Genomic DNA, 60948 nt, shown 5'->3' on the forward strand with positions numbered 1-60948 from the left:
CTGTAATTAAGTGATAGACGTGATAAACTATACTTAATTTGTATTTTAATTTTGTGGCAATCAACTTTTCTAAAATCATCTGTGTTAAACATATCCATCGAAAAAACGATAATGTACTCACCATTGATGCCGAACTGTCACCGTCCTCATTTCGTCCCTTGGAAACACCAACAACATCCCCCTCATCATTCACATAGGCACTGGCATCAGAATAACTGTAAGAGGCCATTTTCTCAGTTAACTCAAACTGCTACACGTTCAAGACAAAGATCGCAATACTGATTTTACCTGTAGAATGATCGATGTTGTTCATGTTCACTCTTTATAAATGTATCAGAGCTCATCACAATCGGCTTATTTTGCATTGTTTTCCTCTATTTTTAACAGCTTCAAGGTTATATTTTTACCATAAGTTTTCTGACCTCAGCAGTGCACTTTTCGCTCACTCTTGCATATTAGCCCTCTTCTATCAGACAACTCCTTCCTCTTCGAGGACATATTTTTACTATCGGTTTTCTGACCTCATCAGAGTATTTTTCGCTCACTCTTGCATAATTATCCCTCTTCTATCAAACATCTCCTTCCTCTCCTATTGTACAACTACGTCCTCTTCAATGTCATATTTTTACTGTAAGTTTTCTGACCTTATCAGAGTACACTTCGTACCCTCACATGTCTTAATTACCCTAGTACCTCTCACAGTTATGGCTTTATCCCGTCAAAACAAATGTTCATCGACACAGCCTCCATACTACATGTCATATTCTGTTTCACTCCCTGTCTGATATGCAAATCGATCATCAGAGTACACTTCGTACCCTCGCATTTCACAGTAGACGTCGTCCATTCATGATATACTGTTTCACTCGCTGTCTGCTCTGACCGTCGGTCATCAGAGTACACTTCGTACCCTCGCATTTCACAGTAGACTTCGTCCAGTCATGATATACTGTTTCACTCACTGTCTGCTCTGACCGCCGGTCACTGTCTGATATGTCCGGCGCTCATCAGTGTACACTTCGTACCCGCACATTTCTTCCTCACATTGCTCTCGTTCCTCCAGCAGCTCTACGGGCTTTATCCCGTCAAAACAAATTTTTATCAACTCAGCATCAATACTATAGATTTATCGATACATTCATAATTTTCTTTTTCTCACTGTCTGATTTGCCCGCTCCTCCCTATTTTCAAGGCTACATTATTACTATAAGCTCTCTGACCTCTCCAAAGTACGTGACCTGATTTTCAACAAAATACATAGCGATACTATTTTTATATTTATTACTCTCATTTTTTCCCATTTTCTCGGAAAAATCAAGGTCGAATTTTTGACATATAGACGGGCTACACTACTACTCAGGCTCGATACCACTTTTTGTTTCTCTTTGTTAGCCCGTTGCGTGGATCCACTACAAATCTTGGAATCGGAAATTTTTTGGGGCCCGAAACAAAAGGAAACATATCAATCAACATTGAATCGTATGGGTGTCCGACGATCGGGCCACTAAAAGATGGCACTTTTTGAAAGTTGGTAGCCCGACTAATTTTAGTGACCCCAGGACACCGCTAATAACTTCCACAGAGATTTTCTCTCATCGGTTACTCATCGGAAGCAAAGTTTATCACTTCCGGCCACCAGCCGATGAATCCGACTTGTGTTGGTCGACAAGTAGTGTCAGACAATATCATGTCGGGCGGAGATCTGGGGGGCGTTTCATCAACGAGTTCGTCGGAGGTTTTCACCGACAAATTTGCTATCAGCCAATCAGACACAAGGATTTACACTGACAACTGTTAAAAGCTAATGAAATCCTTGCGTCTGATTGGCTGATAGCAAATTTGTCGGTGAAAACTCCGACGAACTCGTTGATGAAATGCCCCCCAGATTAGGCAAGATCGTCCGATGAGGATCACACCCGGCATGTCTGACACTCACCTGATAGTCGACCAACCAAGTCGGATTCGTCAGACTGCGATCTGATACACTTCGGAGGGTGGCCGGAAGCAACAATATTTGCTTCCGATGAGTGACCGATGAGATAAAATCTCTGTAGAATGGGGGTATAATGTCGAGCTCATTACTTTAGAATACTGTTCTCACGAACATACATCAATAAAAGTAAACGTTCATACGTGAAATAGGCCCACAGAACAATTGAGAATAGGCCTAAATGTACAGGTAATATTGGCTCAATTGGCTGTAGGCCTTCAGGGGTATACTGTTGATACTGCTGACTTTTTCTACTTCATACTCAAGATTGAATTCTCGAGTACAAACACACACACCAATAGCTGAATTCCGGAATGTGTCGTATTTTTTAGAAGTGGAATGAATCTCTATATTTTCAAAAATTCCTCTCACTTTGTGCTTTAATATGTATACGTATATAACAGTGTCTGGCCGACAGACGAATTCTGCATATAATACTGGACAGTTTATTGGTGATTACTAGTAAACTGTTACTCTCAATTATTGTAGCGTTCATCCAGCCATAATGTCTTATCTTTGTTTTAATGGCGCTGACATACATTACAATCCAGTCATTATCATGATTATCGTTTACGGTACTGCTAAATAACTTTGCACATTCCCATGCAAAATGTTGCAAACGATGTTTCGTTAAACATAAATTCATTGATTTCCTGAGTGCCCGTGGGCACCAGTGCTCAAGAAGAGATAGCAGATTGATGTATTGAATGGGCCTATCTGAGTTTAAGAAAGGCCCAGGTCCCTTAATGGGAGAACGTTTCGAGAAAACAAAACCACAAAAAACAAAAAACATCCGAATGTTTTGAATTTTCAGTCCAGAGGGAATGTCATCGCAGGGCCTATTGAATGTAAAACAATAATTTTCTTTTTAATGATTATGAATAACGGTATATGAAATACTTCGTCTGGCTCTCGAAAGATGAAAGCCAATTTTAAACTTGCGCAGATGTTAGGCCTACATGACTACTTTCAAGTATTCCACCATCATCATGCCCCCGCCACACTTAGTGTGAAGGGGGTATATAAATAGGAATCACCGTGATGTTGGTCGGGTGGTCGGGCGGTCGGTTGATCGGTCGGTCGGTCGGTCTGTTGCAAAATCTTTCGTCGCGAACTCCTACAGTTTTGAAGCAATTTAAATGAAAGTTAGGGTAAATGATGATACATGTATGGAGGTATAGATGTGCAAGACATGGTTTTTTTTGTGTTTGTCGGACAATGCGTTGCCATGGTAACCACAATTTTACCAAAACCTTGTGGAGGAAACTACTTCCATAGTTTAAGCAATCAATTTCAAAATTGGTGTCTATGATGATCTGCACGTGTAGTTATGTAAGACACTCTTTGTGTTTGCACTCGACAAAGCGTTGCCATAGTATGCGCATGTTTTCTTCGAAATCCGTGGAGTGAACAACTTCCACAGTTTTGAAGCAATTGAAATCAAATTTGGTAAGGCATTATGGCCTTGCGGCATAGATATTGAACACATAATTTTTGTGTTTGTCAGACAAAGCGTTGCCATGGTAACCATAATTTTTCCAAATCCTTGTGAATTGAATAACTTCCACATCATTCAAGCAATTAAGGTCAAATTTGATATGTTTGATGATCGGGAGGTGTAGTTATGCAAGACAACAATGTGTTAATATAAGAAAAATGTGTTGCAATGGTAACCACTCATTTTTGTATCAAATCGAACCATTTAATCTATGAAGGTGAAATTTAGTGTGCAAGATGCTCTTTAAGTGTAGTTTTGCAAAATGTCCTTTGTATTTGTATCGGACAATGCGTTGCCATGATAACCGCATGTTTGTTTGTTTTTAATCCTGTGTAGTGAACTTCTTCCACAGTTTTCAAGCAATTGAAACCAAATTTGGTAGGCATTATGGCCCTGAGGTATAGATGGGGAACACATAATTTTTGTGTTTGTCACACAAACCGTTGCCATGGTAACCACAATTTTACCAAAACCTTGCAGATCAAATAACTGTTCCATTATTCAAGCAATTAAAGTCAAATTTAGTATGTATCATGATCTAGAAGTGTAGTTTTGCAAGACACCAATGTCTTAGTAAAAGGAAAATGTGTTGCCATGGTAACCACTCATTTTTGTATCAAAATAAACCATTCAAGCTATGAAGGTCAAATCTGATGTGTGTGATAGTCTTTAAGTGCAGTTCTGCAAAATGTCCCTTGTGTTTGTATCAGACAATGCGTTGCCATGGTAACCACACTTTTTACCCAAACCTTGTGGAACCAACTGTTACCATAGCACTCAAGCAACTGTGGTCACATTTTGTTTGTATGATAATGTATAAATATTGTGCAAGACACAACATGTGCTCATGTCAGACACATTTTTCGACAATGGCATAAAGCGTGTTGCAAAGGTCATGACATCACATACTATAAAGCGACACTAGGGCGGGGGTATTAATCACCTTCGGTGATAATTCTAGTTGTATTTGTTTTCGTCATGCAGTCTCTATTGAAGGGACAAACGGCGCCGAAGTCTACGGGTACTTCCTACAGGCGCGTGGCGTGAACGCGAACACCTCGTATGGTAGTTTTGTAGACCCTTTGCCCACCAAGTCCCAGTTACTTCCCTGCCAGGGAACGGCGGACGCCGTCACCCACACGGATCCCTCGGCCAAGGGCAGCCTGATAGAGTTCACATGGCAAGCTCCACCAGCAGAATCGGGCAGTATCAGATTCCTGTAAGTTGACTTCAGTAACATTATACTCGACTAGTCGTAGCCTATACTCGTCATCCGTAGATGACTGAATGAATGAGTGGATTGTACATTGTGCGCTGCTGCGATGAGTGATATCTCGGAAAAACGTGTTCGCGTTTGTGTGTGCGTGTGTGTTTTCGAGTGCGCGATGTGTTTTTTATTCAGTGGATGCTTTGTAGGCCCTACTCTCTTTAAAAAAAAAGATCGATTGAAAATATTCACTCTTGAGGAAGTGAATACAAAAAAGAGTGAATTTTGAGTAAATTTTGAGTGAATTTTGAGCGAAAATGTTCATTTTCACTTTGTGGCGTATCAATAGGGGGAGGGGGCAAGGGGGGCACATGCCCCGGGTGCCACTCCTTGGGGGCGCCAAAAACGAAAAACGAAGAAGAAGAAGAAGAAGAAGAAGAAGAAGAAAAACTCGCCCAGACCGGGGGAGGGGGGGGGGGGCAGAAAACCAAATCAAACAAGATAAAACAAAACATGATGATGCGGCCAAAATTACAATGTTTATTGTGTTCACATAAGAATTCCATGTTTTTTAAGCTGAAATACAAAAATTTTCGGCTCGCTCGCCAAAATTTATTAAAAAAAAGAAGATAAGAACAAAACGTGATGATGACGCGGACAAAATGACAATGTCTATTGTGTTCACACATGTCATTTACATTTAGCAGGCAAGATGTTACACGGAGCAGCGGCTGCAATTTCTTTAGTTCTGAAGCGATTGCCAATTGGGTCAAAAGAGGGCACCAACGGTTTCGAACATGGGGGGGGGGGGGGGGGGGGGAGGGCGCAAAAAACCAAATCAAACAAGATAAGAACAAAACGTAATGATGACGCCGCCGAAATATAAAAATTTCGGCTCACTCGCTCGTACTAATTTAGAGTATTTTTTCAAGTCCTCAGTTTGTTGTTATAAATCGTTATCAGATAGGGCCGTCACTATATCTTCATCTAGAATTGTAAGATTTAATAGCCAAGATATGACAAGAATTCCATTTTTTGTAAGCTGAAATACTAAAAAATTTATTACATTTAAATCACCCTCAAAAGACCCCTTTTAAGTGCTTGAAAAAGCATTTCATGTGGACTTTTTTAAAGTCCATACCGGGATGGGGTTGGGGTTGAACACTTTTTCAGAAATTAGGGGCGCAATTTTCGCGCTTGCCCCGGGCGCCGTTTCCGCCACTGTTTTCACTGTTTTACAGTGACCTCAGGGATCACTCCAAACTCTTCGAGTGATCCCTGGGGTCGGTCACTCCAAAATGAGTGAAAATGAACATTTTCACTCAAAATTCACTCCAATTTCACTCTAAATTCACTCTTTTTCGTATTCACTCCTTCAAGAGTAAATATTTTCACTCGATTTTTAAGAGAGTATATTTGAAAAATGGTACATTGTTTACCTGAACATTCCAGTAGAACGATTTAAGTGTACTCCTTAATTGACTAAGGTAATGGTATGTATATCATTTTGGTATGATTATGTGTATATATGTTCATGATTACCTGAACATTCAAGTAGAATGATACAAGTGTACCCCTTGATAGGAGATAATGCTTCTTACATTCTTTTTTTTTCAATTCAATAGTTTATTTATTTTTATCAAAGAAAAAAAAACATAATTCAAAGCAGTACAAATTGTCAGTTGACTTTCATTCATCTGATTAGGACAGTTCGTCGAATACAATATAAAGTATATGCACGAATGATATTATAACCAAAAGTACATCATGACATAGGAAATTATGGCACAGACACTATTTGGCCGTGCATACAAGGAAAATGTGACCAAAGGAATTTTGTCTATTCAAACATTCAAATGGAATGTAAAGCAACGAATGAAATCGAAATAAAAGAAAAAAGATCGAAAAAAAGTTTCGTGTGTGTGAAAGTGAACAGAAACTTCACGGATTCAAATTTTGCTGACCATAAGAAAAAGGAATAAGAACACAGCTGTGAAGATCAGCTAATTAAGGACTTTTGTAATGTACTCTTACTGAGTATAGATTATCATAACGTTTGATTGATTTTTGAATTGCAATAATCTTAAACCCTACTACGATCTAACAGGATATACAGAAAGGTGACGCGGTGCATGTTGAAATTTGAATATGAGTTTATGGGCCTAATCCCTCTTATTAAGTGAACACCCAGAGTGAACACTTCATCGACTGTTGAATGATGGTGAACTTACATTTTCCCTTTATTATACTCCTTGAGTCTCATGGAACTACGTAAAAAGAATCCTGACATTTGCCTTCATTTCTAGCAGGCCTGTTGCGGCAAATTTTGGTAAATTGCACATTTTGGTAAATTACCAAAATGTGCCGTCACTATGTCACGGCACATTTTGGTAACCTTATGATAACTGCACATTTTGGTAATTTACCAAAATGTGCCGGTATATAGTGCACCTATACCTGACGGGATCAACTGTTACCAAAATGTGCAGTTAAAAGTGGATTTGCCTGCACATTTTGGAAAATCTGCACATTTTGGTAACTGAACTAAAAACCCATGGGTGGGCTGGAGATTTATAATACGGTCAAGGAGTTAAGATGATATGGTCCTGCAGTAAAGACAGGCAAGACACTTATTTAGCATCCGAGCTGAAGGCTCGAGTAAGCTACTGTATTGCGATTGATTTTCGTGCGGGTATGCTGTGTGACCCTCTGCGTGCCAGATGCGTGGGGCTGACAACTCAGTGAAGGAATTCCTCTGAAGGAATGGCAGAAGTACCACAGAATGTCATTAATTTGGCCGCATACGGGGACTGCGAAATACATGCGTGGGAGTTGCCTGCGAGGTGCTGCCGCTAAGGGCCTCCTACTGGCGTTCGGCGTGTACCTCTGCGGGCAATTCCCACGACTCACCCGGAAAAAGTTTTGGTTATGCTTTAAACTTAGCTGCGGGTAAATCGGACTTGCGTGCGCATTTCCGGGCAAATACAGGCGAGATACGCGCTAGGTACTGTCAGGTGCGGACCAACTGCGGAGAGCTCCGGGTGGCAAATTTGCTTCCCCGCAAGTCGAACTTCCCCAGATACGGTATGACAAGGCCTTGAGCATGTTCAAAATATGTTCCGAGTGAGTTGCGGGGGTACACGCAGAAGACCAGTAGGAGACCCTTACCGACAGCACCTTGCAGACAACTCCAACGCAGGTACTTCCCAGTACCTGTAAGTCGCTCGTAACAGAAAACGGATCGGTTTCAAAGTTCTCACACAGACGGTCGAACGGAATACACGCAAGTAGAAGGTAAGTAGCACGCGTCTAGCAAATAAGACACAAGTGCGAAACTCGTAAACATTCTTGTCCGCCCACAGAAAATTTTCCTGCGTGCTGAAAAATCCCTACTCGCAACAAGACCGCGTAGCTTGCCCGGAAAGGTGTGACACGGCCTGTCTTTCCTGGCAAGCCTTGCGTGCGACTTGCGAAGAACAATTTTTACTACCCGGAGGTCCCCGCAGATGACCTGCATGTAACAGCACCTAGCACGTATCTCACCCGTAGTGGCCGAAGGTGCGCACGCAAATCCTTTTTACCCGTAACCATGTTAAGGCCTTGTCACACCTTTCCGGGCAAACTACGCGGGCTTGTTGCGTGTGAGGATTTTCCAGCATACCGGACAATTTCTGAGGGCGGACAAGGATTTGGGCGAGTTGTGCATGTGTCTTACTTGCTGGATGCGTGCTACTTATGTTCTTCTTGCGGGTATTCTGTGTGACCTGCATGCGAGGCGGGTGGGGGCTGACAACAAAGAAATTTATCTGAAGGAATGGCAGAAGTCCAACAGAAATGACAGAATGTCATTATCTTGGCCGCGCTGACCGCATACGGGGACTGCGAAGTATCTGCGTGGGAGTTGCCTGCGAGGCGCTGCTGAAAACTTGGCTGCGGGTAAATCGGACTTGCGTGCGCAGCTCCGGGCAACTACGGGCGAGATAATTTTCCTGCGTGCTGGAAAAACCTTACTCGCAACAAGCCCGCGTAGCTTGCCCGGAAAGGTGTGACACGGCTTTTAGGCTGCCGAACTCATTCGGAGAGGACAAAAACCAACTGCACTTACAATTTGTTTTTGTGATGAGTGTGGAGGAACAGAAAGTTACCAAAATGTGCCGGCAATGTCCTGCACATTTTGGTAAATTTAGCAATATGTGCAGTTACCAAAATGTGCAATTTACCAAAATGTGCCGTATAACAAGGCCTAATATGGCTATAATACGAGAACAATTAAAGCACTTGAAAATATTCCTTTCGGTACGTACCAAATGGGGTACTTTCAGTGCTTTATCTTTGAAAAAAATAATTTGAGGACTGCCATTCCATGTGTTACAAAACTACAGCAATATGAGGTATAAAGTAATATATACACATTATTATAATATATATCAACATATCAATATATATATATATATATATATATATATATATATACTCAGCAAAGAAAGAGAAGAAAGTAAACACTTTTTCCAATTAATATTCTGGATATGCTTAGAAGATGTAGATAAAAATCAATGTGTCATATACCATATCAAAGATTATTTAATTGGCTATCAACCTGGTAGGTTTATACAAAGGAAAATTTTACGCATGAGTGAACACATTTGTTTTTTTTTTCCTCCAAGGCAGAAAAGTAAAAATTGCAGAATTGGACATATTGAAATTCATTTGCAATAATGCCCTCCAAGATAGCAATGATAACAAAAGACCAATTTAAAGCAATGAGAGACATGAAGGAAACAGCAGAAATAAGTTTCCGTTCCTTTGTTTCCCTTTATATTCAAAACAAAAACATAGTGGGGAAACTGAAGGTGGAACGTAAGCATTTTCCATCAATTCAAACTTTAAATGACATAGGGAGTAAGCCGTAAAGGTGATAAAATCGACAGAATTTCTTCATTTCACCTTTTAATTAAGGAATTTAGGAATGCACGAGACAAATTCAAGATCCAAATATTATTTCAATTTTTTTTTTATTTGAAATAACGTTACAAATTTAACTTTCTTTGTTACCATAATTTTCTCTTATGTCTTTTGACTGCGGATTTGACAGAAGATTCTTCAGTTTCCTCGATTATTTTTTGCCTTTCTTTTTCTTTTGAGGGTGACAGAGACATTATTGAGATCATAAGTTGATTTTTGCAAATTAATTAGCATTTCTTTTGTGTTAAATTTGTCTTTTGTTCTCATTATTATATGGAAGAGCAAATACGCTCGAATAACAACTTGTCCATTTTGCAATTTTTACTTTTGTGCCTTAGAAGAGAAAACCCGAATGTGCTCACTCATGCGTAAAGTTAACGTTTTCATTGACCTTCAAGGTTGATAGCTAATTGAATTACCCTTAACATGGTATATAAAACACCATTTTTAGCCAGATAGTCATGAGAAAGATAAACTTGAAAAAGTGTTTACTTTCTTTTTTTTGCTGATTGTATTATATATACAGTATATATAGACTATAATATAAGCAGTTCAGTACAGACATACTTGACAGAAGCAAAAAAAGTAAAGCTTAGAGAGCAATATACATGTACTGCACTTAAAAACGTTTCAGATTCGGACGAACCTTAGACGTCTTTATGGTTCATATCAAGATAAATTGATCAATAAAGAATATCTCTTGAATGCGACTCCCACACCTGCAGAGATAGAGTTTACTGGAAAACTCATCTCAACTCTAATGAAAGCCGTGGAAGCTTATTTGGGATTGCATGTTCTGAACAAATTGCCATTTTTTTTTCTCTCTCTCTCTTACTTTTTGATGTGCAATCACATCAGCGGCATTTCAAATTCTCTGGTTGTTGTACAAATTCACGTCGTATTTTACATTTCAAGTGACAAATTAAGTTTGCGTTATTTGTTCAAACAGAATAAGCAGCAACAAATAGCACTGCCCAATTAATGCTGTAAATGTTTGCCTTTTCATGAATTTGAATCCCTTAACGTTCAGCACAGCGACGCTGATGCGAATTTGAATGCGTTTCTCGTGCAATTTTTATTTTGAACGGCATTTCAGATACTTTTTGGTGCTGTTTATGATACGTTGTGTTTTACTTTGTAAGTTCCATTTGGTAATAAGCATTCAACGATCTGTTCCGGAGCTCTATTGCATTAAACTCGCGCGCTATAATCTCTTACAATAGCGGTAGTCGACGAGAAGTCCCCGAAATCGTGGCTCTTGGTAACCATGGTAACTGTAGCTACGATAACAACTTTATTAGGAAATTATTAAGACTGTAAGGTTTATGTGTGCAGAATATCATTGCTGAGTCGAAGATTTTGCCTCTTCTATTCCCACAGAGGAACTGTGGCACTGAATCACGACGAATTCTACACCGACATTGAGTCGGCAGTGATCGCAGAGGGCAGCAGCGCCGGTATGTGTTACAATCTTTGGTAGATAGTCGCCTTTTTAACACGGTTTTCTGTGAATACACATTTAATAATACTTGGTGACACGACATTTGCTCCTGCGGCAATTGCTCCGGTCTCATTTTCTCCAAGGACTGAGGGTTGGGATAAGGTTTTAGGTTTAGTTTGATATAAGGACTATAGGGTTAGGGTTATATGTTTGTGGGTAGAATTTATATTTGGCTTAGCGTTCAGATATCTCATCGGAGCAGGAGCAACTGTCATGGAACCATAAAACTTTGAAGGTAAAGATTTGGGTCAGCTATTAAAAGAAATAAAAAACAAAAAGCGCCCAAAGTATCCGTCGTTGACGTTCACGAATACACTCACGAGTGAATGGTTCACGGATACGCGTATATTGACATAGTATACATGAATGTCTTCTATTACACTTCAAGTGTGAAATCTTTAAATTGCTGCGTCTTATTACTGTCATGGAAGCATAATTTCCAAGAAAAACTTCATGAATACATCATCAGTTCATTAACAGTGTGTATTTTATTATACTATTCCATTCAATCAATTTTCTTTTCATTTTTCTTCTTCCAAAGAACGTAGCATAAGAAAATTACAAATGATCTTGAGTAGGCCTACACAATAATAGATGACTGATGAAACGATGAAAAAGGGGCAATTAACACATGAAAAGTAGGAATGTAAACACAGTTTAAAGGGAAAATTACGAGAAGTCCACTAAAAGCAGAGCTTGTAAACTGTGGACAACGTATAACATGGATGCAAAACCATAAAAGGAAAACACCAAAGATACTAAAAACAGAACATATAGTACAGGCCATGATCAATGTCCTGTTGAAATCTCAGTTTCGATACAGTCCCTAAAGCTAAATATTAGGTTAGGATATAATTATGGTCTCTTATTGTCGAGCCCACCGGAGGTGAGGGGAGACTGAGGGATCGCCTGCGGCGTCTGTCCGTCCGTCCGTCGTCTGTCCGTAACGCTACAAAAACTTATGGCGCGTTTGACTATGGGTCATAATTTTGATCCATAGGTCTGTTTGTGACCAAACTTGGATGGTAGATTGGATGGTCCCTTGGGGAGTGGATGGTCACCACAAGGTCAAAGGTCACTGGCAGGGGTCAACGAACTTTAAGAGCCCAATGTTTTTTATGGCACGTTTCTTTTTTGCCATAAATCTTTACCCTTTTATATCTTTTTTTATCTGTTATATCCTATTGGCGTACAATTTCTTTTACGCGAATGGGCGAGACACATTATGGCACTTGCCTTGTTTTACACTATAGGGATGAACATATAGGATCATAAGTATGCTATGAAGACTGAATGTGAAGAACTTGAGTACAAGTAAGATGTAAAGACAAAGCTGAAAGTATTAACTGCAAGTATCTGTCCCCTGATTGGTTTCCTGTTTTCCCGATCACTAAATGGCATCGATCCCGACCACTATCATCATAACTGTTACATCTTCACCACAATTCATTTCATCATTCGTCATTTTACACTGTATATATTTTTTTCTTGTCTTTATTAGGAACAGTCCAGATGAGCCTTGCGGTGATGACTATGGGTGTGGCAGCAGCGCTTTTCTTCCTGATAAGCCCAATGGAGTAGCTATATACCGAGTCAGCGTGAGCAGGACTACATCCGGTACCACTACCCGACGTGCAGTTGCCATAAGCATGGCATGTAAATCAATAATCTTGTAGGGCTAGGGAGAATGATAATGTTGGAGAAAGGAATAAGATTATGAAGTAAACACACATCATACATGAATATGCAGGAGATGCTCACTATAAAGTTTGCATAATTTGTATATCAATCCTTACGAATCATTGCTACTGATATTGTTTCAGAATCGTACGAGTATTTTTCTAACTATGGTATTGAAAATGCAGTGTATTGTATTCTGTGATTGATAAGTCTGTGAGTGTCGACTCATAGTCGCATTATAATTGTACTGTAGCAGAAAAGTCCAACTGGCAATAACTGACTAGCACTTAATGGCCCACATCTTTGCAAGCTTGTCTTTTATGTGGGCCGTTCTTTCTTATAACAATGATTTTGTTTACGCAGTTTACATTTGTTTCTGTTGTTGTTGCTGTTGTTTTTGCTGTTGTTTATCAAATATACATTGTATGTTCATATTTATGTCTCGTATTACATTGACCCTTTGTAATCATGTTATATTGTGAAAATTGTAATACTGGAAATAGAATCTAAACTTCTGAATCATTACACTTGTTATTCTTTGTCTGTTTGTCTCTGAAACTTGCATTGAATTGTATTTAATTGAATGCAGATATAAATCAAACCAAACCAAAGCAAACGTCGAATTGAAATGTGTGACAGCCAGACAAGACTATTAGAGCATAATATGTCAGCACATCTAGAACAAAACTTAAAGGAGACCTCCGGATGATTTTTCAGACTTTTATGAACAACTATAAATTGGTTACACTGAAGCGCCATGAGCATCTTTTGATGGACTGATGCGCTATAAAAGTATATACTATTATTATTATTATTATTATCATCATTATTATTATTATTATACAGAGTTTCTGAATTCATAGTTATTGAAATGAGGAAAAGAACTTTTTTAAAGAAATGTATAACATATCACAATGAACAAGAATGATGACATGGCAGCCTCACCATAAGAAGGCATGAGTCGGGGCTCAAGGAAGCAGAACAAAAGAAGGCATGCATACATTTTATCAACTGGTGAACTTGCATGCTGGCAGTATTGTAATGGAATTACTTTGTTACATTTCTGAAATATGTGAGGCTCCTATGTCATCGTCATTGTTCAGTATAAGTTCTTCAAGGTTTTTCAAAGTATTGTTTCTCTGCTCAAGGACTACTATAGATTCTACAAATATACACATAGTGCTGTTGATCTATGTACTACATAATGTGAAATCATGTAATCGCTTGAATGCCCCTTTAATCTTGTGCTGACGAAAGTATCATCTATTTTTTTTTTGGTAAGATTTCTGTTGAAATGAATAGACTGCATGTTTTCACACACAAATCTACTCTCTAAACAAAAAAAAAATCGAGTGAAAATATTCACTCTTGAAGGAGTGAATACGAAAAAGAGTGAATTTAGAGTGAAATTGGAGTGAATTTTGAGTGAAAATGTTCATTTTCACTAATTTTGGAGTGACCTCAGGGATCACTCGAAGATTTTGGAGTGATCCCTGAGGTCACTCTAAAACGAGTGAAAATGAACATTTTCACTCAAAATTCACTCCAATTTCACTCTAAATTCACTCTTTTTTCGATTCACTCCTTCAAGAGTGAATATTTTCACTCAATTTTTTTTAGAGAGTAATGCACTGTTCATAACAAGAACTGCTGCTAATGGGGAAAAAATGCTTAAAAAAAGGTCATACAAGGCATACTAAAGACACACGTGTTGTGAGACTTACATATTCCTATTAGGCAGGACGATTCGAGTTTAAAGTAAACACAATCGTTATTGTATCCTCCGAACAGAGTTTGGAGGATATCGATTTGGCCTCGTTGCACCGCCGCCGCGTCCGCTGCAGAGATTTTCTTGTGAGCTCTATACTGGCTGCAGTTCTTCTTAGATGATCTTCAAATTTGGCACGGAGGGGTATTATGGTGAAACAAAGACACCTGTTGTTTTTGGTGACGGCGCCCTCGCTTGTTATGTCTATACACATGAAAAGGTAAATAACAGGGTCTGCTTGTGTTGGCGACGCTGGCCTTGTTAATTGACCATGTTTTTTTTTTTCTTTTCAAATTTGGTATGTAAATGTATCATTGTCAAATCTATACACCTATACCTATTGATAATGCTGCCCTCACTGTTCCACCTTTTATAGGGTCAAAGGTCACCCTGATCATATCATAATTTGCAAAAGTGCTTATCTATGCAATAACTTGATAGTTTCTCGATGGATTTTATTCAGACTTGCTATGGTGTATGGGTGATAATTCCACATGAAGGACACACTGAACTCGTGTTTGAGTTCAGTGGAAGGACACAACAGTTTGTGGTGACGGCGCCCTCAGTGTTCCGGCTTGGATGCCATGTCACATTTCTGGTGTGCGCTCTATCTGTCACATTTCCAATCCATTTTTTTTTTTCAAAATTGGCAAAAAGGTGCATTATACTAGTGAACTGAAGACGCCCGTTGTTTTTGGTGGTGGCGCCCTCGCTTGTTCCGTCTTTATACACGAAGCGGTAAATACAATGCTTCCCCCACTTGTAGTATCCAGTACTTGGTCAATGATAATGTTATGACTGACTTATATATTATTCACATATCTGGCTTTCCATAACAGCCATGTGGCTCTCTGGCCACTCAGTACAACAGATTTGTGTATGACACACACAGAGTCTTATGATTGTATGACACAAGCAGAATGTACTGTGTATACACACATACAGTGTACTACTTTATATACACACGTACAAAAGGAGTAATGAATAAAGTCAAACAGAACACATGCAGAGAAAGCATGGACCACAGTCAGGTCTGCCAGTCTATTTATTTATCCATGTATCATCATAAATACTACATTTGGCGACGAGCATGGTCTCTTTTCTTGCATTAGAAACGTCAAGGACCCCTTACAGGCAGTTTGTTGGGATGTCAATCTACAGACTGTGTTATAGACTAGTGGACCTTGCTGAACTGAGTCAACATGAGTGCAGCATGCACAATGCGGTGTGTATCCAGTGCTACTAAGCTTTAATACAGTGTAGCTGCAGGGAGTACCCCATCGGTACCAGTGAACTGTATCCTGTTTTGTAGCTGTGTGCAGTGTATGCCCAGCTCGTGCTCAACATCATGACATCTGATCATCTCCAAGCCTTTATCCAGCTGAGTGTGTAGACGAATAAGACCACCATTATGAATTTGCCACCATTTGAACGCTTTGCTGTGCATGAGGACATTGCAACTAGAGTGTCAGGTGGGAACGATACGTGAAACGGCTCGAGACCTTCTTCACAGCGTTTGCAATCAGTGATGACGCCCAGAAGCGAGCGTTACTTCTGCATTATTCCGGTCCCGATGTTTCGGACATTTTTGAGTCCCTTCCAGACACTGGCACAACATATGCTGCTGCAAAAGGGGCACTGGCCAAACACTTCGTCCCTTCATTAAACATCGAATACGAACGCTATCTATTTCGACAGTCTAAACAGCTCCATGATGAGACGGTAGATCAGTATCATCTGCGTCTGCAGAAAGCAGCAACCTCTTGTAACTTTTCTGACAAGGATGCCGAAATCAAGTCTCAAATTATATTGGGATGCTGCTCACAGACACTCCGGCGTTATGCATTACGTGAGGCTGTCACGCTAGAGAAACTTCTCCACACCGCCCGTACAATCTACATATGAACAGGCAGACAAACATGCTTTGGCGATGGAGAATTCATCATCATCTGCGGAATTAGCAGCTAGTATCAAGCCTTTGACAAAGCCAAATAAGATGCAGGGCCAGCGATTTGGCTATACCAGTCATCACATGGACAAGCAGAAAACAAAATGCAGAAACTGTGGGGGACAGTATCCCCACCCCGATCATCGACCGTGCCCAGCGAGAGGGGTTACATGTCATGCATGCGGAAAATTGAATCATTTCCAGAAACATTGTTTAAGCAAGTCCAAGCAAACCCCACGTCATACTGCAGTGAAAGCAGTGAACATTCAATCACCCGATCCAGCACGTGCCCAGCATAGTCAGCAGGGACAGACGGCTCAAACCCAGCATGGTACCAGTCGCAGCGCTACCAATTCTTCAGGTGTTGCTGATTACGACTATGCATTTCACGTCAAGTCGACTCCAGCCAGAAAACCTATGGTCCAGGTTGCTGTCAATGCTTGTCCAGTTTCTGTGCTGATCGATACTGGGGCGTCCGTCATGATGATGGGTCATGACACGTTTCGATCTCTCAGTCCACAGCCGCAGTTGGTAACGCCTCCAGTCCCAGTGTACGCATATGGTAGCACAGTTCCTCTTGATGTTATTGGAGCTTTCACCGCAGCTGTCTCATATGGGTCGGCATCTGTAACGACACAAGTCTTTGTTGCAACGCACAGTGGTGATACACTCTTGGATTTTGCCACTGCCTCAGCACTCGGACTGATTCACATAGCGTACAACCTTCAGCCTGAGCAGACATTCGCTGATCGTTTCGTCGGCATCGGTAAGCTGTCATCATTTGAATACAAGCTTCATGTAGATGACGCAGTCCCACCTGTTGCAGTACCACATAGACGCATTCCCTTTCATATGCGCCAACAAGTCGAGAACGAGCTTGATCACCTAGTAGAATTGGACGTCATAGAGCGTGTGAATCATCAGCCCACTCCTTGGGTTTCGCCAATAACTGTTGTGCAAAAACCTCATCAGCCTGGTGCGATCCGCCTATGCGTTGATATGCGGAATGTGAATCGAGCCATCAAACGCGAACGCCATCTCACACCTACAATAGATGACGTCATAGTTGCCCTGAACGGTGCCGCTGTCTTCAGCAAGCTAGACCTCAACTCCGGTTATCATCAAATTCCGCTAGCGCAGGAATCCAGACAATACACAGTGTTCTCAACTCATGCAGGCCTATTCCAGTATAAGCGTCTTAATTTTGGCCTCATATCGGCAGCTGAGATCTTCCAGAATGCCATTCAGTCGACACTTCAAGACATCCCTGGAGTCGTCAACATCAGCGACGATATCCTGGTTTTCGGTAGTACACCACAGGAACATGATGAATGTCTTCAAGCGTGTCTCTCCCGTCTACGCGAAGCCAATTTGACCCTGAATCGTGACAAATGCAAGTTTCGTGTCTCGCACGTCACGTACTTCGGTCATGTCTTCTCCGCCTCCGGTGTTGCCCCAGATCCAGAGAAGATTCGCGACATCAATGCTGTTACTCCGCCCACTAGTGTCTCCGAACTTCGCAGCTTCCTTGGTATGGTCAACTACTGCAGTCGCTTTGTCCGTGACCTGGCATCCCTATCAGCACCACTACGCGAACTTACAAAAGCTGATGTTCCGTGGGAGTGGTCTTCCTCTCATGCGCACGCCTTTGATGAAATAAAGCGACGCCTTGCAACATGCTGTGCCATGGCCTATTTTGATCGCAACAGCGCCACCGAGGTTATCGTTGATGCCGGTCCTGTTGGACTTGGTGCAATCTTGGTACAACAAAACAGACATGGTATCAGGTCAGTTGTCGCCTTGGCAAGCAGAGCGCTATCCGCGGTAGAACAGCGCTACTCGCAAACTGAGAGGGAAGCACTCGCAATCACATGGGCGATTACCCACTTCCACCTGTATTTGTACGGATCTCCCTTCACCGTCGTCACCGACCACAAACCGCTCATCTCGCTGTTCAACAACGCCAACTCCAAGCCCCCACTTCGGCTCGAAAGGTGGATTTTGAAATTGCAGGCTTACGACTACACAGTGAAATATCAGCCTCGGAAGTACAACCCAGCTGATTACATGTCTCGTCATCCGCAGCATCGTGTCGATGTGTCCACTGAGCAGAGCTTAGCTGAGGCGCATGTACAGTTCGTCGCGTCTCATGCCGTCCCCAAACATGTGTCGCGTGATGACATTGCGCATGCTACGCAGTCTGATGATGTCCTCCAGTCTGTCATCCGCGCTGTTGCAACCAACAACTGGAATGAACTCGCTAGCAACACTGACGCATCAGCGAGAGCAGAAGTCCAAAGCCTCTACAATGTTCGCGATGAGTTAACCATGTCGCAAGATCGCGATATTCTTCTCCGCGACCATCGCATAGTTATACCGCAGACGCTACGAAAGCGCATCGTCGACATTGCACATGAAGGCCACCAGGGCGTCACAAAGACGAAAGCGCTTCTGAGGGAGAAAGTGTGGTTTCCATCCATAGACCGCATAGTTGAAGCCACCATTCGCGATTGTCTCGCATGTCAAGCCAATGTTGTCGAGCACGCCAAAGAACCGTTAACCATGAGCCCACTTCCTCGCAAACCTTGGTCCCAAGTTAGCGTCGATTTCGCGGATCTACCCAATGGCGAACACCTCTTGGTAGTCGTGGATGACTACTCACGGTTTCCTGATGTCGAGATAGTCACATCTACGTCAGCTTCCCAAGTCATCCCAAAGTTAGATCGCATATTTTCCACGTTCGGAGTACCTGAGATTGTTCGATCTGATAACGGACCACCATTCAATAGCAGCGAGTTTGCTCAATTCGCAAAGTACTTGGGGTTTGAGCATCGCAGAATTACCCCGCGCTGGCCACAAGCCAATGGAGAAGTGGAACGCTTCATGAGCTCACTGAAAAAGGTGTATCGCGCTGCCAACACCGAAGCAAAGTCATGGAAACAGGAGCTATACAAATTTCTCCGCAATTATCGTGCCACACCTCATTCCACGACAGGTTCTCCACCAGCGACTGTGCTGTTTGGCCACCCGGTTCGCACGCGTCTTCCTCAGCCTGAGCTCGACCACCAGGACGACTCAGCAATTCGCAAACGTGACGAGAAAAAGAAAGAGGCGATGAAGAAGTATGCAGATCATCATGGTTCTGTACGTACGAAAGCAATCGCAGTCGGTGACAAAGTCCTAGTTCGTCGTGATGGACATGTTCCGAAACACATGTCACCATATATGCCGGTACCCTTCACAGTCGTGAGCAAACGCGGTTCGCAAATCACAGTCGAGCATGAGTCACATCGTATCACCAGAAATATCTCGCGTTTGAAACGATTCACTGGCATGCCATCTCGCCACACACACGCGGACGATGACATGGACATCGATGGTCCAATGTAAGCTGAACCACCTACACAGCAAAATAATGTGCCACAAAGTCGCTACCCACAAAGGAACCGACAGCGACCTCACTACTTGAGGGACTATGAAACTTAGAACACTTGAACATTTGAAAAGGTGTTATCATTGCATGTATATTACTTGCATGATTTTGTCAGTTGACAATTTGCATTGTAAGAGTTTACTTTTATGGTCATTTTCACATGTGCCAGAGTGGCAAAGCTGATAGTTGTTCAAGTTTCCGAGATAGTGAATTTGTTCTGCCTATAGGGTACGTGTGAGGAAATTGCAACATGTGAACAGTTGTTGGAAATATGGTATGATGCAACACACATGTATGTTTGTAAAGTGGTTCAAAATGAACGTTATGAGTTTGTTGGATGTGCTGTGCACTAAACAAAATATTAGGTAAGCTGTGACGATAGCATAAAGAAATCTTTTTTATGACTGTTGAAAAGGATATTGTGTAATTATTTGACACCAAATGGCAACATACTTCAGGTGACAGTTTTGTTTGTATCTGATTGTTATGAATTGCACACAAGTGATACAAATACCCGGACATTTGAGGATAGACAAACGCTGCAAATACAAAGTTATATGTATTCAAGTCACAGAACTTCATTAGTATGTCATCCATTACCAAGTGTTGTCTGGGTGAGCATATTATCGAAAATTCCTTTTGAATTTATGATCTTTATAACACAGGCATATTAGATCATAGTTCAGACAATAGCTGATGTATGATAGAAAAAGTGATATTGAAAGTGAAAAGCCAATAAGGGTGTAAACGTTATACATCTGGTTAATTCCTTGATATGATGTACATAGAACATTGTCGTGAATTTGTGAAGAGACGAGTAACAGTTGATTGGTTATACTGGTTTCTTGTTGAAGTATATTTTGGTTCAGGAGATATCACATGTGAAAAGTCTCACATATACATTGTCGTGAATTTGTGAAGAGAAGACAGTTGATTGGTTATACTGGTTTCTTGTTGAAGTATATTTTGGTTCAGGATATATCAAATGTGAAAAGTCTCACATATGTTTAAAAAAAAAAAGTTCTAAGTTAGTTGGATTTTGATTGTAGTGGTTGTTCTACAAAAGGCCAGTAATACAGTTGTACCGAGTGATCATAGTTCTCATCATAGTCACTTTAGATTTGCACCTTTAAACTCAAACATTCCGTAAGCATTGCATGCTATCATACTCATAGCTAATGGTACTACAGGACACATTATGAATCGCGATACTGAACGCATCACATAATTAGAATAATCAGCACATACTGGTTATGGTCCTATCCGAGGTAGGAAGGAATGTAGTATCCAGTACTTGGTCAATGATAATGTCATGACTGACTTTATATATCATTCACATATCTGGCTTTCCATAACAGCCATGTGGCTCTCTGGCCACTCAGTACAACAGATTTGTGTATGACACACACAGAGTCTTATGATTGTATGACACAAGCAGAATGTACTGTGTATACACACATACAGTGTACTACTTTATATACACACACAAAAGGAGTAATGAATAAAGTCAAACAGAACACATGCAGAGAAAGCATGGACCACAGTCAGGTCTGCCAGTCTATTTATTTATCCATGTATCATCATAAATACTACACCACTGTTCAATCTTTTACAGGGCCAAAGGTCACCCTGATAAGGACAAAATTTACAGTTTAGCCTAGAAAAAAAAAATCATCCAAATGGGGTATGGGGGGGGGGGGGTCGGGGGATACATGTGCTCAATCAGGTCCCCCGGCGGAGTGCTCTATTTCAAAATCTAAATTATTATGTTGACCTTTGTAACAATAAGTTATAATAGGCCCTATTGTAGGCCCCACCTAGAATGAACATTAGTTGAAATTAAAAGACTGAAAAGGACGCAGTCTTGATGAAACCATTCTTAGAAAGGATATTGAACATTTTACTGAACCTTATTGAACCTTTGAATATTGAACTTTGTTAAACCTTAATTAGGGACTTTGGACAGTCCGCACTACTGTGGAATTTCTGCTCCAATCGGCGCGCATCATGCATAGCACACAAAGGATATTGCACTCTATTACATACCGTGAGAAACAGAAATGTTGCACTTGCCTTTAAAGCCTACTTCTTAGGCTGATCGTGAAACATTTTTATTCTAATGGACATTGATCCTTGGGCTTATCTATATTTTCGACCGATATTGAGCTAAGGAGATCCATATTTATATAGATAACTTGATAACAAAGAGCACAGTGCGTTTCAGCTTAGCATATTTGTACATGTATATGAAACACAGTATTTTCTGTAGCTCGTCAGAGAGAGAGAGAGGGAGAGAGAGAGAGAAAGAAAGCGAAAACAAGATGAACACGTTGACCATCATCGTTGCCGTAGCCGTCGTCGGGATCTCCGATGTACAAGGATACGGATCTGGGGCCCCAGTTACGGCATGTGTGGGCGACAAACTTGTGCATACGAACCGAACATCAGGTGAAAGAATACAACCCCTCCCTGCAGCTGAAAATCCGTTCCGATTTGTAGCAAGCGTCACGGAGTACATACCCGGGGAGGCGTTGACCAGTAAGTACCACAAAAGAGCGCGACCATTTTTTAAATTATGATCCCCCCCCCCAGCTTTTATACTTTTGTATTATGTTACACACTTTCAGAAATGAAATATGAATTGCGACAAAGCGTATTGTCTTATACGATACAAAATACTTCAAAGAGAAATGCGAAATTCCTAATTCATATAGGATATACCTTCTCCCTCCTTGCGGAACACAAAACAAATATGACGTAGCCCTACAGAGTCTTTTCAAAACGTGGTATTTAAACTCGTGTCGTTGGTTGTTTATTATTCTTTCTCTGTGTCATGATTTAATGCATCCCAAAAGTACTATGAGATAGTCTCGCAATTGTAACGTTGTTCCAACTCAAATTACAGTGATTATTATAACAGTCATAATATTATAACATATTATTACAATAATGACTTTTAACAGTCGTAACGCACTCATTGCCTGAATAATATATCATTCATCATTCTGTAGAGGACTGCTTCTTTCAAGTGTTTTATATCAAAACTGATATGTTTTAACCAAAAAAAGAAGTGTAATTCCTAATGGGAAGAAATTCGAATCCCCCTCAAACACTTGAAAATATTTATAGGGAATATAGACCTGAGGAAGCAGAATAAGTCAATATTCCTGCAAGAACATCAATATCCATAAACAGTAAATTGTAAACCTTTAGGTTAAAGTATGCATATAATTATGAATATTATACACTTTAGAATGTATAGATATTCCATCTGCTCAATTAAATCTGTAGTGGTTTATAGCCTACTCATTCTATAGGTATATTCTTTTATACAAAAATGTATTTTAAGTACCGGGGAAAAAAACGAATTCCAGGAATGAGCCCCATCAATTTCTCAAGTATGGAAGGAATTTTTACATTTTCCCCTATCTTTATCTTTCATTTTGGTTATGTATATAAAAAGACGTTGTGCCATTGAAAACGAATTCTAGTATTACGGTATATCATTTTTAGTTGATTTAATGTTACTATATAGCGTTCATGCAGCCATGTTTTAATGTGATATATATAAACATATATATATATATATATATATATACATATATATAATTTGTGCGTGTGTGTGTTACTGTATCTGTGTTACACTCTGATACATCACATCAAATCCTCGGTTCTGTAAATATCATTTGCAAAATTTTACGTGTAGCGTATATTGCATGTTGTACACTGTTGTCCTTAGTTCATTGCAACTCTCTAAATTCCGTGGATTGAAAATCAATGTATAATAGATTGTAGTCAGGGACCAATCCAAAATTGGATTGAAAGTTTAAATCGAATAAAATTGAATTCTAACTCTATTAGATTGAAAACTTCAATCCAACGTTAGGATTGGTCCCTGACTACAATCTATTTAAATCTAAGTAATTTAGAGTGAACTAGCTGCATGGATCATTCTTAATTAAATTGGTGGCATTTGTCATACTTTTGACAAGACTTCCCCATCTCTTGCTTGGACCTGAATGTATAGTTTTCTAATGGTCCAAATTGCATTATTATCTTGATTTATACTGTCATCATTGGTACAGACATTGTACAATAAATGTATATATATATATATATATATACATATATATATATTATACATATATATATATTATATGTATATATATATTCATATATATATATATATATATATATATAATATAGAATAAAATATACAGTTAACAACAAAATTATTCATACCCCTGAGAAATTATTAGTTTTGATCAGATTTCTTACAAGTGAAGGATGGAGTGATGGTAATTGGGTGTTAACTTTTTACTCTTATTTGTCCTCTATAAATTGACATTAATTCCAGTTTCACCTCATTTGCATAACAATAGAAATGTTGAGATATAACACCCAATCACTGTCACTCCATCCTTTACTTGTAAGAAATCTGCTCAAAACTAAAAATTTCCCAGGGGTATGAATAATTATGTTGTTAACTTTGTATATTATGCAAAAGTTAGATTGTACTAATTATTCTATTTTTGTTTATGCAAATGTCATATTGTATTGTATATTTTATCAGAAAAAAGATGAAATATATTTATGTAGTCTTAAAACTCTTAGTCTTTCTGCAGCGTGAGGTTTATTAATTTTGTTCTTTTAATCTGGAGTTGAGAAAATTTGCTGTATCCCCAAGTATTTTTTTTTCTTTTCCTTTGGTTTTCTATAATTTGGTCCTGAAACTTGTATCCGTGCTGCATATCTTGATCTTTACTGACTTTGCTGAGCTCTAGACCAACAAGCTTGTTTTTTAAGTAGGTTCCATAGTATTTTTTATAGCATTTATACATTAGATTCAAACCTTCATTTTATATTGACCACCATAATTTTATTCTATAAAATTATCTTTGCATTATTTTGTTATTCTAGCTGCATAATCATGTAGGCCTTTCATTTCATTTTTCCATATTTGATGTATTTTTCATTTAGAATTATGATAATAGAATAAAATTGAAATGAAACGAAATTAAATGCATTTGATTTCCCTGATGCCTCATAAAGGTAGCATGGGATCAATAAATTGAATATCGGTACCTGAGTAAGACCTAGAAAGACCCATGATGCTAAGTTAGTAACAAACAAACAAACAAAAACAAACAAACAAGCAAATAACGTCCAAAGATTTTGAATTTTCAGTCATGAAAATGTTATGGATATAAATGGGATATAAAACAGTCATTATAATGTTTATTTATTTTTGCATTTGTACTTCGCAAAGGCATCTCCAAAGATGATGTAGTCAAATTTGGACTGATAGGCAGTTATTGGCCTACATTGACGTATTCCAAAGTAATTGTCATTGTTCTTGTCAGTTTCTATTGAAGGGACAGACGGCGCCCAGATCCACGGCTTTTTCCTACAGGCGCGTGGCGTGGACTCGAACATCTCGTATGGTAGTTTTACAAATCGTTTTCCCGCCAAGTCCAAGGTGCTTGCCTGCCAGACAGTCAATGACGCCGTCACCCACACGGATCCCACGGCCAAGGGTAGCAGGCTAGTGTTCACGTGGCAAGCTCCTCGAGCAAACACGGGCAGTATCCGATTCATGTGAGTAGACTCCACTGACATACTTGTCTAAATTAACATGTTGATGTATATTAATATTGTATATCAATAATCAAATTCATAATTACAGCACGCGATCCGCGAGTGATTTTCACCTACCTCTATCTCGTATTTCTTTTTATCATTAACGATCTATCATTTGCATTTGTCCTGCATAATATGTGGAATTCTCTCCCCTGTGCAATTCGTATAACAGCTTACTCTTTGAATACATTTAAATCCAGTTACACACACACACACACACACACACACACACACACATATATATATATGTATATATATATATATATATATATATATCCTCAATGATTACACTCAAACTCATTAAAGTCAAGAGTATCATATTTCTTATCCTTATTTTGAGACATCCTGTAGTTTGTTATTATGTTGTCATTGTGTGTTTTGATTAAAATGTCGTCTTTGTCTTGTCCTGTTCTTACGTTTTGCCAGTACTTTCCATTGAACACATAAGATAATACAATTGAAATTGAGTGAATTATTTAAGTCAGCTGAAAATAGGGACATTTACTTTCGCCTGCTGCCTACCATAGCATAGGCTACCTGTTAACCTATATGTACGCTTATTGTCATTCTATTTTGCTTTTTTTTTCACTGTTTAAAGGGGATGGCTAGTAACTGATCAGTGGGAATTAGTGGGAATGCTGGGGATGATTGTTCCAATCCTTGTGGGATTCATTTAAGAGTACATTATAAATCTGTTGATGTGTGAAAATCATTTGCTTCAGAATGGTCTCATATTCAAGTAATGTACAGTTAATAGTTAACGATCGCCCCGTCACTGTACAGGCATGCTGACCTGGAAACATTACTACTTGAATATGAGACCATTCTGAAGCAAATAATTTTCACACAACAATAGATATATAATGTGCTCTTGAATGAATCCCACAAGGATTGAAACAATCATCCCCCAGCATTCCCACTAATTCCCACTGATCAGTTACTGGCCATCCCCTTTAACTGATATGTTTGTAATCGTATTCTAATGTTGTTGTTTGTGTTTGTTTTTAATATATTCCTTGTTTCGGTGAAATAAAGAAACGTGAAATTAAGCATAAGTAAATGAATGGGTTGCAGTGTGCGCGCTTAGTGGATAATAAGTTGGAAAAGCATGTTTTTGTGTTTGTGTGTGTGTGTCACTGTGTGTGCGTGTGTGTGCGCGTGCGTGTGTGTATTTTGTGTGTACTCGCGGATGTGTTTCGTATGGAGTGGAGATGTTATGCTTTGTATAAAAATTCGTATACGCGTGTATTTGTTTACTTGAACATTCCAGTAAAATGATTTAAGTGTACACCGTGACAAAAAGCATATTGTTTTGGCATAATTATGTGAATACCTGTACATGTGATTACCTGAATATTCAAGTAGAATGATTCACGTGCATTTCTTGACAGGGGATAAAGGGCCGTATGCATAAAAACAAGCAATTGCTTACGAGTAAAAGCTTTTGCTATAGCAAGCACAAGCAATTGCTTGCTGCCCGAAAGCAATTACTTTATAAAGACGAAGTATTTGCGTATAAAAACGTATGCATAAAAGGGACCTTTCGCTTGTTCTTGCTAGCAATTGCTTATGATTTCCCAAGCTCTGTAAAATGAGCTTGAGCTTTTGCTTAACTGGGACGTTCGCTTTTAAGTGTCATTATCATATTCATAAAAGAAAGACCAAACTTGTGCCGGAGTGGTATGAATCTACAAGAAATCCTCCAAAGTAGTGCAATAAACTTTTTCGTTTCAACAACGGGAATGTCCAGTATCATGGTTAGCACGCAAAATGTGATGAGAAACAGGTAGGATGTCTGACATCTGTGGAGAGCACGGAGACCTCTCTCCACAAGCTCATGTGGGATAGTATTTCAAATCATTTTTTTTTCTCTTTCTCTTTCACTTTTAACTGTGTAATGACAGCGGTATTACAAATATTCTGGGTGTTCATACCTTGAAATCATATATCTTGGAAGTGGGCTTAAAGTTACATCAAAATAACTTGTATAATTTCATGTTGTATTTTACATTTTACATTTGAGTTTGCATTATTATTATTTTTTTCAAACAGATGAGTTACTACAAAAAAAATAAGCATTGATTTTAAACCATTGCATCTTATACACCTGTTTTAGTATCAAACAATCGCAGCAGTCGACGAGAAGTCCCGAAATCACGGCTCTTGGTAACAGCAGCCACGATAACAACTTTATTAAGCATTTAAGACAGTAAGGTTTATGTGTGCAGAACATCATTGCTGAGTCGAAGATTTTGTCTTTCCTATATCCCACAGAGGAAGTGTTGCACTGAATCACGACGAATTCTACACCGACATTGAGTCGGAAGTGATCGCAGAGGGCAGCAGCGCCGGTATGTGTTACAATCTTTGGTAGATACTAATAGTCGCCTCAACACGGTCTTCTATTTTGACATTGAATACACATAAATAATATTTGGTGACACGACATTTGCTCCTGCGGCAATTGCTCCGGTCTCATTTTCTCCAAGGACTGAGGGTTGGGATAAGGTTTTAGGTTTAGTTCGATGTAAGGACTATAGGGTTAGGGTTATATGTTTGTGGGTAGAATTTATATTTGGCTTAGCGTTCAGATATCTCATCGGAGCAGGAGTAAATGTCATGGAACCATAAAACTTTGAAGGTAAAGATTTGGGTCACCTATTAAAAGAAATAAAAACAAAAAAGCGCCCAAAGTACCCGTCGTTGACGTTCACGAATACACTCATGAGTGAATGGTTCACGGGTATGCGTATAATATTGACGTACATGACTGTCTTATCTTTATGATGCTGCGTCTTAATTAGTTTCCAAGAAAACTTCATGAATACATCATCACTACATTAACAGTGTGTATTTCATCATACTACATGTATTCCATTCTACCAATTTTCTTTTCATTTTTCTTCGTGCAAAGAACGTAACATATTAGAAAATTACAAATGATCTTGAGTATTCCTACACAATAATAGATGACTGTTGATACGATGAAAATAAGGGGCAATTAAATGAAAAGTAGGAATGTATACACAGTTTCAAAGGAAAATTGTTATCATCCATGCTCTATGGGGAAATGAGAGGTCCACTAAAAAGCTTGTAAACTATGGACAACGCATTTGATAGATGCAAAACTATCAAAAGGAAATCCCCAAAGTTACTAAAACAGGACAGACATAACAGGACATACAGGCCATCATGATTAATGTCCTGTGGAAATCTCAGTTTCGATACATTCCCTAAAGCTAATTATTATGTTAGGATGTAATTATGGTCCCTTAGTTTACATTATAGGGGTGAGCATATATAAGATCATGTGCAAATGAAGACTGAATGTGAAGAACTTGAGTACCAGAAGACAAAGCTGAAAGTATTAACTGCAAGTATCTGTCCCCTGATTGGTTTCCTGTTGTCCCGATCACTAAATGGCATCGATCTCGATCACTATCATCGTAACTGTTGCACCATCACCACATTATTCATTTCATCATTAGTCATTTTACACTGTATTTCTATTTTTCTTGTCTTTATTAGGAACAGTCCAGATGAGCCTTGCGGTGATGACTATGGGTGTGGCAGCAGCGCTTTTCTCCCTGATAAGCCCAATGGAGTAGCTATATACCGAGTCAGCGTGAGCAGGACTACACCGGTTCCACTACCCGACGTGCAGTTGCCATGGCAACCATAGCATGTAAATCAATAATTTTGTAGGCCTTGGGAAAATAATGTCGGGGAAAGGAATATTAAGTAAACACATTATATATGCTTGAAAATGCAGGACATGCTCACTCTGAAGTTTGCATAATTTGTATCAATCCTTATACAAATCATTGCTACTGATATTGTTTCAGAATTGTATGAGTAATCTTTTTTTTTAACTATGGTATTGATAATGCAGTGTATTGTATTCTGTGATTAATAATTCTGTGAATGTTGCTTCATATAGTCACATTGTATACTATATATAACAGCAAAAATCCAACTGGCGATAACTGACTAGCAATGAATGACCCACAACTTTACAAGCTTGTCTTTTACATAGGCCTTTCTTTCCTATAACAATGATTTTGTTTAAACAATTTAATCTTTTTTTTTCTTCAAATGTATACATGTTCCATATCTTGTATTACCTTGACTCTTTTTGTAATCATTTCATTGAGAAAACTGTGATACTGGAAACGGAATCTGAACTTTAAAATAATTGCACTTGTTATTCTTTGTGTCTTTGAAATTTGCATTGAATTTGTATTTGATAAAATGCGGAAATAGATCAAACCAAACCAAACTTGATTGAATTGGAATGTATGACAGCTGGGCAACAATGGAGCATGTATATAGTTCAGTACACATAGCACAAAATGTAATCTTGCGCTGACTAGTAATGGATCATATACTTTTTTTTTTTTTTTTTTGGTGGGAAGATTTCTGTTGAAATGAATTGACCATTTTATTTTGTTGACTGCATGTTGTTATCATTTAAACACACAAATCCTAATGCACTGTTCACAATGAGGACTGCTGCTAACGAAAGAGAAATCATCCCCCAACAAAAACATAAAGACTTACACTAGTTAACTTCAGATTACTGCAATGAATATTTCGATTGTACTGTGTTACTTTTAAAAAAAGTGACATTCATTGACCTGCACATCGATTTCTGGTTTCACACTGAATGACATGAATTTACTTTACGTGAATATTTTATGCTTTTTTCATATCATCATGTAATGGAAGCAAATTTATAGAATCTGGCTTACATAGTTTGTTACTTGAAAAGAAACTGCTTTGCAAAAAAAAAAAAAAAAAAATGCATTCTTCTATATAGTGATCTTGTGTAATTCGTTCAATTCACCATTTGGTCACTAAAATAAAGTTTCATGATTACCAAATCTTTTACGTTGTGACTTGAGGTGGAAATAACATACATTATTCGCCAGTTACTTTGTCATAACTCTTGGTCAATTGATACTTCTTGCACTTCTTTCTTTTTTCTCCTTTTATTTGATGATTACGATCTTTTTCTTGTTTCGATTAATACAGACTTACAATATTGGTATTGTCCATTTGCTATGACAAGTGCTACATGCTAATGAAGCTATACTTTGATCCGCAACTCATCCATTTTCTTGATTTACTGAGTCTGCATTATCTATACATGTACTACGTAAATTGAGCTTTAACAACATATTTGTTTTGATAGCACCTCTTATGAAAATATGACAAACATGTACAGGCATGTCTAAGGTGTTGGGGTATTTATCTGTCTTAACACCCTATCTTTACACCCAAGCTTTATAAACACTGCAATGTTAGACATATTATGTTGGCCTACATCAGTATTAAACTAGAAACTTCACATTTGAAAATGCCGTGGATTTTGTTCAAAATTGCAAGCAACTCCAAATATGCTTACTCAATCTGTAAATATGATGAATGCTCCACAAAATACAATATAGTCTTTATCACGACAATAATCTGTTCCTTTACGAAAAATTCTTACACTCTGTACGGTAATTAGGCAAAGGGAATGGGCAGACTGTAGGTTTTCTCAAACTTACTGGTACAATTTGTATCTCCGTCATAGCACACGCGCACGCGCACACGCACACACACATACACACACACACATATATAATATATATATACATTTGTATTGCATTTTGCCACAACTCAAATAATATGAGACTAGTTGAAGAAAGCAAGGGCATCATTCAAACTTCATTCTTGATTTAAAAAAAAAAAAGATGTTTATTTTTATTTATTTTTGGTCACACAATAGATATAACTAATGTAAGAAAGCACATCATTGACAGTGCAATGTTTATTTTAAAAAATGGCTTCTAAACTTTCAAGACACACACACATACACAAGAGTGCTCTTGATCAATCTACTCAACTTTGACATGGAAAGGAGAGTTCTGTTGCATATTTATTTCTCTCCAAATAATTATTGAAAATAGATCAACATAATCTGAAACACATGTAGCAATACAACTGTATTTTTGATTCAAAGAGTCCATTATCTTCAAAATACTACTTGCGTACCAGCAGAGAGTGAGTAAACAGATTATTCTGATGACAGAACATCTAAATACCGTCCTTCTTTTGGCACTGGCTGGAATCTTATAAGCAAATCACAAGATACGCATTTACCTTTAATCCATTTAGTTATGTTTATTGTTAGTCTTTCATAAGGTACAGTAACATTTTTTTTTTTCACTTGAGCCCTCTCTGGTTCATATGTTATTCTTTGTTTCACTGTCAGAAGTTTCAAAAATCTCTTCATTGCTCAATTTGTGACCGATTCTTATAATTTAGCAGTACTATAGTGAGTACATGCTACAACACTGAATTTTCTTCTTTTCCTAGATTTTTCTTATTTATTCATCTATTCATTCAAATATTTATTTATCTAGTTATCATTATTGATATCATTATTATTATTTTTCTGATTTCAAGCGCTGTGATTTGGCCTCCAGATATGCCAAAGGACCTGGGTTCTACTCCCAAGTCTAACTGAGCAAAGTTGTGTGTAATCATACCGTCCTAGGCAAAACACTCTGTTCCTCGGACAGGACATAACACGGAGGTTCCACGTGTAAGAGCATGCAACAGATCTCGCTTCGTTCATTCATTGCAAGGGGCCACCTACTGCCCACACAAAACCTGTGCATAGTCTTCAAGCATGCAGTCTGCACTTTACAGAAGAAGTTAATGAGTCAAACCAATTCTTATGACAAATAATAGAAATAGGGTATGCAGCAAGATTCAAAGCAAATAAGAAAACAAACAAAAAGAACTTTTCAACAGAAATGGTATGAAAGTCTGTTTCTTCACTAATTAAATCAAAATTTAAAAAAAATGAAACAGTTATCACAGCACTATCAAAATATTCACTTTAAGGTTTTGACAGGCAGCATTAAGTTATCAAACTGTCATTTGTTTAAATGCAATGTATCACATTTTGTATATACTCCAGGTGAGTCATTGTATTTAGCTATTTTTGCACAGCTGTAATAATCGGGACTTTCTTAAAACACAGGTCACATCAAACTAATACAACTCATCCCCCCAAATATACTGTATATTTATACTAAAGCCGACATTTATTTTTACTACACAGATTAGTCACATTAACGAGGTGACAGTGATAAAGAGTAAGCAGCAAGTTTTACATGGAAAACAGCCACCAAATGTGCTACCATTTTATGTCTTGTACGTCTGGCTCCAAAAGCCAAACGAAGTAGAAAACATAAATATGTGACGTAGGAATTTGCACACTCAATTTCAACATTTTTGAGTTCATGACAATGTGCAAGCAGCATGAATTGTATTTATCATCTAGAGTTGAAATTTGAGTGGTATGCAAGCCCACAGAGATGCTACAAACAACACAAATTTGTTTACAGAAGCTGATGAAAGTCAAAACGCACTTTTCACTTCACAAATACAGTCTTAGTACTGATGAAGAGGAATGTATAAAGGCACGTGTATCAAAATAAGTCATACTTATCTAATTCATCGAATGTCTCTTGAAACTAATGCTGAGAAACGTGACCTTGTCATGAGTCAGTTTATCAATGGCTACCACCGTTCCACGCCACAAAGAATAAGGGATAAAAAGATTTGTGATAAAAATGATTACCACGATAAACTTTTACCATGCTGCTACATCAGGCAAGTTAAGCATGTCATGCAGCTAATATAATGAATAATACCATTCGAAAGAGGGGCAGACTAAAGAAATAAAGCCAAATTTCTATTTTTAAACACTGTTGCATCTATCAGAAATGACACTAATTCTAATACAGAAGATACATTGATCTCCTAGTATCATAATACTTGATCACTCACATGCATTATTCGGCAAAGATAACCAAGCTGAACTTTCATTTAAAAACCCCGCATCCATATCACTTGATTTCATCCATAGAAAACTTGTGCGATCTCAACAATCATGAAAGTTACAAATAGTCAATCAATCAATACATCTGTAAACATTAACACTTTCAGTTACCAAGCACGTCTAGAGATGGACAAAATGATCTACGATAAGAGAACCATTCCTTTGTCAAGCCGTTTCTCAAAAATGACAAAATTATTCAGTATCGAAGCCTACTGATGACCAATTTTGACATTACAACTTAACTCAATACCGACAAAGAGATGAACATTAAGTCCCTATTTTTCCTGGTAAAGATGTACTCTTTACATATACATCTGTATATATCACTGAATGTTAAACATTCACAGTTTCTCTTAATTATGTAACTCTGTCCCATTCTTGCAATGTAATCTCACTCTTGAAGGTTTTGTATTAGGAGAATACACATAAGATAAATCACATGTAATTTCTCAACATGATTTGGCCCAGTGTCATCTTTTAAGTGCTTTGCACTGGCACATTCATTACAAACATCATACACTATCATAGTTTGATGTCTACAAAGTTCAGAATCTTATGAACAGGTGCCAGTATGGCATATTAACAATGCTCTGCCATATTTTGGTACCAAAACATTTTGATGACATAATGGAATTTACTTTAAACTTTTTTTTGAGTTTCAAATATAGATCAAATTCTATTTGAATTATTGCATATGTCCACATCAAGTGTATGTTTTATCAATACATGACCACTCATGAACAACACAAACACTGCCACAAGTAATCAAGATGCACTCATGCTGAATATGGCACAATTATTTCAACTGGACGTATATTTGATTATTGGCAATGTCAATATTAGTTGGGAAGGCATCTTCCATAGACATTCACAGAATGAGGAAAATACACACACACACACACACAAACAAACAAACAAAACAAACTTGTCTTTTTTGTGCTCAAGAATGAATTGAATCAGGTATGCGGGAAAAAAAATCAATTATTTCTATATTGATATTATAATTCATTGCAAAAAGAGAGTAAACATGTACGAGTGCTTATAAAGTAGAAACCACATAAAAAGATGAATTACATCAGGTCATCAATACCATTGTAAGTAATATAATCATACTCTTGAAAAAAAATGTACAGGAGTGCTACAAGGGGTTAACTTGTCATAACTGATCTGGTTAAAGTACAAATATCCTACAAGGTGTGGTACCTAGGCAACACGTTTTGATATGTGCAACAAATTGTAGTAGCAATAAGTCTCATATATTACTACAGATGTACCCTTCACGAGCCTCGATACTTAACAATTTTTTTTTTCACCTGCTTGATGGAGATTCCAAGGAAATCAAGCTACTCTAGTATAACAAAAAAATTAAGCAAACTGATGGGTGTTAGCGTCACAGAGATTGGATGAATCAATAAAAGAGAATTATCGAATATAAAAATCTAAAATGTTACCTTAAAAAGTCACATTTTCAAAGTTAAATGATATGTGATGAAGTCTTCCATCAACTTGCACACAAACCCACTGCTAAATTTCATTATGTCATATAATAAATTATAAATGTAATACAAAGATAAATTGAATCAAATTCTATCAAATCAGATCACATGTCTTTGTAAGTGTATAAACAGTGAAATCTGAGAATTTTACATGCACACTTTCAACACATTTGATCAGTTGATTCACTTGTAATGCTTTGTCGTTTGAGTTGAAGCAACTAAAATTCTTGTGCTGCCTTTGATTTGTTTCATATATAAAAAGTAAGAAAAGGAATATATTGAGATGAACAGACAGACAGATATCTAATAGGATAGTACCTCTGCCACCATTGGTGCAGATCCAAGAAAATGGTCTGATGCAAACTATGGCGATCAAGTGAACTAAAATGCCACAAACACTTACAAAATTGTGTTGTTTCTACCCAAACTAAAGCAGGACGAAGGTACGTAAGTCCACCCCAGCTTTATAGTTCACTTCGGCTGACTCGGGGCCCACGCTTCTTCTGCTTCTTTTCTTTCTTCTTGGGCTTGCTGGGCATCTCAAACATCTGATATAGACGAATGAAACCATGAAGGACACAAGAGAAAGAACAGAGATGTCATCCCATTCCAGTCTGATGACAGCATCATTGCAAACTATGACCTGATACAAAACTACCTCAGTTCATTTCTGCCAATAAATATATTCTCAAGTAGTAAAATATGTCTCCCTCTGACATTCATGCTAATTATTGGAAGAAAATTTTGTACGAAAACTGCCGATTCACAGTCGCTAATAAGAAATTGACTAAAGCAAGACGAGTGGATATACTGTAAAAGTGGTTTCCTTCGTGGTGGTTTTATTTTCGCGCTTTTCGTGCTTTGAGGTTGAACCGCGAATTTAACATCACGAGAAAATGTTTTGAACTCGCCGCTTGTTACAACGCTATTGCGCACATGCACACACAAAGATTCCGCGCATTGAGTGTATTGATGGTCAATACAAACACAGCGTACCACTTAATAGGTACAAGCATGTCATAAAGTACTCGAGAGACGGGATTTCAGGTAAGCCTGCATTTAATTTTAATTTCTATTTAATAAATAAAAGAATAATTGGATGATAGTTTGGGTTTTCATGTGCAAAATAAAACAGTTTTTGCCGACTGTCAATTAACAGATTTTGCCAACTGCGAATTTAAACACACGTGAAAAAGTCGGCACCGATGGAAACCACAAAAGTATCTGTACGCGAAAGAAACCACTTTTACAGTAGGAGGTGGATGCTTCCACTGTTTGTAGTCTCGCCATATCAGACATTAAGCGTAACGGCACAGACAATAGCTGCATCCTCTGCCTAGATGATAGGCTTGGATATGAGAGGAATAAGAATACCTGGTATCCTTTGTATTGTATCATTGTAGTGCTGTATCCCTGTGGTGTCGTTATCACCTTGGACTGATGACTTTTCAGAAATCAGGGGTTTTAGTGTCATGACTATTGACCAAACATCTGGTTGTTGTATCTTTCTGAACAAACCTATGAAAGCAGTGAGTTAATGATCATGTCATCATCTCATTTGCATATGTAGTTGTGACCAATTTCACTGTTTCATGAAAGCATTTAATCATCCTGTACTGTCTTATATCAACACAAGTTCCATATTGATGACATTTCTATTGTTCTGTCTGATTTTTCTGTACTACATAAAGTAATATTGAAACATTACATTTGATAACTCACCTGATCACTTAATTGGCTGTATGGGTTGACAAAGTTAGGATCTCTGGGGATGAAATTAAGTTCTTGCGATGCCTGTCAAAAAAGCAAAAAACACACAAAATATCTCAGACAAAATATGATCAATTTGAATAAATTACAGCCACACAAACGATATCTAAGGTATCACTATTCCAAATGGACATTATATATTTAAGATTGAAATTCAGTCATAAGATGATGAAACATGAAAGTTACACATAGTAGCATAATATAAGCTATTTCAACTAGTGGTTTTTAAGGTGAAATTAACCAGTGAGCAAATTAGCTACCATTTTTATGTATTGAGCACCTGAAATCTCTGTTTTGATTACAATGCTGAAAGCAGTGTTACTTTCTGAAATCATACTCTTAAATCTTACCAGATCTCCATATCTTTTTTTTTCCTTTTTCTTTTTTTTTTTGTCTTGAGCATAATGCATTTTTGTCAAGTTTTTCCTTTCTCTTTATTTCTGCTGTACCATAAACTGTAATATAGTATCTAGTAAGAAATTAAACTTTTTTTTTCTTCCTGCTATAGACTTTGTAAGGTAGATATATACACTTTGATCTTGAACTGGGATAATGGAAACTGGACAGCTGCATTTCAAGTGAAGGCTGTGCGTGAGACCAGACTAAGCCTACAATCAAAGGAGATACACGTATTTACCAGATTTAAGAGAGCCTGGTGTGAGTCGTCATAGTAACCAGTGTCCTGAGCAAACAGGAAAGCCCACTGTAGGATGTCTGTCCACTCCTTGTTCTTTTTTAACAGAGCGTGCGTCACGTCAGGTAATCGCAAGGCAATGTCAGCAACAAATGCAACATTTTCCAGGATTAATGAGATTGCTGTAAGAAAAAGAAATCAAAATAATGACAAATGTCTCTCTTGACCTGCCCATCTACAGACTTCGGGGTTGAACATATGAAATGCGCTGAAACACAATCAAACATTTCCTCTTCCCCTACATCAAATACGAATGCAAAGAAGGAATTATTTATAAAAGAATTGTCCTTCATTAAACATAGATTTTATTTATAAACTCATAAAGCATTGTAATTGATACTTATCCTTCCTTTATGAAACACATGATTTTGAAGACACTATTTGTAGCTCTAGATTATTGTGAAACTATGGACTTAATGTGTCCATTAGTAGTGTATGCAGACTAAACGTAAGAGATAGATCTTGTTACCGCATTTCTTTCATGTGTCACTATTACTAGTAAGAGTTCTACATTGAATTAAACAGAGGAAAGTACCATAAATGCCATCCTTGTTTAAACACACACACACATACACACACACATGCACACACACACACACACACACACACACACACACACAAAGAATGAAAACAGGCATGGTAGATCATTTGCAGAGAATGTTGATTTTCCAGTAGAGTTGGGAAAATTAGAAGACATACTTTACAACAACAACAACAACAAAAACCAAGTGGACATAATGTCAGCTGACAAGCTTATAAAACAGACAATACAGGCATAACTCACTGTCCTTTAGAGTCTGCTCCGTTGGAAAGGTGGAACTGGTCTGAAATTGCTCTTTATTCAGAAAAATTCTTGACTGAAGCAGCATCTGAATTTTAAGATAAAAACAAAAGACAAAGACAAAACATTAAAAACTGCCAATCATCAGCATTATGTCTTCCCTCACAATACACAAACTCATCAATCTAACTTCCAAAGATATTAACTGTCCATATCAACTATGCACACGTGCAGCTGGCATTTCAACAGCTGGGATATAAATTTATCATAAAGATTTCTTTCTACTTTGTTTTGTTTGTTATGACATTCCTGCATCTATTTAAGTGAAGTTGAATACAATATAATACCACAATGTATAGGACTTTTATTTGCAGACATGAAATAATGTTTATCCTAACTTTGACGACAGACGGTCTCACATCTGCATAGATCACTCGTCAAAATTGGTAAACTTTTTCATATCTGGGCTTTTGCAAAGCTTACTAATACTATTGGATGTTTCAACGATTATATTACCACATCTACACCAAATATGAAATCTTTGTTGATAGTATGCTTCTCATCTCATTTGTCCTTAAACCGTTTGTCTTCTTACATCCACAACTGTACATATCATGCTCTATCTAGACCATAGACATGACATGACATTCAGTGGAATGCATTTTCAATACTACCCCCAAGTCAGTCCGGTTCGGCTCAGTTGGAGCTCACTTGTCCTGCTGTGGCATGAATTTGATCACACCAACCCGTCCTTTGCAGCTGCTCAACGTGACGCAGCTGTACAACTCAATCTTCCGCGTGGATCTTGTGTCTTCGAACCAAGATGTAATCCATTTCCCCTCCCTTCCTTTCACTTTCTACCTTTCCATGCAGGAATGTCTTTTCCTTTGCTGTTTCCTCTCGTGGTTTGTCCATGAGGAGTGGCAGCATTCGTATTACCATACTCCTGTGTTGGACTTACAGTTACCCTTAAACAATTTTGTCTATAAAACCACTCATTCATTCTGCCTCATCTACCTAGCTATAAAAACATAAATCTGAACAGAGAGTTAAAAAATTTAGCTGAATTTTCCTTTAGTCATACCATAGGAGTCACAGTGAAAATTATACTGATTTTTCTAAATCTTCCTTTTTTTCAACATAAAATTTACATACATCTTAAGTCCTCAAAAATAATGAGTTTCTAATGTTTTGATCAAAGAAATGTGCCGTTACTGTGGATATGAAGGCTACAACAATTTGTGATGTCACAGTCTTAGTGAAAAGTTAAAGACTTCAAGAAGGACCCACATATTATTTAACTTTTCTAGCATAATAAAAGAATACTCGACTTACCTCCTTCAGAAGGCAGGGGGGAATAATACCGGTACTACCTTTAAGCTATGTCAATAGCAAGTCACATGGAAATGTGCTTTTCACCAAAAAAAAAAAAAAAAAAAAAAAAAAAAAAATCAGGCTTCCGTACATATGGGACAAAATAACATTTAGATAAAGAAAGGTTTCAACATATCACCCATCAAATCATATCCTCAGTTCTTGAACCTATTTTCCACATATTTTCCCATAAACAATAAACTTATAAAAAAACCAACTTATTTTCCCATAAACACTGAACTTATAAAAGCTGGTTTAAAATGTTGACTCAGCCCCCCCCCCCCCCCCCCAACCTTTCACAGATTTATCAATACTTCACTCTTACTTTAAATTTGATATTATTTTGATGGATACACCTGTGGTTATCACGCAGTGATATGCATGGATAAAGCTCAAATATCATTTTAGCTCCTGAAGGCAAGATGTTCTGTTCAACATGTACCATGCTGGTTATAGTCTTAAAGCAAAGGTTATATTGACTTCTTCCCCTAATCTGTCAACTCATGGTATATCAGCTTGGGTGTCACACAGAGTTCCCATTCATTTGTTGGAAAGCCTCCATCAATGCTTATACATGGGATCTAAATCTAGAGTTTTCTTTTCATGATGTTACAAATCTGGTGAAGCAAATTGTGCTCAGATTTGGTAAACTGTTGAAGATACAATTGTACCGCAACCCCACAGTTCCCTAGTAATGGTAACCAGTAATGGTCAACACGTAGTATCTTTGAACTTTGAATGTTTATTGAAACACCCTTTCAGCCAGCCATACTGTGGCACATGAGACATTGAATTGAATTGAATTGAATTGAATTGAATTGAATTGAATTGAATTGAATTGAAATGAATTGAACTAAATTAAACTGAATTGAATTGAACCTTGGGTATAATCTGCACTTGCCCTTGATGATGCAGGTAAGCTGAGACTACAAGCCAATCAACATTGAATTTATAGGAGTTTAATCTCTGATAACATTATTGGGGTCAACCATCCTGAGCAGTGGTAACCCTAAGCACTTTACAGATCTCGCATGTAACATCATAGTAGATTGGTACCGTATTCCCAATGCTGTGTTTGTGCAATACATAATGTACATCAGCACATCACAGCAGGCTCACAGAGTTGGGATTCTTCTGATCAATGGTTGTGACAAAATCTCCTCGATCTCTGATAAATCAAAACTGACAAGAAACTGCCATACATAAGTCATGTATATTGAACTGGGGACCACCTCACTTTTGGCTTAAAGAACCTTTAAACAATGTCATACCACATTGTGAGCTAAATCCAACTTACAATTACATGCTATTTTTTTAAATATTTTTTTAGCATGAAAAATACGGTAGTCAAAAACTATATTTTCGTGGTCTATGTTTCATCCATTTCCCCCATATTTTTACACTCGTTCTGCAAAATAGTTTAAAAATATATTTTTTTAACTTAAATTTCTGGTTCCAATACTGCATGAAAAAAAATATTTTCTTGGTATGCTATTTTCAAGCTATTTTTTCTATATTTTTAGCACGAAAAATAGTGAGAAACTATATTTTCATGGTCTGTTTTTTGACTATTTTCCCCCATATTTTTAGACTAGTTCATTTCGGGCAGAGATACCACAGCTTTGCTCAGAATTGAGTTACTCCAGTTTACATAAATAACATTATTCTTTAGTTCTATCACCTCAGATCTGCATGAAGCAGCATGACATACAGTGCACTCCCGTTACAACGCACACGGTTATAACGAAATTTCGTTATAACGAAGTAAAACTTCTGGTCCCAAAATTATCGCCATTAATGTCTATGATACAAAATTCGCTTATAACGAACACGGTTATAGCAAAATTTTCGTTACAAGGAAGTCTTTTCCGAGCCCAACGGAAATATGCTCCATTATAACGAAATGCGGATCGCTTTCGAAAATTCGTAGCGGAACAAGCATGGGCGAACGCTTTACATCACGGTGCGTTCGCTCCGTGTGTCACGCACAGTTTCCGTCAATTTTATGCTCTCTTTAATGTAATATCCAAACGAAATTTAAAAGGTACAGTGTACCATTCCGTTTCACATATCTGCACAGTGTAAGATGAGTATTCAACATACAGAATATGATATATGCGTGGTTCCCTTGTTTTTGTTATATATTGTATTTGTTCGGTTATAACGAAATTTCGTTATAACGAAAGAAAACTGCCGGTCCAAAGCATTTCGTTATAACGGGAGTGCACTGTAATATTCATGCATAACATGTTAATGATTTCAATACAACAGCTCCTTCAGCTCTGAAATTCCTTCATACTGGACATGACGCAAAAGAATGCTCATCAGGCTGAGAGGAAGATGAAAGTGAGAGGAGATGAGTACACACCACCAGAGTGGCATTCATTAGAAACCGAAACAGACGCCACTTGATGTATCCATTGTGTTTTATGCCATACCACAGTCTATCCACTATGAAGACAGTGTAGATGCATTTCTACGTCCTTCCAGGATTAATCCATTACACTCAATTTATATTCAAATGGATTAAAACAAGTATTGATGGTTTGTGATGCAGATACATCATACAGGAATCTAAGACCTGATTCACGCACACAGCTAATTCTTCTGCAAATATGCAAATTTATGAAGATAAGGGTGATAATGCATGCCATCAGGTCAACTGTAAAGGGGGGGGGGGTGTCCTGAAGAATGTGGTATCAAAGGTACGACTCCTTATCAGTGAACTATTGTGAGGGATCTCAAACTGACATGGGCTGAGTGATTAATTAACTGAGCACTTGTACAAAAGACATAAGCTTCTACTCATGTTAGCCGTAAGTAATTAAAGGTAACTTTGGGCACAGCATGATAGATCCTATCGCATCACTCACATTAAACTGACTGAGAGATGACCTCAAGGGGGAACAAAGATGGAACAGAAATTGCACTATACTGCAATACTACCAATACCTTATATGTCAGAATTGACAAACATTTAGTACTACTTCAGAAGCAAACTGGCAAAAACTACATATCAAAGAATTGCATATGAAAGCCTTCATGAATTAATACATTTAGTATTCTATCTTGGCGAGAAAAATCATATTTGCATTTAGCAATCTTTACTTAGATATTCAGGATTTTTGTGCCATTATTCTACTGATCACTCAACAGGATAGTTTCCATCAAATTTGCATCCCTAACTCCCTCTTCACCTGGCAAAGAAATGGCATAGTTTGTAGTCTCCCCCTTTTATTTTCTCTCATTGTACAAAGGCATTATCAGTTACTAGTAATAATCTAATGTGCCTACATTCCGTTACAAGCCATTAAGTAATATTCAATCCATCATTTTAAAAGCTACAATCTATTTTCCCCCACCTTATGAGACCCCTACAATGTACTGTGGTGACATTAACATGAGCAACTGGTGAATGGCAGTTTCTGTGTCAAAAGACAATGATAGAACTTTGCCACGAAGGGTTTGTGTGCTGCATGCAGTTTGGTGATAAATTTTGCTGTGAATACAAGAGTGTGGCTGTCAGCACATAACAGTACCCGCAAACAAAACCTGTGACTGTACGAGTAGCATTGCAGTAGGGATTATGAATTATGAATAGGAGCAGCAATCCTCCCAATGGGAAAAGCGAACGTGGCATGAAATGAGTACAATCCACACACTGTGAGAGTCTCTCAATCTGCTTGATGACTAATCAAACTCTATATGGAATGAATGCAACCATCGTGAGCACACCACCATGACTGTCTTGTGCTGGAATACAGGCTACTGTAAAACCAGAAATGTCAACGTACATTTTAATTTCGCTAATTTCACGAGAGCCAAGATCTGCGAAATTAAAATGCACAGGAACGTTCTTGTCTACAGTAATGCATTGAATGCCAGAGGCAACTCATGGAAATTTCATGCTGCGAAAAGGGCTGTTGGCTTCAATTCAAGAAAATTTCATGCCATGAAAACATCTTGCTTTACAGTAACACTTGTGAGGCCAGGGAATTTGCCTCATAATCTTGCTGTCTCAAAGAGCAGATTAATCATGTAAGTGTGAAAATCAAGGGGAAAGGAGAAAAGATGACAAATTTCCCTTCCATGAAAATGCATCTTCCACACATAGATTCTACACCATTTTCCCTCCCAGCATGGCCTGTCACATCAATGAAGTTTTGATGAATACTCACTGTTCGCTTTTGGCAATTTCTTCATGCATGGTTTATGTACACCCGTAAACATTTTCACTCCAGGCTTGTGCAGCATGCAAACATCATACTAGTAAATCTTTTGTCTCACCAAAAGAACTGCGAGAATGCTCATCAACATGTAAGTGAAAAAAAAAAAAAATCAGTCATTCATATTTCAGAGCATTTCTAGTACTCCAGACAAAACCCAGCAGCACACAATCTGCACACTGTATCTTTCCATTTCAAAACAAAATACTGATATAGATTAAAGTTTTCAGCTATGCAATTGCATGTACATTGTAAGTCCTTTTTTCGAAAATCAAAACAATATAGGCCTACACCCTGTAATCATTTTAAATTCATATTTGGATATACACTGTACACATACATGTATCTTCAAATCTCTTTTTAGAAAGAAAATTGCTTCTCTCAAAGATATTAGTAAGAAGTTGAAATTTTCACACACAAGACAATACTTTGCATGACCAATGGGTGATGGTTCGTCAATTGATGATACTCAAGATTGACACAAGGGATTTGAACATTGCCATGTCTGGACAAACATGGTGCACCAAGCTTTTTCCATGCATTGTACAGTTTAGCAACTAAATTGATGAATGTGGTGAGCAAGCATTACCCACAGCTTTCTAGAAATATGACTTTCTGTTATCATTCTTTTCCCTGCTTGGAATGATGTTTTACATAATGTATGTATAATACACAGTCAACCACACTCGAGTCAAATTCAAAGGGACTGATGAAAACCCTGACATAAATTAATTTTGACTCACACATTAAGATTCCTACATATATCTATCCACTAGCAGAATTTTCACTAATTGTACCTACCTTTAAATACAGATGCACATTAGAATGCCACACTTCATTGTTTAATGGGGAAAAATAATAAAATAGACAATTCAAAGAACATGTTCAGCATCACAAGATTGACTTCCTTTAGACTTTAAGAATGGAGTGGCTTTGGAATATGCACTCAAAGCTTTCTGTCTGTGTCAATAGGTCTACATTATTCTCTCTGTCGGCGGCTGAAAGTAAATTTGTCATACGTAAAAAAAGGCATTGGGAAGAATCTTATTCAATAAGGTCATTCTCACTTGCCAAAATCACATATAAACTTGGAAAATTTTACTCTTTCTTCACATTTGATTTGTTTGTAAACCAGAATGCCTCAAAATTTTACTAAATTTCTTCATCTATCTGACTGCATATGTGCATCCTTTGCTTGCTTGAGATGCAAATTATAGACGTTATTGGGAAGTGCTGGTTGTTGTGTGAAGAATACTTTCAAGATTTCTAGTGTCAAATTTACACCCTGTTAACAAAACTTGCAGAATTGAATAATTGCAAAGTTGCAGAAAATCTTAAGATTTGAACTTGAGCTTGTGTCCATATTTGAATAAAAAAATGATGCTGATCTTCTCAAAGTTTGAGATATTGTGGTGTTTGGATTTACCCATGAATGTCCCTTATTCATCTCAGCAAGATATGACTTCATATGATGGAGAGGCATGATTTCTGCAATCACTGTTAACAGCACAGCACTAGATATCTACACGAACTGATCTAATGCTCATATTCCATCATTTCAGTGTTTGTGTTTGTACAGAGCATACATTGGTGACATCGCCACATCTTTGTGGAAAGAAAAACATCAATCACAACTTATTAAACACTCCTCACAGGGAGGCACTCAGCCAGTGGGGTGACGGGGGGGGGGGGGGGGGGGGGGGGGGGGGGGATGCAGTATCAACTAGAAAGTTTCAGAGGATATTCAAACCTCTTGTAGTTCTCCCTTGGGTAGATTTCATCTTCGCAATGTAATGAGGATTGATAAATGGGCACGCACAGTCACTTCTTCACTCAAGTAATTTTCACTTGGGTACATATTTACATGGTACACATTTGTACGTTCAGCTGTAGTAAAGGGCCTGCTGTTGAGCGACCTGATATTTCAGTGAAGAGTCCTGTAATACCTGAAGTTGTTTGCTAAAAATGGGGAGGGGGCACGCAACTCTTGGGAAGTGGAGTTGTGTACCTGAGCAAACATGCTTGCTTTTACTGTCCACAGCCCCTGTGGGTTCTAATCACAAATTTTTGTTGACTATTAGGTCACTAAAAGGTTAGTGAAGCTAACAAAGATAATATGATGTACTGCATATCTCACAAACAATGGACTGACGGCAAGCTAGAATGTTACACATGTATGTTCAGTTACTGCATGTACTTGGCAAATGGTAATATTTGTCATCAAAACAAGTATGCTTTCTTTTCCTGCCAATGAAACCAGTTGCGACTGACAATCAGAGATGCAAAAGAATATCAGAAATATTCTTTAAATAAATTGTTGTGATACCATTCGAGGAAAATGTTGTAGATTTTTGGTTTAAAGGTGCATTCCACATCCCCTGGTAATATTTCACATCGGGAGTATGTAACTGGTAAATCAATAGTTCTTTAAATACATTCGTATTCCTCATCCCAATCACTAAAACTTCTGAAACTCTGTGCCCAGTTATAATCAATTTATAGATGTTCAAATGCAAAATCCTTAAAAAGAAAAAAAAAATGATCTTGACATCTCTTAGTAATACTTAAGGCATTATTTCAAAATGGCCAAGAAAGAGACTCCAAGATATCCCACACTTGAAACTGATCTATTTTTTTTTGTTTTTTTTTTTTGTTTGAGGACATTTTCTCTCTGGTTGTGAATATACCATGAAGTCTGATTCTCTGACAGAGGTTGTAGCTGTACAGGGAAATTGGCCCAGAAAACAATAAATAAAACAATGCAAAACAAAAACATTTCAGCAAGACAAAAATAACAAAACAAGCACACATTAGCCAGGCTTGAATGAATTCTGAACACACAGCAATGACCAACAATGTCACACACCTCTTCCATTTTCTCTAGTAGCATGGCGACCATTTTGAATTGTTTCTCATGCTCATATGACTCAAACAGACTCTGTAAGGCTGGCACATGCTGACGTCTCTTCTCCAGAAACAATCGACGATCTGCAGAGAACTGATGTCAAGGAATGTGGAACAAATCATTCATAAAATAATACTGATGAACTACTTGGTAATCTTATCTATGTGAGTATTCATCATCAAGAGAGTTCTTCAAAGAAAGGACATAATGGTGCACTCCCACTATAACAAACACAATTAAAACAAATTTGTCACAATGAAGTAAAAATTCAGCTCTCCAAATTATACATCTTTATGATATCTTATTTGCTTAGGAATGATGAAATTTGTACCAAAAGAAAACTGCCAGTTCTGAGGAATTTATTATGATGGGTATTGCCTGTACAATACAATGGCACCGTGGGTAATGGGAATCACAGACTACAGTTGTACATGGTCAAGTGCAAGAATAACTTAGAAATCAAAATCAACACACTTGCTCCAAGCCATATAATTTCACATTATGATTTCTGAGGCACACTTCATTTGGGAGTTTGAAATTATTGGAGCTGTTATGGCAGCAATTAATGGCAGCAGCCTAAAGTCAGCCCGTAGGGTTTAACACTGTACAATTCTTGCAACTTACAATCATATTCATATGGATACCTTTACTATATTATGAGACTCTCGACATGATTTCATTTCTCATAATCACATTTTCTATTAAATTTATGGGGGGAGGGTGTCAATGATTCATAATACTGTAAAAGTGGATATTTTCGCCGACTAATTTTTCGCGCTTGGCCGGGTAAGAAGAGTTTTGCGTGTTTTCAATTCCGCGGAATCAAGACATCACGCACAGGAACATACACTATGGCAAGCAAAAATATTCGCATGATGCTTTTATTTTCGCGCTAGTTGCGCGAAATGTGCGAAAATTTCAACACTGCAAAAATTTCTACTTTTACAGTATAATTTTTGTTGACAGCTCATACAAATAAGGCTATATGCTGTAACCACAGTTTCATCAGGTTTTCAGAATCATATCATCTGCTTTCAAGGCTTTGTATTAAAAACTACAAAAGTTATAGATCTAAATGCACATGATTTGAAGAAATGGTGAATTACATTGTATAGACTAATTATTACATCTTAACCAACTGAAATCAAAGAAAATCACTTACAGTGTGTATCTTGTAAAAAAAAAAAAAGATACAAAGACACAAAAATAAAACTGCATAAACTGGTTTGGCAAAAAAAGAATTGAAGTAATTTGCAAAATGTGCATGTAATATGCGAACTTGCCAATGATTATTACATCACATCACATCACATCTGATACGGAAGTAGAGGACTGGTCCTGTAGTATTCCGGTCTCAACATAATATAATCATCTTCAACTTTGTTGCTTTATGTGCGTTGAGGAGCAGAGGTTTTACATTCCCCCCCCCCCCCCAATGTCTGTCTAATAAATCTTTGAAATTATTAATCGAGGAAGCTTCAAAAACACTAGCAGGCAATCTGTTCCCGTCGGCAACTACTCTCTGGCTGAAAAATGTACTTCGCAGTTCTAATCTTGAACGTTTGGTGAAGAGCTTGTATCTATGACCTCTTGTTGATGAGTGGACATATTATTTATTACATAAATATTAAATGAACAGTTTAACTAACTCTTATTGCGCACACATTGCACTGGTTCTCTGTTTTTAGCTTTTATTCTAGATGCAGATCAAGAATTGGCGCTGCAATAACAAAACTTCATTTGATTTGGTACCAGTACATTCAGTACATAATAAGTATACATAATGTAATGTTCTATCACTAAATACAATGTATCTGTAGTCATGCGTAAGCATTTCGGTGAAAATTATGATAATTCAATGAATCATAGATAGTCAATTCATGTTACTTAGCAAAATAAGTGTACGTAATTTCAGCATATCCCTTTAAACAGCAGAGACCTTTCTATCCCTTTAAATCTGTACACTGGCTCATTGACATTGCATTCCACTGCAAGCAAGGAAGCTTGCAATTAATTGCAGGATTTACCATTCGATTAAGGGAGCTGCAATTAGATCTAATTGCAACTTTTTTTGCAACACCCCATCATTGGCATTAGATTTTCTTGGGTGGATTGCTCAAAACTGCAACTGTGTGGGGCACGTGTGGCCAAGTAAATAGGCATACGCCTCCCGAGTCCTGGATTGCCTTTTCTTCGTCTTCTTCTTCTTCTTCACCGTTGACTAGACTAGATCTAGACAGTTTCTTGATTGAACCTGTCTATTTCAAATGTGTTTTTATTGATGTCAGCTTAACCTGAGGTGAGTGTTCAATATACTGTTCATATGATATGATTCAGCTAAACGTAAACTTAGCTAAGCTACTCAACGTGAAGGATACATTCGGCAAGTTCCGGATCGTCCTCGTTGACAGCCCCATCCTTGGCCTTACGTCCAGCGGACTGCTTCCCCGCTCCTGCCAGCTGGACGACCGTACTCGCCCACAAACTGGCGCTCACAAAGACAAGGAAATTTGGGAGCTTCATGGTCTTTTACACTTCGAACTATGCAGCGCTAGGCTTTCAGCAAAACAGTCTGTGATGCTACTTCCGAAACATGTAACTGAAACTCAAAGAAACAAAATGCAAAATCATCTACGGCTAGACTAATTTACATGTATTTTCTCCTCACTAAACGACGTTGTTACAGCAGACTCCGTCTGTAATCCGGCAAGGCATCACTCGTATCACACTGCACTGATCAGTATCAATGTCCAATGAATGGGACTCGGCGCTGTTTCCACGGCATACGTACAATGTAATCACCTTTCAGTCCGCGTGGCTCATTTCAAATCACTGCCTCCTCTGTGACAAGTCCACTAAGTGACTAATGGCTACCGCTTGATTATTTTTTGGAGAAAATTTATCCAAAGATCGATTAACAGGGTAAATACAATTAGAAACGTGTCCACACTATATACAGGCCTAGAAGTACCGTACACAAACGTGTACCAGCACCGCGTTATTGTACGGGGAGCTTGCTCAGTTCTGATGCATGCTGTATACTACAATCAAGGCACGGCTGGGTTAGATAGAGCAGCTGGGGGCGGGCAACTCCACTGCAAAATACAGTATGAAAGACCATCGCACAAGAAGCCACGTTGGGTGCTGTCTAGCCTCAGGTCAAGAACCTACGTACTGTATACAGTATTTTACAACCCAAAAGAATGAACTGAATATAAAGCCGGTTTGAAGTTAGCTCACGAGTTTATGGGTGCAAATCATGAAATAACCTTTCTGTTTTTCTCAGTTGGTTGGGCGCTTCGCGTGTTCTCAAAGTGGCAAAATGCATTAGCTTGCCTGATGTAAAAATTTATGAAATTCATCAATCATATTCAAACAGAGAGTGAGCTTGCATAGACCCTGAATGGTCCACAATCACTTGGAGAAACACTTGGAGAAACACTTGGAGAAGCAACCATTTCTTTATTTTGCATCGAATGAATTAACAAACTTTTCCTATTGATATTACCAAATACACTATGTACCAGGCTTGCTGTCAGGTGGATGTGCTGAGACGGAACATGCATAAGGATTATGTGAATAATAATCACATCACAATATTTTCTGTGCACGTCAAATTTCATTGAATCATCTCAACAAATTACAAACCAACTCCAACATGACTGTCGAGAGACTATCCTCGACCACCCCCCTCAAAAAAATAAAAAAATAAAAATAAATGAATATTCTGCATCCCCATTACTGGTACATACACAGGGGGGATCCAGGAATTCCGTAAAGAGGGGGTGCCTTTACAAAATTAAAACGGGCGCACGAACCCCCATTTCTTTTATTTCTTTTGTTTTTGCAAAAGATAAAGGGGGAGGTGTGCCACTGCATACATGCATGATGTAATCTTCACTACTGCATGCCAACATGACCTGCTAGTTGACAAGCTGTCAGGGATCTTATCGACTTTAAGGAGGGGTCCGCCTCCATCTAATGAAGTATAATTCCAAACAGTTGTCACCATATAATTAGATCTATTTAATTACGTATGTATTCATTGGGATGGACGATGAATCCATTTCAAAGAAATCTCTTTTAGAAACTCTTGGATATTTGCTTAGGATTGTGGAGAGCACTGTGAACTCATGTCTTGAAGATTTTAAGACAATGATATGATACAATATTCAACACACCTCAAACAATATATTTCTTTGCAGTTAAATCTCTTTATTATACAAAAACATAATTTGAAAATAACACATTCAGTTAACATTGAGATGCAAATGGATCAAATAAAACCCATGACAGATTATGAGAAAATACACGTATGGACTCCCATGTCATACTGTAATACTGTACAAGAAATATAAATGCTATGGCATGAAATTTTAGCAAATTGCCACTGGCATTCACTGCATTTGCAGCAGTAGTGCATTGTGCAGACAGGAACTTTCATGAATCTTGGCACCTTGCGAAATGCGAGAAGGTTTCATGCAGACGGAAACTTCTGATTTTTAATTCACCTACATACAAGGCAAGCAGCTACAATTATATGAGTTCAAGACCAGTTAAAACCTAAAATTCTGTAGGTTTCAATCATGGATGTCACGACTACTGCAGTCAACCTCGCCTAATCTGTTTGGACTGAAGAAATAGCTTCAACTTAGAGAACATTCGACTTATGAGAAAATTTGACTGTGAGGGATTAAAATCAACAGAATATAAAGAGAAGAGGACTTGAAAAGGTGTTCGACTTAGGCAATTTACGTTGTATTCAACTCATGTGAGGTGACTTAAGCAAGGTTGATTGTACTTTGTAATACTCAGTAGAATTTTTATAGTAGCTGTGTAATATAAATGTCCTTTTGTTATCATTATCAGTATCATATAATTTTGATATCAGTCCTTCATATTGCAACTACATGTACATGTATGCAATGTACATGTATAAGTGCAGTGGAAAGCAGTAAACATTATCTGCAGTATTGCCCACAAAGTTATCATTTTTTTCACTGCCTTCGTTTTCATCATCTTACAATCCTGCCGTTACCATTTGCAAAGTCTGATGAAGTAGACTTGCATCATTCTGAAGTTATTGCACAGACAAAGAACTTCAAGAATTGAGCCTTGACCTGCATCACATTCTGCACAGAAATTTTTACTGGAGAATTCTCCTCACAAACCACAACCATGTGCTACCTTTGATGATAAACATACATATATATTTCTTTTTTTTTCTTATTATTATTCTATGAACAGAATATCTCTATGATTTGACCTCAATCTTGGTACCCTTATTTTTTCCTAATATCCCTGAATCCAATCAATTAATTACAATGTTATACTGCATACGCCATAAATTAAGCGAGTCTAATTTTTCGCTAATCAGAACTTCCCAACGATTTTGCGAGTGGTTAAATTTGCGATCGTGGAGTACTGTACTGAACGGAGAAATGTATACATGTGCATCACATTCATATCGGGATCAGAGTCATTATTTTTTGCGTGTCTTTAATTTCGCAAATAGCACCTGACGCACGAAATTCACGAAAATAAAAACCTCACTAAATAATCTGCATATACAGTAACTAATTTGATGAAGAAATACCTCTTTAAGGTAAGATTACGGTAGGGCCTACAGTTTGTAATGTGAACAAAAAATATAGATTTCTGCACTCCATTCATTTCAATGTATTATGGTGTAATGCATTATTTAGAACTAAAGTTGTTTCATGTATGAGTAGTATACACAAAAGAAAGAACAAATGATTTCCAACAAAAATGCACAATGATTTGTGATATTTGGAAATAAAATGCAAAAATGTAATCTCTGGATGTCTGGAGTAAAATACCCCGTTTGCGGCAGGCTTTGTACAGGGTGCCTATTTGCGGCAGGGGCCATTTCATTCATTGGTGAAAAGGCCCAATCAGATGTAACTTGCTTCCAATAACACTTGCAAGTAACTCTTGTTTGTGTTCTTACGTGGGACTATAAAGCACACATGAAGTCCATTAGCTGTTTTATTATTGAGTGAACCCCTGGTTCACGGTGCTGGTGTAAACACAGTAAATAGTTATGGCAATAATAATCACATTTTCTGTGCAAACAAAAGCAGAAGCACAGAAAATAAGAAATCTAATATGGAGGACACAAGCTAAATTTACACATTTGGTCCATTTCTCTAATAATCATGGATGTCATGAAATGATTCTAAATTATCTCTCTGAATCCTACAAAGATAGCTGTCTTTGACAGTGTAATCTTGGCAATGCATTGTGAATCTTAGAGACAGTATCCCAGGCTTGGCTTCTTCATTATGTTACATGCTGAGTGCAACCACAGCTCAGTGCACATCCAAGAACATTTTTCAGGTTGCTTCAGTCCTTGAATTCTGCACCCTGTATCCATGTACATGGAGTCTCATGTTGTATAGCAACAGCACAACATTGACAGGCGCCATATGAACAGGGTGCCAGATCAGTCCTGGATTTTGAGGATGTTCTTCTTTTCGAGGTCCTCCATTTCTTTGACCAGCGATGCAACATTGTATCTCAGCTCATGGAACTTTGAGACTGGCAACTGCAGAGGGGCAAGAGCATGTTCATAAACAACTTTGGCTCACAAAAGATATGAACTAGAGGGGAAGTGTCCTAAAACATACATGTATACATCAATTTATTGACAACAAAAACATTTGTACAACAATTGGTGAAATCTTGAACAACATTGCATATTTTGTTCAAAAGTTACAAATGTTATAGTACCATTTGATACTATAAGCTGCCTCCTATAGATGTCTGAAGAGTACAATGACATCATATCAAGAAACATACAAAGAATACATATTATGTACAGTGTATGTTGATTTTCCATGGAAAGTCCAGACTCCCGTAAGTAGTTACTGAGATATGTTAAGGGAAATATTATTCTCACTGCCATCTGGAGGAGATAGGTCAAGTGCTCTTTCGAGCGGGAAAAATGTTAACATATAAAACCTACTGACTTCATTATTTTCTGATCTATGTCTACTCTTCATGACATTTTTAAAGTTTTGTTTATTTGACTTTGCTCTATCATAAAAATCAACTTAAACATGGCATGGTTTTTTTATCTTCACTATTCTCTGTTCAAGAAAAACAAATTTCCTACAAAATAGCTATGCCCTTCTGAAACAATCTCTTTATGTCACATTTTGTCTGGTTAAAAACTTTAAACTATTAACCTGAACACAGAAGAGCTGCTATGTACAATATAAGCTTCTTACCTCAAATGTGTGTTTGCTGCCATCACTCAGATTCATTTCTGCCATGATGGTGGGTTCTAGTGATCTGCTCAGAGCACTGCAAAGATATCAAAGACAATTATCAACTAGAAATATCACTTAAGGTGATTAATACCCCCGCCCCGTGACGACAGTCTTACCCAAGGAATGATCTTTCCTTGATCTTCTGCCATTTAAATGCCGTTACCATGGCAACGCAGCTTCCGACACGTCCGAAAAATATGTCTTGCACATCTTCCCACCAAGACTATTGTGTGTGCCACATTTCATAAGCTTTTGTCAAAAACTGAGGAAGTAGTTCAATCCACAAGATCTTTCCTTGATCTTCCGCCATTAATATGCCGTTACCATGGCAACGCAGCTTCCGACACGTCCGAAAAATATGTCTTCCACATCTTCCCACCAAGATCAAGGTGTGTGCCACATTTCATAAGCTTTGGTAAAAAAACTGAGGAAGTAGTTAAATCCGCAAGATCTTTCCTTGATCTTCTGCCATTAATATGCCATTACCATGGCAACGTACTTTCAGGTACTGTCAAAAAATGCGTCTTGCACATCTACAACCAAAGGCACACATCTGTACCAAGTTTCATGGAAATTGGGCAAAAACTGAGGAAGTAGTTTGCAACACAAAATTTTCCATCATTTTGGCTCATAATATGTGAGCTGTTACCATGGCAACATACTTTTTGTCACTGTCAAGAAATGTGTCATGCTGACCTATATCCTAAGACAAACATTCAATATGAATTCCATGAGAATTGGAAGAACACTGATGAAGCAGTTTTGCCATGAAGCATTTTGCCCTATATTTTACCAACAACATGCCGTTACCATGGCAACGCACTTTTTGCCACTGCAGAAATATGTGTCTTGCACATTAACATATTCAGATGAACATCTGTACCTAATTTCATAAATATTGATCAAAAACTGTGGGAGGAGTTCGCGACGCAAGATTTGTACCCATTTTTGCCCATAATATGCCGTTACCATGGCAACGTACTTTTGGGTATTGTCAAAAAATATGTCTTGCACATCTACAACCCAAGGGACACATCTGTGCCAAGTTTTATGGGAATCGGTTGAAAACTGAGGAAGTAGTTCGCGACGCAAGATTTGCAACGGACCGACCGCCCGACCACCCGACTGACCGCCCGACCGACCGACCGCCCGACCGTCCGCTGATTCCTATATACCCCCTTCAAACTTCGTTTGGCGGGGGTATAATGACTAATGAGTCACATTACCTTATGATATGACTACATGTTTTATTTTGGTATATTTTTTGTGACTTTCATCTCATTCCCCCCCCCCTTTTTGTCTATGAGCATGGTTGCCACCTATTCACAAATTCTTCCAGAGGTTGGTATCATCCATCTGTTCCCTGAAAAATTTGCGAAAAAGGCCACTTCCTGCAATTGTTAACCTAAGAGGAGACATGAAGTAGAAGTGAAAACTTTCAATGGTACAAGTATTGACTCTCTGACACAATGGACCTCTATGTTATGCCCTACTAAAAGTACAGTGTGATATGCCTCCAAACAAATGGGGTTGGTATCATGAGCAATGTTGTGTGTAAGCATACCGTCCCCTTTACGAAGAGGCAAAACACCCTGTCCCTCGGATAGGACATAAAATGGAGGTCCCATGTATGAGAGAATAACAACTCATGCACGTAAAAGATCCCGCTCCATTCATTCATCGCAAAGAGCAGGGTGTTTATCCCGGTGAAGTGGTCCCACCTCACATCCAACTGGACCCCATGGAAGACCAGCGTAACTTAGCTGAATATGGGATATCAAGCCATCTCCTCAGATGGAAATAAACAAACAAACATAAAACACGATGTTAGCTCAGCTGGCCCTGCTGGGTCTTAAACCTTTGACCTTGTGATTGTAAGGCAGAATTGCTACCAACTGAGCCAGCTTGCTGCCCTACCCTGGGCTTACTGGGATATCTAGTCTGGATACAGGTACATTTGAAGGATATTGGAAAGACATGCTTTACGTTTTAAGCTTGGAAACTAAGAAAGATATTTACAGGGGCGGATCCAGGAATTCTGTAAAGGGGGGGGGGGGGGGGGTTGACTAATATTTCTGGTGGCACTTCCGGGTGTCATTTCATGTTTTTTCTTTTTATTTCATTTGTTTTTCACAAAAAATAAAGGGGGGCGTGCACCGGTTGCGCCCCCCTCTGGATCCACCACTGTATTTAGACTAGTCTGCAGGACAAATTTTAATAGCCAATCCCTTATTACTAATTAGTACATGTAACAAACCTTTGCTATGCATTCCCAATACTCTATGTATTATTAGTATTAAACACCATTGGATATGCCATTAATATGTTTCAGGTAAGGTTAAGAAGCCCCTTTAATAGGATGCTTATTTGTCAGGTAGATCACCTTGTGGAGATAGCAACATCCACCCGCCATCTGAAGTTATCAAGTCTGGGGAAGCGGGAATGTCCCTTGCTCAGTGCATCCTCTACAGCTGTCCTCCTAAAGATTAAAAAAAAAAACAGCAACAGACTTTGTGAGTGGCTGACTGACTGAATGTGATTGATTTCAAGCAGTCTCACATGGCTCAATATCAATCTATGGATGTACAATGTGCCTGAACACACTTCCGTGTTGATGAATCCTCATTGACAGGTCCTATTCTGCGCTATACATGTTTTACATTTATCAAGAACAATAATAATGATATGAAAGATAAGACTGATAACAATGACAATGGCACTCATAATGATGATAAAATTGATAATAGTGATAATTAAGATGATAGCAATAATAACAATAATGATAACCATTTTTGCCAAACCAATAATTATGATAATCATCATCGTTATCATCACCACCATCACCACAAGTCCAAATACCAAAAGTAACAGAAATAGAAACAGAATTAAATGACATCTTCTCAACAATGAATATCACACTTACTTTGGTCCATAAACTGCACTTGCTAAATCTGCTACAAAGTCCTGAGGGATCCTGGGGACAAAGTAAATATAAGTAAATAAGTACTTACAAAAAAATTGTAAGTACATTCTTAACCTCCACAGGCACTTGGATTCTTATTCATATTCCTTGTATATGTGAAAACTTTTATATTTACGAAATATAAATGTGGCACATGGTTAAATATGAACATGACACCAAGTTAGGACTACAAAATTGTGGCTAACCAGTGAAGGGCTGATGAATATAACGATAGGTATGGTCTAATCTTTAATCTCAATCAGTATGGTATATGAGGGGAAAATCCATACACTTATGCCACATGTCTATAAAAGATTTTTTTTTCCCTACTTGTTTTAGTGTTACATGATTCAGAGCCCCGTTACATTTCTATTAATTTGTGTTATGTCAGACTTTCGTATCAAAAGATTGACAGTTGATAACATTTTCTTTCAACAACATCATGGTCCTTGGTCTTGTAACTTGGTTAACATTTCAACAAAGACACATTTTTCATGTGCAAGCATAGAACATCATGTCACTCATACTAGGTATTGCCCAAAAGAGAAAATATATCAATTTTCTCTAAATTAATTACGGTACACTTTGTACCTTCATAAATCACACTCTTATCTACAAGAAATTTCATTAATTAGTGTTAGTAACACCTGAACAATTCATGACAAAATATGTTCAAGGAGAAACAAACAAACACAAAATCTCTTGCGGCAAAATTAATCACTTGCAGTACTCACTTGATTTCTGTTAAATCAGCTTTGAAAACCTGCAGTCAACATGGAAGAAAAAAAATTCTGAATTATCCTTCACTGTTTGGTGAATGATAGCAGTCTGTAAATACTCTTCACACTCTTTACATTTTTTGAAATCAATCATTACTAATGGCAGTTGAACTAATTTCCAGTGGTACCTCAAATCTATTGCACCAGTATCAAGAATTTTAAGAAGACTTTACTAAATTTGATAATATCCATTCTAATTTTCTGCCAAATACCACAAGGCAACTGAAGAGCAGAATATAGTGATGCTGAGTGACATAATTTACAGCATTTCATGAAACAAAAATTGTTGTTTGGCATCTTGGGGTGATTTATTTACAGAATTTCAATATAGGTATGAAAGTTCAATCATCATCATCATCATCACCACCATGATTTTTTATTTTTATCTTTTTAATTCTAAATATAAGATCTGGCCTGAAGCTGAATATATTTTTTCACTGAGTGATTTAAACTTTTATATTTTGAAATTTTGATAGAACGGTTGACTTCATATCCAAAGATTACTGGGTTATCCACTGTTCATAGTACAGGAAACCTGACACTGTATGCTGCCAAATTGTTGATCAACCTGACTAACAAAACTTGCACACTTGGTCATAATGCTTCACTTCTTGCTTTCTTCAAGCCACTATTCTCATATTTTTTCACATTTGTCTTGTAACCATCTTTTTTCTAAACTATACCAAAACCCACAACATTTTTCTTTCCTAAATCATCCTCATCATCTCAACAAAATCCTTCCTGCCCAATACCCAGTTACTATCAACATGAGTTTGCTTATCTACCAAATCTTTTTATTGCTTATTACAAGTTAATACCACTTACCTCTTTCTTCAGAGATGTCTGGGGCTGTCTGTATGCAGCTCGCAGGAGTGACAGAACGCCCGAAAAGACAACAGCAAGAGACTCACAAGACTGACCACACTCATTGGACAAATTTGGGAAGAAGTCCTCTCCAACTGCAACACCCTCAAAGGACGACACAGCAGCTATGTGCATCAAGAGTGAGAGATATGTTTGAAAGTGTAGACTCTGTACAGTATTTTACCTGTTAAAGATATATTGGAGTAACTGCTTTAGGTGCATTTCACAGAGTGAAACCATGAATCAAAGTATCATGATATAACTAAATGTAGCAAAAAAAACAAAAAAAAAAACTTTTGAAAACTGCTTATCCAATAGTGGCGAGCCCTGAGCTTATGCTCAGGCCCCTTTCGACTCAATTTGATATAACTAATATTCACTATGATGCTTTATACAGAGCATTGTATTATAAATTATGTCTGACCATTAGAGAGTCAATTTAGATGAGAACTGCAGTATCGACTGTCGCAAAGTAACAACTGTACACACAAATTTGTTATTACAAACTTGAAGGAGAAAAAAAAATCTACCATCTCAAAATCAATGCAAACTCATGAGTCATATTAGAGCAGCACAGTGGAACCTTGTCATGTTAACAAATCATTTTCTGCTCATAATATCTGAACCAGAGAGGGCTGTTATATATCAACATGTTATGGTGATGCATAAGGGTAATGCAAAAAAAGAATTGTTTGGGATTTTAGAAATCACCTCAACTAAAGTCTCTTGAAGGAGATTTGGCAACAAAAGATACTATGAACTTCCTTAAAATCTAAACCATCAATTGTAAAATGAAAAACATGGGTTCTTGAATTATTTTCCAAAGCAAAAAGATGCCTCAGAACTCCTGTTTATTGATCAAGATATTTCTTACATGGGTTTGTTGCCAATGTTGGGGTAGTGCATAACCGCAGCAGCGACCCGATACGGACAAATACGTACCGTGTTACAGCGCCCCGCGATGGGGTTAGGGTAGTGCAGTGCCATTGGCATTAACATAGATAGATGTTGCGTTGCACTGTAATAATGTATCATACCATTATGGATTGTTGACACTGTGCCTATATTCCAATTTTATCGACATGTTTACACCGTTAAGCATAAGGCATTTACACTATCAGACTTTCTAGTTCTAGAGTGTTCTAACTCATGAACTGGGCCCCGTCTTATAAAGCCTTCAAATCGATCACAAGTCCCCAAATCAATCGCAACTTGCATTGCAGCACACACAAAACTTGTGATTGATTTCTATCACAAGTCTTTATAAGACAGGCCCCTGGTCTTCCGTTGACAGAGCAAAATAAAACCAACCACACAAATTATGACACAGGTGGGACTGAGCGCATATGGAGATGAACGTAGGCGACTATGTATGACCGTGATTACCTTTTAATAGTTCTCGAAACGTTGACTTATCTGTACTTTTCAATAATTTCACCATGGACTTGATTTCGTGCGGTACTTTAGCTCCAACAAAGAGAGTTCTATCACCACTTAAGCCGCCCGCAGTTCCAGCACGGAGCGCCATCGTATTAACATCACAGGGATGTACATGTATTGTGGGATTGAAAGGGGTGGTGGTGGTGATCACAGGATTCTGTCTGTGTGTCAATCGATGTACGTGTGAGTGATATAGATACGAGTGTGTGCAAATGGTGGTGGTGGTGGGTGGGGGGGGGGGGGGGGGGGGGAATGGCGTGCCGGGGGTGGGGTGCGCAGTGCTGATAGTAGGTCACTGCACTCTACTACCAGTACTACACCTGTCAGCTGCAGCTTATCTATGAACATCTACATTGTATTGTGGATGAAACAGTAAAAGGATCAGGGAGATGGGGGTGTCTCTAGCCCATATGAGCACAGAGACAGTACGTACCGTAAGGAAAGTTGGTGGGTCAGCTTATCAGGTGGAAGAAAAAAACAATTCCTGTTTAAAACATCAGATATTTGCCACAGGAGAGCCATACACTAGTCTGTCTCTTGAGGGCAAAACTAAGTACTTGTATAATTTCAGGGTAAATTCGCATCAGTCTTAATCTGAAAGTTATGTAGACTAATGGCACACAAGGGTTTGTGTGTGTGTGCGTGTGTGTGTGTGCGTGTGTGATTTTTTTTTTTTTTTTAATGGGCGTCTCTCTGAACACACAATGAACACGCAATTGTTCTTTAAAGCAGTTTCCATATACTAGAGTACCTCTAGTGCACACTAATAGATTTGTTTGCTTGACATGATATATTATACTCTGTCTGATCATATATACTTCAGGGCAGAACTTAT

At 38.0% G+C, this 60948-nt stretch overlaps 3 protein-coding genes across 3 annotated transcripts; 1 reads left to right on the forward strand and 2 right to left on the reverse strand.

Moving 5' to 3' along the window:
- Positions 1 to 22308: 22308 nt before the first annotated feature.
- LOC139732998 (reelin domain-containing protein 1-like) lies at positions 22309 to 29235 on the forward strand. The gene is made up of 4 exons (XM_071643836.1): positions 22309 to 22525; positions 25351 to 25585; positions 27902 to 27978; positions 29156 to 29235. The coding sequence occupies exons 1-4, from the start codon at positions 22309 to 22311 to the stop codon at positions 29233 to 29235; spliced, it is 609 nt and encodes a 202-aa protein (XP_071499937.1).
- Positions 29236 to 31375: 2140 nt separating this feature from the next.
- LOC139733007 (coiled-coil domain-containing protein 134-like) lies at positions 31376 to 49493 on the reverse strand. The gene is made up of 6 exons (XM_071643850.1): positions 49152 to 49493; positions 46735 to 46856; positions 38272 to 38356; positions 37431 to 37609; positions 36746 to 36817; positions 31376 to 35571 (listed from the first exon to the last, which is right to left on the reverse strand). The coding sequence occupies exons 1-6, from the start codon at positions 49294 to 49296 to the stop codon at positions 35488 to 35490; spliced, it is 687 nt and encodes a 228-aa protein (XP_071499951.1). The 5' UTR covers positions 49297 to 49493; the 3' UTR covers positions 31376 to 35487.
- A 1575-nt stretch (positions 49494 to 51068) lies between these two features.
- Positions 51069 to 58407, reverse strand: LOC139732999 (COMM domain-containing protein 5-like). The gene is made up of 5 exons (XM_071643837.1): positions 58400 to 58407; positions 56992 to 57042; positions 56452 to 56547; positions 54027 to 54102; positions 51069 to 53341 (listed from the first exon to the last, which is right to left on the reverse strand). Exons 1-5 carry the CDS (start codon positions 58405 to 58407, stop codon positions 53240 to 53242), a joined length of 333 nt encoding a protein of 110 aa, XP_071499938.1. The 3' UTR covers positions 51069 to 53239.
- Between the last annotated feature and the right edge of the window lie 2541 nt (positions 58408 to 60948).

The sequence above is a fragment of the Diadema antillarum genome, unplaced genomic scaffold (assembly GCF_040938485.1).
Source record: "Diadema antillarum isolate AM-2024a unplaced genomic scaffold, OU_Dant_1.0 seq00000459_RagTag, whole genome shotgun sequence".
Taxonomy (NCBI): Eukaryota; Metazoa; Echinodermata; class Echinoidea; order Diadematoida; family Diadematidae; genus Diadema; species Diadema antillarum.

Bases quoted from the DNA above. Each gene is read 5' to 3' on its own strand.
- LOC139732999 (XM_071643837.1), bottom strand. The intron at 54,103-56,451 runs GTGATCTACCTG...ATATCTTTGCAG, and splicing joins GATGTTGCTATCTCCACAAG to TGCTCTGAGCAGATCACTAG. The intron at 53,342-54,026 runs GTAAGAAGCTTA...GCCCCTCTGCAG, and splicing joins GCAGCAAACACACATTTGAG to TTGCCAGTCTCAAAGTTCCA.
- LOC139733007 (XM_071643850.1), bottom strand. From the start codon at position 49,296: ATGAAGCTCCCAAATTTCCTTGTCTTTGTGAGCGCCAGTTTGTGGGCG. The intron at 38,357-46,734 runs GTGTGTGACATT...CTTAAAATTCAG, and splicing joins TACTAGAGAAAATGGAAGAG to ATGCTGCTTCAGTCAAGAAT. The intron at 37,610-38,271 runs GTGAGTTATGCC...TTTTTCTTACAG, and splicing joins GGAGCAGACTCTAAAGGACA to CAATCTCATTAATCCTGGAA.
- LOC139732998 (XM_071643836.1), top strand. From the start codon at position 22,309: ATGAACACGTTGACCATCATCGTTGCCGTAGCCGTCGTCGGGATCTCC. The intron at 22,526-25,350 runs GTAAGTACCACA...TGTTCTTGTCAG, and splicing joins ACCCGGGGAGGCGTTGACCA to TTTCTATTGAAGGGACAGAC. The intron at 27,979-29,155 runs GTATGTGTTACA...TGTCTTTATTAG, and splicing joins CGCAGAGGGCAGCAGCGCCG to GAACAGTCCAGATGAGCCTT.